This window comes from Hemitrygon akajei, chromosome 23 (genome assembly GCF_048418815.1).
Source record: "Hemitrygon akajei chromosome 23, sHemAka1.3, whole genome shotgun sequence".
In the NCBI taxonomy this organism is placed as follows: Eukaryota; Metazoa; Chordata; class Chondrichthyes; order Myliobatiformes; family Dasyatidae; genus Hemitrygon; species Hemitrygon akajei.
This window is the reverse complement of record NC_133146.1, coordinates 1830322-1902410: the sequence shown is the minus strand read 5'-3', so window position 1 is coordinate 1902410 and position 72089 is coordinate 1830322. Positions and strand designations below refer to the sequence as shown.

The 72089-nt window shown below is 42.8% G+C and overlaps 1 protein-coding gene across 2 annotated transcripts; it reads left to right on the top strand.

Annotated features, from left to right (window-relative positions):
- Nucleotides 1–26092: 26092 nt before the first annotated feature.
- On the top strand, nucleotides 26093–55830 carry adra2a (adrenoceptor alpha 2A). Of its 2 annotated transcripts, none has more exons than XM_073026844.1 (3): nucleotides 26093–27560; nucleotides 34578–34683; nucleotides 55277–55830. In XM_073026844.1, the coding sequence occupies exon 1, from the start codon at nucleotides 26317–26319 to the stop codon at nucleotides 27532–27534; it is 1218 nt and encodes a 405-aa protein (XP_072882945.1). In that variant the 5' UTR covers nucleotides 26093–26316; the 3' UTR covers nucleotides 27535–27560; nucleotides 34578–34683; nucleotides 55277–55830. The 2 variants fall into 2 exon arrangements, with proteins under 2 accessions (XP_072882945.1, XP_072882944.1); XM_073026843.1 differs by having other exon boundaries at nucleotides 26093–28352.
- Nucleotides 55831–72089: the final 16259 nt, after the last annotated feature.

Below are 72089 nucleotides of genomic sequence, written 5' to 3'. Positions count from 1 at the left end.
TTCACACAGAGAGTGGTGGGAGTGTGCAATGAGCTGCCAGATGAAATGGTAAATGCGGGCTCACTTTTGACATTTAAGAAAAACTTGGACAGGTATGTGGATGAGAGGGGTCTGGAGGGATATAGCCCGGGTGCAGGTCAGTGGGACTAGGCAGAAAATGGTTTGGCACAGCCAAGAAGGGCCAAAAGGCCTGTTTCTGTGCTGTAATGTTCTATGGTTCTATTTCCTCTGTACCTACTTCCAAGTACCCTAAAATTGTGCCCTCTCATGTTAGCCATTTCAGCCCTGGGAAAAAGCCTCTGACTATCCGCACGATCATCTCCTCACCTGGCATCAACATCAAAGTCACAGATCACATTTCATCTCAAATCTGATGTTTGGTCTGAACAACAATTAAATTCCTTGACTATGTTTGCATTGAGTTGCTGCCACATGATTGGCTGATTAGAAATTTACATTAGCGAGCAGGTGTACAGGTGTACTTAATAAACACAGGACATAGAAGAGTACAGCACAGAATCAGGCCATTTTGCTCACACTATTGTGCCAAACCGGCTAAATAACAAATCAAAAATACCTATACACTAATCCCTCCTACCTACACCATGTCCATATCCCTCCATCTTCCTCATATCCATGTGCCTGTCCAAATGTCTCTTACAAGCCTCTAATGTACTCGCCTCTACCACTGTACCAGGCAGCACATTCCAGGTGTCCACCACTCTTTGAGTAAAAAAAACTTACCCTCACATCCCTCTTGAACCTACCCCCTATACCCTTGAATGCATGCCTTCTGGACATTTGGGAAACAGATACTCTCTCTATGCATCTCATAATCTTATAAACCTCTATCAGATCCCCCCTCAGCCTCCGGTGCTCAAGAGAAAACAACCCAAGTTCATGCTGCTGCTCATGCCATTTAAACCTGGGAGCATCCTGGTAAACCTCTTCCGCACCCTCTCCAAACACTCAAAATCCTTCCTATAGTGGGGTGACCAGAACTGTAGGCAATACTCCATAAGTGTCCTAAACAGAGTTTTATAAAATAACATCTTGACCTTTGAATTCAATGCCTTGACTAATAAAAGCAAGCATTCCATAAGCCTTCTTAACCACCCTATTGACCTGTGTAGCCACTTTCAAGGAGCTATGAACTTGGATCCCAAGATCTCTCTGCTCAGCAACATCATTAAGGACCTTGCCCTTAAGTGTACTGTCTCCTTGCATTAGCCCTACCAAAGTGCAATGCCTCACATTTACCTGGGTTAAACTCCATCTGCCATTTCTCTGCCCATATTTTCAACTGATCTATATTGCACTGTATTCTTTGCCAGTCTTTTACACTATCCACAACTCCAATCTTGGTATCATCCACGAACTTACTAAACTACCCATTTATGTTTTCATCCAGGTCATTTATAGACATCTTAAATAGACCATGGTAACATGTCTGAATGATTGGCGTCCTGTCACACTCACCCCAATAATAAGCAAATGCTTTGATAGGCTGGTAAACGACTACATTTGCAGCATGCTACCACCCACACTGGACTCCCTAGAATTCACCTACCGACACAACCGATCGACAGATGATACAATAGCCACAGCTCTACACACCGTCCTTACACATCTGAAGAAGGATGCTTGTGTGAGAATGCTGCTCTTGGACTACAGTTCAGCATTCAACACCATAATTCCCTCCAAGCTCGACAAGAAGCTCAGAGACCTTGGAGGAATGAGCTGAAAAATGGCAGATGGAGTTTAATGTCATCAAGTGTTAGGTATTGCACTTTGGAAGGTCAAACCAAGGTAGCACATATAAGGTAAATGGTAGGACACTAAGGAGTGCAGTAGAACAGAGGGATCTGGGAATACAGATACATAATTCCCCAAAAGTGGCTTTACAAGTAGATAGGGTTGTAAAGAGAGCTTTTGGTACATTGGCCTTTATAAATCAAAGTACTGAGTATAAGAGTTGGAATGTAATGGTGAGGTTGTATAAGGCATTGGTGAGGTTGTATAAGGCATTGGTGAGGCTGAATTTGGAGTATTGTACGCAGTTTTGGTCACCTAATTACAGGAAGGATATTAATAAGGTTGAAAGAGTGCAGAGAAGGTTTATAAGGATGTTGCTTGGACTTGAGAAACTAAGTTACAGAGAAAGGTTAAATAGGTTAGGACTTTATTCCTTGCAGTGTAAGAGAATGAGGGGTGATTTGATAGAGGTGTATAAAATTATGATGGGTATAGATAGAGTGAATGCAAGCAGGCTTTTTCCACTGAGGCCAGGGGAGAAAAAAACCAGAGGTTAAGGGTGAAGGGGGAAAAGTTTAAAGGGAACATTGGGGGTCTTCTTCACGCAGAGTGTGGTGGGAGTGGGGAATGAGCTGCCAGATGAAGTGGTGAATGCGGGCCCATTTTTGACATTTAAGAAAAACTTGGACAGGTACATGGATGAGAGGTGTATGGAGAGATATGGGCCAGGTGCAGGTCAGTGGGACTAGGCAGAAAAATGGTTCTGCACAGCCAAGAAGGGCCAAAAGGCCTGTTTCTGTGCTGTAATGTTCTATGGTTCTAAGTAGTACAAACCACATCCTTGATGGTGGCAATGAAAAAAGGGGGCCTGTGCTGGGTAATGGGGTCCTTTTTGAGGCATTGCCTTTTAAAGATGTCCTGGTTGCTGGGGAGGCTAGTGTCCATGATGGAGTTGGCTGAATTTACAGCTTTCTGCAACTGTTCTGATCTGAAGCAGTGGCCTCTCCATAACTCACACTGATGCAACCAGTTAGAATGCTCTCCATGGTACATCTGTAGAAATTTGAGACTATTTTTGATGGCATACCAATATTATAGAGTTTTTTGAGGGGGTTACCAGGAATGTTGATGAAGCAGAATCCTACATTGACTTGGGAAAGGCCTTTGATAAAGTCCCACATGGGAGGCTTTTCCAGAAGCCGCTTGGATTCCACATTGGCTCAGTGGTGGGTGTTTGCCTCTCTGACTGGAGGCCTGTGACTAGTGGCGTACTGTGGGAATTGCTGCCTGGTCCATTGTTGTTTATCATCTATGTTAATGATTTAGATAACATATCAGCAAGTTTGTAAATGAGACTAAGCTTGGTGGTGTTGTGGACCTCAAGTAAGGCTACCAGAGCTCACACCATGATCTTGGCAGACTGGCAAAATGGCAGATGGAGTTATTGCAGACAAGTGTGAAGTGTTTGTACTTTGGAAGGACATAACAGAGTAAGATTTGATGGGATCATAGAATCTATTCTGTCAAAAACGTTTTCGGGACAAAAGATGGAACCGCTTGAAACGTATATAAAAATTTCGGTAAAATTACCATTTTTATAGCGTTTATTCGACCAATTAATGACATCGACATAGGCGACCATTTGGAAAACGTTTGTTGTGTATATTCAATTAGAGGAAAGAAATTAAACTTATATAAGTCTTTAAAATTTTTAGTAATTTTAATACCAAGATAGGTAAAATATTTTTTAGCAATATTAAATGGCATTTGATCATAATAATCAGAGTAATTATTAATGGGAAATAATTCACTTTTATGAAATTTTAATTTATATCCAGAGAAAATACTAAATTCAGTAAATATGAGGGAATCCTGGAACAAATATGACAGAATAGAGGGAATAGATTTCCTAGGGTCTGAAATGTAAACTAATAAATCATCTGCATATAACAAAACCTTATGTAGTTTATCCCCTCTCTTAATACCCTGAACAGAATTAGAAACACTAAGAGCAATAGCAAGTGGTTCTAAAGCCAAATTAAATAATAAAGGACTGAGAGGACAACCCTGACGGGTTCCTCTATATAGTCTAAAATAAGGAGTTATTTGATTATTAGTTATAACCACAGCCATCGGGGCTTGATAAATCAGTTTAATCCAGGAAATAAATCCTGGACCCAAATTAAACCTCTTCAAAACCTGGAACAAATAAGGCCATTCCACCCTGTCAAAAGCTTTCTCTGCATCCAGAGACAGAATACATTCAGATTCTTTAACTGAGGGAGAATAAATAATATTTAACAATCTTCGAATATTAAAATGTGAATACCTATTTTTAATAGCTCCAGTTTGATCATTTGAGATAACAGTAGGCAAAATATTCTCAAGTCTGTCATACATTCAGAATAATAGAAGTTCTAGAGTGCAAAAATCTTTATTGCAAAAATTAAAAAGAGATGGAGGACTGGCGTTACCAAATTTTAGATTTTATTATTGGGTAATTAATATTTGTTATATCACCTTTTGGATTTACGGTATAGATAATCAGGACTGTCCTTCATGGTAAGAATTGGAGGAGAACTCGGTAAGGGGGTTTTCTTTGGCTTCTTTACTGGGGGCTCCTCTTCCTTTTTTGTTCTCTAGGATAGGTAGACAAGGTCTTACTCCTATTGTTAAACATACATTGAAAATTTGGTTTCAGTTTCGCAGATTTTTTGACTTAAATAACTTTGTTCTCTCTAGAAATATCCATCTTAACTATTTTTTTATACCATCAATTCTGGATAAGGCTTTTTAAACATGGAAAACTAAGGGAATAAAATCTTTTTCCGATTTATTTTTAGAGGGTTGTTTAATGTCCTTTTCGCAGCTAGTAGATAAATATGATATATCTAATGCACAGTTTTTTAGATACTTACAAGCTAGGAATTTTTTACGTGATTTCTTACTGAATTATCCATTTGTTCATTTACCAAATATGATAGATGCTATTTTTCAGCTCAAACCATTTCAAAAAGGACTGATAGCTATTATATATAAATGGTTAATGAATTCACATATGATACCTAATGATAAGGTTCAATGTGCTTGGGAAATGGAACTTCAGGACTCACTTTCAGATGATAAATGGAATAAAATTTATTACTTAATTAACAATTCATTTATCTGCGCCCGTCACTCCTTGATTCAATTCAAGGTAGTGCACAGGGCACATATGTCAAAAGATAAACTAGCGCATATTTTTTCTAATATAAATCCCACCTGCGATAGATGCAACGCTGAGATGGCTACTCTAACTCATATGTTTTGGTCTTGTATGAAGTGGAAATAATTTTTGGAGAGATGTTTTTAGAACGTTATCAAAAGTCATAGGTGTGGACTTACAACCTACCGGGTAATTCACTTACGGCAATCTGTGGGATTACTCCAAAGGAAGCAGGAAATGTTCCTGCTTCCGCTCAACATTATTTCAACTTTATTGGCTGGAGAGCTACTTTGTTGCATTGGAAGGATCCTAATCCACCGACTGTTTTTTCTGGCTCTCCTCCATTACGTCTTGTTTAAGCTTGGAGAAAATTAGAAGTCGGACGTTTGATATATCTTTTAAATTTGAGCAAACCTGGCGACCTTTTATTCAATATTTTTATATGATCCATTTTCTTATCTTTTCTTTTCTATATTTGTAGGTAAATTTTTTTCCTTTTTTTTTCTCCCTCCACAAAGTTTCAGATTTGACCAGAAAGTTGTTGTTTTTTTTGTCATTTTATCCTCAAATGGACTGCCCAGTTCTTTTTTTGTTTTAGGTTAGTTTAGTGGGGTTATAAATAGAAAATTTCCAGTCTTTTTTTGTATGTATTGTCAAGAGGAGTTGTGGTTCTCTGTTTATATATACTAGCCTAATATTATAATATACATGTTTTGACAGTATATATCCTTTTCTTTGTTTGTACGTTTATTGTATTATGTATTTGATATAACTTCTCCTCTGATTTGTATCTATTCATATATTTTTTTAAAAAATCAATAAAAAAAGATTGAAAATGAACAGGGTAAGATTTACACAGTGAATGGTAGAACCCTGAGGTGTGCAGTAGAACAAAGTGACCTGGGACCTGGGATCACCGATCTATAATGCCTTGAAAGTGGCATCACAGGTCCACTGGGTGATAAAGAGAGTTTTTGACACATTGACCTTCAGTTTTGCAAAGCAGATTTTGGAGTATTGTGTTCAGTTCTGCTTACCCATCCAAAGGAAAGACACCCTTGTCTTAATCCTCTTTATCTGACTCTGAACACACAGGGATAAGAAATGGAGGAAGAATAGTGATTTGCAAGATGTTAAAGATACACATGAAGCCAAACTATATTGAAACGAAAATGTAGGAGTTAAAGTCAGGCAGCTTCGTATTCTGATGCAATGTGCCACATCCCTTGTGTAGTAACATTACAAGAACGTATTCTTTGCATCATCAGTCTAATCAAAGTACATTTAATATCAAAGTATGTATGCAGAATGCAACCTTGAGATTCATCTTCCACAGACAGCCATGAAACAAAGAAACACCTAATATTCAAAAAAAGGAACAAGAACAAAAAAAGAACAAATTGTGCAAACAGGAAGAACGTGCAAAAACACAGAATATAAAAGATTGAAGAGTTGTTGAAATATTCTAGGAATATTCATAACCAGTTCTACGTTTAATTTCAAATAAGAGAAAATTTGCAGATGCTGGAAATCCGAGCAAGACACACAAAATGCTGGAGAAACTCAACAGGCCAGGCAGCATCTATGGGAAAAAGTACAGTTGATGTTTTGGGTTGAGACCCTTTGGTAAGACTGGAGAAAAAAAAGCTGAGGAGTCAATTTTAAAAGGTGGGGGAGGGGAGAGAGAAACACCAGGTGATAGGTGAAACCTGGAGGAGGAGGGATAAAGTAAAGACAATAGGCAATAGACAATAGGTGCAGGAGTAGGCCATTCGGCCCTTCGAGCCAGCACCGCCATTCAATGTGATCATGGCTGATCATCCACAATCAGTACCCCGTTCCTGCCTTCTCCCCATATCCCTTGATTCCGCTATCTTTAAGAGCTCTATCTAACTCTTTCTTGAAAGCATCCAGAGAATTAGCCTTCACTGCCTTCTGAGGTAGAGTTGAGAAGTTGATTGGTGAAAGAGACAGAAGGCCATGGAAGAAAGAAAAGGGCAAAGGAGCACCAGGGGGAGGAGATGGGCAGGCAAGGAGGTAAGATGAGAGAGGGAAAAGGGGATGGGAAATGACAAAGGAGAGGGTGGGTGGGAGGTATTACCAGAAGTTTGAGAAATGAATGTTCATGCCATCAGGTTGGAGGCTACCCAAACGGAATGTAAGGTATTGTTCTTCCATCCTAAGTGTGGCCTCATCACAACAGTGGAGGAGACCATGGATGGACATATCGGAATGGGAATGGGAAGTGGAATTCAAATGGGTGGCCACAGGGGGATTCCGCTTGTTCTGGCGGACAGAGCTTAGGTGCTTGGCGAAGTGGTCGGGTTTCACCGATATTCAGGAGGCCACACTGGGAGCATCAAACACAGTAAATTACCCCAACAAACTCACAGGTGAAGTGTCACCTCACCTGGAATGATTGTTTGGAGCCCAGAATAGTATTGAGGGAGGAGGTGTAGAGACAGGTGTAGCACTTGTTCAGCTTGCAAGGATAAGTGCCAGGAGGGAGATCAGTGGGGAGGGACAAATGGATAAGGGAGTCACGTAGGGTGTGATCCCTGCAGAAATTGGGAAGGGGAGTGGTAGGGAAAGTTGTGCTTGGTGATGAGATCCCATTGGAGATGGCGGAAGTTTCAGAGAAATATGTATGGTAGGTGAGGACAAGAGGAACCCTATCCCTGGTAATGTGGTGGGAGGATGACATACATGCATGAAATGGAAGAGATGTGGTTGAGGTTGGCGTTGATGGTGGAGGAAAGTAAGCCCCTTTCTTTGTAAAAGGAGGACATCTCCTTCATTCTAGAATAAAAAATCTCATCCTGAGAGCAGATGCGGCAGAGACAGAGGAATTGAAAGACAAGAATGGCGTTTTTACAAGTAACAGGGTGGGAGGAGGTATAGTCCAGAGAGCTGTGAGAGTCTGTGGGTTTGTAATAGACATTGGTGGACATTTGAAGGCAGGGTGGAAGTTGGAGACAAAGTGGATGAAGTCAACGAGCTCAGCACAGGTGCAGGAAGCAGCACCAATGCAGTCATACATGCAGCTAAGGAAAAGTGGTGGGGATAGTCACCAGTGTAGGCTTGGAACATAAACTGTTCCATGTAGCTGACAAAGAGGCAAGCACAGCTGGGACCCATGCGAGTGCCCATAGCTACACCTTTTGTTTGAAGTAAGTGGGAGGAGGCAAAGGAGAAATTACTTAGAGTGAGGACAAGTTACACTAGGTGGAGGAGAGTGGTGGTGGAGGGGGACTGTCTACTGAGGCAGTGTTCTGATAGTATCAGGACATACAAGGTGCTTTCTGAGTTCAGTTTCAGAAAGAAGGTTCTGCCCTGATGATAAGTAGATGCTATAGCCTTGTGGTGAAATGAAGCAATTGAAGGATGCGGACTGAGATCAGTGGAGAAAAACCTGTTTTGGAAACTTGAGGTGAGGGTCTTCAGGCTCCTGTACCTCGTGCCCAGTGGTAGAAATGAAATAAAGTTGGGGTCCCTGATGATGGTTGTCACCTTCTGAGACAGCTCCTCAACCCTGGGGAGAGCTGTATCAATGATGGAACAGTCTGAGTTCACTACTCTGCCTGAAATAAGTCTATCAGGAGTCCCAACCTTCTGGTCTGATTTCAGGAATCCCTCTATGCCATATCCTAGTCCTGATTTTCTTCAAACGCTTCATTGATGGACTTCGTTCCACTGCAAGGTCAATAGTGGGAACATGGGCTGGTGGTTGCACAAGGTTCGATTCCATTTGTGTCAGGAAATAAAGCAAGATACCCAGTCTAGCATGGGAACTCCAATACACAACTCTGTACAAAAAGGACGGGTTACACCTGAACTCAAAGGGGTCCAATATCCTAGTGGGCACATTTAACAGAGCTGTTAGGGAAAGTTTAAACTAATTTGGCAGGGGGATGGGAACTGGCATGATATGGTTGAGGGAGGAGAAAATAGAAATAAATCAAAGATAGCGCACAACAGAGATGATACACAAGCACAGGCAGGTGATGATGCATAATCACACACACTGGCATGAGTTACAGAGCAAAAGAGGCGTGGTGCAGTTAAAACAGAAAGCAACAAATACTGGACTGAAAGTGTTATATTTGAATGTACCCTGCATACGAAATAAAATGGACAATCTTCAAATTCAGCTACAGACTGGCAAGTATGACGTTGTGACCATCTCTGAAACCTGGCTAAAGGATGGCTGCCATTGGGAGCTGAACGTTCAAGGATATACGGTCTATCGGAAAGATAGGTTAGTAGGCAGAGGGGGTAGTTTGGCTCTGTGTATAAAAAATAATATTAAATTGTTAGAAAGAAATGACATAGGATTGGAAGGTGTAGAGTGTCTATCGGTTGAGTTAAGAAATGGCAAGGGTAAAAGGACCCTAATGGCAGTTGTACACAGGCCTCCAAACAGCAGCCAGATTGTGGATTACAAATTACAGCAGGAGATAGAAAAGGCGAGTCAGAAAGACAATATCATGATAATTGTTGGAGATTTTAACATGAAAGTGGACTTGGAAAACCAGGCCAGTACTGGACCTCAAGAGAGAGAATTTGTAGAATGTCGAAGGGATGGCTTTTTAGAACAGCTTGTTGTTGAGCTGTTCTGGATTGGCTCAACAATCCAGAGCCAATTGTTGGCTGTGCTGGATAGGGTGTTGTTCCAGAGATGATAAAAGAGCTTAATGTCAAGGAACGCTTAGGGAACTGTAATCCCAATATGATTGAGTTCACATTGAAATTTGAGAGGGAAAAAATAAAATCCATTGTGTTGGTATTTCAGTGGAATAAAGGAAATTACAATGGCATGAGAGGGGAACTGGCCAAAGTTGACTGAAAAGGGATACTAGCAGAGCAGCAATGGCTGGAGTTTCTGTGAAAAATGAGAGAAGTACAAGACACATATATTGCAAATAAGAAGAAATTTTCAAATGGAAGAAGGACACTACCGTGGCTGATAAGTGAAATCAGAGCCAAAGTGAAAGCAAAAGAGAGGGCATACAAGGAAGCCAAAGCTAGTGGGAAGATAGAGGATTGGGAGGCTTTTAAAAACGTGCAGAAGGAAATCTAAAAACGTCATTAGGAAGGAAAAGATTAATTATGAAAGGAAGCTGGTGACTAATATCAAAAAGATATTAGAATTTTTAAAAAGTATATAAAGGGTAAAAGAGAGTAAAAAAAGACCAACACAAAATGAGGCTGGAGATATTGTAATGAGAGATGCAGAGATGGCAGAGGAACTAAATGCGTATTTTGCATCAGTCTTCACAGTGTAAGATGTCTGCAGTATACCAGACATTCAAGAGTGTCAGGGAAGTGAAGTTTGTGCAGTGAAAATTACAACTGAGAAGGTGCTCAGGAAGCTTAATGGTCTGAGGGTGGATAAATCTCCTGGACCTGATGGAATGCACCCTCGGGTTCTGAAGGAAGTAGCTGGAGAGATTGTGGAGGCATTAACGGTGATCTTTCAAGAATCGATAGATTCTGGTATTGTGCCGGATGACTGGAAAACTACACATGTTACTCCGCTATTTAAGAAGGGTGGGAGGCAGCAGAAAGGAAACTATAGACCTGTTAGCCTGACATCAGTGGTTGGGAAGTTGTTGGAATCAATTGTTAGGGATGAGATTATGGACAAGATAGGCCAAAGCCAGCATGGTTTCCTGAAAGGAAAATCCTGCCTGACAAACCTACTGCAATTCTTTAAGAAAATTACAAGCAGGGTAGACAAAGGAGATGTAGTAGATGTGGTGTACTTGGATTTTCAGAAGGCCTTTGACAAGGTGCCACACGAGGCTGCTTAGCAAGATAAGAGCCCATGGAATTACAGAGAAGTTACTAGCATGGGTGGAGCATTGGCTGGTTGGTAGAAAACAGAGAGTGGGAATAAAGGGATCCTATTCTGGCTGACTGCTGGTTAACAGTGGAGTTCCACAGGGGTTGGTGTTGGGACCGCTGCTTTTTATGATGTATGTCAATGATTTGGACTACGGTATTAATGGACGTGGCTAAATTTGCTGATGATACAAAGAAAGGTGGAGGAGTGGGTAGTGTTGAGGATACAGAGAGCCTGCAGAGAGACTTAGATAGATTACGGGAATGGGCAAAGAAGTGGCAAATGAAATACAATGTTGGAAAGTGTATGGTCATGCACTTTGGTGGAAGAAATAAATGGGCAGAATATTAGTTAGATAGGGAGAGAATTCAAAATGCAGAGGTGCAAAGGGACTTTGGAGTCCTTGTGCAAGATACCCTAAAGGTTAACCTCCATGTTGAGTTGGTTGTGAAGAAAGTGGATACAATGTTGGCATTCATTTCTAGAGGTATAGAATATAAGAGCAGAGATGTGATATTGAGACTCTATAAGGCACTCGTGAGACCACACTTGGAGTATTGTGTGTAGTTCTGGGCTCCCTATTTTTGAAAGGATATACTGACACTGAAGAGGGTTCAGAGAAGATTCACAAGAATGATTCCAGGAATGAAAGGGTTACCATATGAGGAACGCCTGGCAGCTATTTGGCTGTATTCCCTGGAGTTCAGGAGAATGGGGGGGGGGGGCCGGGGATCTCATAGAAACATTCCAAATGTTAAAAGGCCTGAACAGATTAGATATGACAAAGTTATTTCCCATGGTAGGGGATTTTAGGACAAGAGGGCACGACTTCAGGATTGAAGGACGTCCATTTAGAACTGAGATGTGGAGAAATTACTTTAGTCAGAGAGTGGTAAATCTGTGGAATTTATTGCCACAAGCAGCTGTGGGGGTCAAGTCATTGGGTGCATTTAAGGCAGAGATAGATAGGTTCTTGATTAGCTAAGACATCAAAGGATATGGGGTGAAGGCAGGGGAGTGGGGATGACTGGGAGAATTGGATCAGCCCATGATTGAATGGCGGAGCAGACTCAATGAGCTGGATGGCCTACTTCTGCTCCTATATCTCATGGTCTTGTGTTTCTGTGTATTGGAATTTGCATACCAGCTTGTGATACAGCCAGTCAGAATGCATTCCACTGTATTTCTATAAAAGTTTGTCTGTCTACAATGACACACCATATCTCCTTAAGTTCTAAATAAAAGCTTCTACTGGTGTGCCTTCTGTATATAGTATTTTTGTGTGGTTTTGGATTGGAAGAAATGAAAGTCCTTTTTTTATTTCATTCTATCAACTATGCTGTTTTGTTCCAAATGGTATTGAACTTCTTGAATGTGCAATCTTCCAAGCAAGAGGACAGTGTTTAATCACACAGATGATGTGCCTTGTGAACAAAGTGAAGATTTTGGGGTGTCAGGAGATGAGTCATTCATTACAATATCTGTGTGGCTGGTTCAATTAATATTCTGGACAACTGTAACTGCAGTTGTTGGTGAAGGGAAACTTGCCGATGGTGATGTTATTGATTATAAATGATTGTCAAACAAGTTTCTATTACAGATGGCCATTGCTGGCACATTTGGAGCTTGGAAGTTTCTCACCAGTCCATGCCTCAGTGTTGTCTGGGTTGAGCTGCATACAGACATGGACTGCTTTATCTCCTGATGCAACATATATAGTCACACCAGAACATATAAACTCCACATTGACAACACCAGAATTCAGGCATGTAACTAGTCAATAGAACTGTATGGCAGTTGTTATATTGCTGCACTACTTCGCTTTAAGTAGAAGATGGTGTTTCCACCATCAAAAGAGAAATTATATCTATTAATTTGATAAGATAGATTATGAACATTGCGACCAACACTGACCAACAGAACCCTAATCCTACTTCAGCACTGGACCACAGTGGACCCTTTACAGTCCTATGGATTTCTCTCTGATTGTATTTTGCATTAATGTCTTGCACAGTCTTTTTTGTTGGTGTCCTGTCGAATTTAAGCTCTGTGCTTTTTCTGAACCTGGGGCTGCTGCAAGAACATTTTCTATGTGCACATATTTATCTGTGCACATGACAGTAAACTCGATCTGAATTTGGACTTAGTATCTATTGCTCTCTTGTGCCCAGATGTTGTGAAATTCATTCCTAGGAACTCCAGCCCCTGTCTTTTATGAGTGGAAAATACTTTTTTTACATTATACTGCCGAGATGACAGAGCCAGTTCTCTGAAAAACCTGATGTTGAGTATGCAATATTTAGCCCGTGTAGCTTAATGGAGGAACAACTGGTCCTACTAGTTAACCATTGCTAGAACTGGCTTCTATTGTATTCATAATTCTCATTGACTTCCTCTGCGGGTGCATTGCTTGTCCCTTCCAGCTCAACATTGTTGTAGGTGGTGTTGATATTCATTGTTAATACAAACTGATGGAATGAAACTGTTCATATAATTCTTTAACAAGAAAGCAAGAGTAACACCATGAAGGTTCTTTAACCAAAGAGTGGTGAGAATGTGGAAGTCACTGAGCCATTTGGGGTCTGCACAATTGTTGATGTCTGTTCAGGGAAGCACATGAGGAAAAACAGAGTGGAGAAATGTGGTGAATTAACTCACCAATACTGGCCAATTGTGTTGTAATTCCATTATTTGAGATGCCCTTCCCTGCAGCTTGACCAGTCTTCTCCCATTGGTTGCCATTTTTTCAAAAAGCCCTTGCTGTGATGTGTTCATCTGTAATATTCCCACAATCTGAACATTTAGTAATGACATCAAATTGATGCATGAAGTTGGAGGAACAGGAAGTAACTGATCTAGATCATGCAACATTTAGTGTTGCCTAACTGTTCAGTAAAGTACAGGCGTTGAGTACACAGCTCCACAGTGTGGGTTACTTTCTACAGCATTGCTCATGCAGATCAGGAAATGCAAATGGGATTTGAACAGTTTGGGCCCCTTATCTAAGAAAGGATGTGCTGACATTGGAGATGGTCCAGAGGAGCTTCATGAAATGATCCAAGAATGAAAGGGTTAATGAATGAGGAGCATTTCATGGCTCCTTGGAGTTTAGAAGAATGGGGAGGGGGGGTCACATTGAGACCTATCGAATTCATAGGTCAGATGGACCTATGAATTCAGATGAGTTCAGATGGAGAGAATGCGTCCTATAGTGGGAGATCAAGAGGGCACGGACTCCTAATGCAAGGATGTCCCTTTGGAACAGAGAGATGAGGCAAGAGCCAGAGATGGTGAATCTGTGGAATTCATTAGGAATTCATCTGTGGAGTCTAAGTCAATGGGTATACAGTCGGCCCTCCTTATCCGCGGATTCCGCATGCGTGAATTCAACCAACCGCGAATCGCGAAAACCCAGAAGTGCTCTTCCAGCACTTGTTGTTCGAGCATGTACAGACTTTTTTCCTTGTCATTATTCCCTAAACAATGCAGTATGACAACTATTTTACATAGCAATTACATTGTATTAGGTATTATAAGTAGTCTAGAGATGATTTAAAGTATACGGGAGGATGTGCGTGGATTATCGTGCATCGGGATCGACAAAAAATCTGAAGTTCTCTTACTAAGTAAGTCGGAACAGGTACATCCGGTATTATTTAGCGTCAGTTAGTCAAACGTTTGTCTTAGTATATAGTATATATTTTACCTTTCTATGCATATAAAACACTTAAGAACGTATGTTTCAGTACCGGGCTCGGGAACGGAAGTTCTCGGGACTCGGGACAGATCGATCCCGAGTGCGCTTTCCACCGTGCCGGGTTGATGTGGAAGATCAAAAACCCAAAACCCCAAAACTCAATAATTAAACCACTGCGTTGCTGAGTAATAATTGTAGCTTTCATCGGGGCAGGGCCTTTCTCACTTACTTTATCCTTTAGAATTGTTCCAATCGTTGACCGACGTAGCATAACGTTTTTCCAATGACCAATGGTGTTTCACCTCTTTCCGATCGCTTTATTATTTCCACTTTATTTTCAATCGTGATCGTGATTATTTTCGTGAACAAAAACACTGGCATTCCTTTTTTTTTCTCTTTCTTTTTTTTAATAGGGATGTTAGGGGGGAGGGGTTAAGGGGAGGGGGGCTGGGTAACATTTTTTTTCCTCATACACATTTATTCTGTAACTATTTGAAAACAATAAAAAAAGTTAAAAAAAAAACACTGCGCATTCAGAGTTCTGGCGCCGGATCCTAATGCCCACCGCACTGAGACAGGTTGAGTAAGGGAATTGAGCATCCGCGAATTTTGGTATCCGCGAGGGGTTCCGGAACCAATCCCCCGCGGATAAGGAGGGCCGACTGTATTTAATTTAGATTACTGTACTAAAGCTATCTGGGAAAAGACAGGAGGATGAAGTTAAGAGGGAAAATAAATCAGTAATGATCGAATGCCGGAGCAGACTCCATGGGCTGAGTGTTCTAATTGTCACCCTATGACCTTATGTATCCTTCTGTTTATGTATGTTTATATTTTTGCAAGAGATACGAAGTGGAACACAGAACACAGTACATAGAATCGTTCAGCTCGGGACCAGACACTTCGGCCCTCAATGTTGCGCCAAAGCTGTTAAATTGTAATCAAATGGCTAACTAAAGTAATCCCTTCTGCATACATACTGTCCACATCCTCAGAGCGAGGCTGTTCAGCGTAGCGGCATGGAATCGATCCGTCGAATGGCCTACTACGTCATTAGGAAAGGTAACAAGTGAAACATTTAAGAATGGGTGGGGAGTCTGTATATTTGGTCCATAGTAGCTGTTTAGCCCACACTGAATTATCTGCCTACCTCCCGTTGATTCCTGAACGGCGAGCGATTTCGCTCCACTTTCAGCAACCCTCACCAGTAAACCGTGGACACTGGATAGCCTCGGGATAATTCACCAGCTGCTTGCTTCTTCAATAAAAGAAAACTAACAACAGGAGACGGCAAATCTCTTAATTGAAACAAATGAGTTTTGGTTGGCCTGAGTTTACTTCGTGATGTGTCTAGTTGAATTAAAACTGTTTTCCAAGAGCATTTTATAGAACCGGTGACAAATTTCCCTGAAAATAAAACAGCCTTAAGATGAAATCTCATTTATTGCGCTGGGTAAAACAATCCAGTTAACCTTACAGAATTAAACAAATGGTCTTTTAATTCACAGGACGTGAACATTTTGTTACTTATGTTGTGCTTTGTAGCCTGTCGGGCAATGTTTCGAGTTTCATCTCTTCGTTGCGATTAGGACGAATGCGGTTTCTTTTCTCACTGGATAAGTTAGAGTCGGGGAGTTGGTGTTCGGCGCCTTTGCCGCCGGATGGCGCTTCGGCCCTCTTTATATCGTTACCTCCTGTCGCCAGGGGGCAGCAAGGGCTCGCTCTATCCGCGGTGCTGAACTAATTCGGCAAAGAATAGTTAGCGGTAAAGGTGGGTATTGTACAATATAGAACAGGAATAACACACTCAGCAGGTCAGGCGCATCTGTGGGAAGAGAAACAGATTCGGTTCGGGTCAGAGGCTCTTCGTTGGAACTGAAAGGGAGACAGGAGAAGCTGATTACGCTGCGGAAAGGATGGAGGAGGGAGCTATCACTGACAGGTTAACCATAGTGTTAAGCTGTAAGCATCTGGTCAATGTGTATAGCTGTAGGTAGGTACAGTGAGGACAACAATTTATCTGGGCACTTTGTTGCCTTCATATTGAATACTACAACTTGAATTTTCTGACTGTATCAGTCATCCATTTGTAATATTAGTGTAGTCGGTTTTCCTTCCTTATTTTAGTCAGATCTTTGGACAATTCCTTCAGCTCCCACATTCTCACAATCTAACTGCCCCCACTATTCACTGGACCAGTAGAATCTGTTTTATTGCTTGTCGCCAGCATCACCTCAATTTTATCTTCCTGGAGACATTCTAACTCCACCTTCCCTGCAATATTGCCTGCTTTTATTTCGTATCCAGTTCTGATGAAGAGTCTCCAGCCAGAAACACTGAGTATATTTCTCTTCCCACAGATGCGGCCTGGCCTGCTGAGAACTCTCAGCATTTTCTGCTTTTGTTTTAGAATTCCAGCATCTGCAGTTTCAGAAACTATTCGAGAAACAGCTATGCCACCAACACACAGCTGCCACCCCCCATGTCTTATTGTCAAGGCAGCAACAAATTCCAATGATCTCCACGCACTTTACCCACAACAAATCACTGAACCTGAACAGACAGGGTCTTCTCATTCTGCAGGGATATTGTAAGGAATGTCAGCATAGTAGAAACATCGAGACCTAGAAAGCCTGCAGCACAATACAGGCCCTTCGGCCCACAATGCTGTGCCGAACATGTACTTACTTTGGAAATTACCTAGGGTTACCCATAGCCCTCTTTTTCTAAGCTCCATGTACCTATCCAGGAATCTCTTAAAAGACCCTATTGTGAATAATTACCTCCTGGGCTGGTGTTTGGAAGCATCGCTGATTCCTCCCCATGTCTGACCAGACCAGCTTAAACTTGGAAAGTGGACTTTCTCACATTTGAAGGCAGGTCTCTCACTGAGATTGGTCCCTTCTTCCTGGGAGCTGGCAGGGATGCAGCGACAGGCAGGGCCGCATTGTGTTTGGGATGGGGACGAGCTTAGGAGTAAATGTTTGTGTTCAGGGTTAGGCCTTATGTTTACCATGTAACCTGGGCCAGAATGTTTCCTATGTCTGGGAGTCTGACTATCAAAAGGGTGGGGCTTCCTTTTTTCAGAGGGTGGAACCAGCCATGTGCTAGTCGTGTGGTTTGCTGCCCAGAGATTTATCCATTTTAGGGGAAGGAGCATGCATTGGTTTACTTGGTATAGACACCAGTGTTTGGACAACCATTGTAATCCATTAACAATTCACTGTAGCTGAGTCAAGAACATGGCACTTACAAATTAAATCTTCTCTTATTTCTTGTTAATTAGTTCAATTCCAAACTTCACAAAACACTGCTCAGAACTAAAGCTCCTGGGATACTTCATTTCATAATTCTCCAGCTTGACCATGTGTTGAATAAAACACCAGGCCCCCCAACTCTGTCCACTATTCTCTGACTGTAAATCTGCAATTGAAAGCAACAAGTGTCTAGATTTAGCACTTGGGGCAATGTGATGGCACCTTATACGTGACCATTAGTATAGTATTTAGCATTTGTAAATAATTTATGGCTGTAGGTCTGTTGAGAGTAAGTACTAAGTATTATGTCTAAAGCAAGTGGGGATTTCATTTCTGGTGTAAATGCCAGGGAATGGTGTTCTTTAGATTCTTACTGGAATAAAAGTTTAAGTGATGTAGCCACTGCAAGAGCGGATGTGGAGGAAGGTGACTTCACCTTATTGTGACCATCTGTATACAGTATCTATCCTAATGTTGTATTTCCAAATTAGTTGTTACCAATATTGGCAAGGACCTCCACCCACTAATACCAAACACTGTGTCTGAAACAAGACAGTCACTGCCCAAAATACCGAACACGCCAGGCAGCATCTGTGAAAAGAGAAGCTGTATTTACGTTTCAGGTCCCATGCCTGTATGATGTGTCAGATCAAAGACATGAAGTGCTACCTCAGCTTCTCTCTTCACAGATGCTGTATGCTCTGTTGAGTGTTTTTGGAATTCTCTTATTTTATTTCAGATTTACAGCATCTGCATTTATTTGTTGTTCTAATTCTCAGAGCAAAACTTGCAATTTCCAAATGATGTCAACTTTGTCTTAAGTGTGTTAAACTGCAGTCTTAATTGTTTTAGTACAGGATTTTTCCATCTTCCTGTATGCAGTACATAGAGTTACTTCATAAAAGTTTAGAATGGCCATTTGTGCTCATGATGTTCACTGAGTTTTAGACAGTTCTAAATTCACCATGTAAATTGATCCTTTCTAATGAACTGCCTTTGTATTCATAGACACACCATTGAGATGGCCCAGTTACACAGCAGGGCAGCTGTTCACTCCGCCACTGGCCTCAGTCTTGTTACTGCTGCCTATGGATTGCATTGACGTGTGATCCTTCTCTGGGTGTTTCAGCAGGGGTGTGTCACGTCTGCTGCTTTGTACCACATGTTCTGATTGTCTCAGACCATTCTCTATATAATTAAAGTGGCCAAAAACTGACTTTATGCATCTCAGTCCCCCTCTAATTCCCATATGCCTATGAAATCCACACCCAACTCCTGATTTTCACAATAATCAATTATTTAGATTTGGCCGACAAGTATTAGAATCATAGAGTTTTATAGCACAGAAACAGGCCCATTGGGCAATCTAGTCGAGGCAGAACTATTAATCTGCCTAGTCCTACCAACCTGCACCTGGACCAGAGCTCTCCTGTCCATGTACTTATCCAAATTTCTGTTAATGTTTTGAAATCAAACCCGCATCCACCACTTCCACTGGCAGCTCATTCCACACTCTCACCATCCTCTGAATGAAGAAGTTCTCCCTCAATTTCCCCTTAAACATTTCACCTTTCATTTTTAACCCATGACCTCTCGCTCTCTAGTCTCACCCAACCTCAGTGGAAAAGTCTTGCTTGCATTTACCCTATCTATACCACTCATAATTTTGTATTTATTTATTGAGATGCAGCACAAACTAGGCCCTTCCAGTTCTTTCAGCCATGCCACCAAGCTAAGCAATCCCCTGATTTTAATCTGAGGCTAATCATGAGAAGATTAACCAACATGCCTTTGGATGGTGGAGGGAAACTGGAGCACCCAGAGGAAATCCACACAGTCATGCAGAGAAAGTACCAACTCCTTACAGGTAGTGGCAAGAATTGAACCTGTAGTGTAAAGAGTTGTGCTAATTACCCCTATTTTGTTGATTTCTATCAAATTACACTCATTCTATTATGCCGTAGGGACTAAAGTCCTAATGTGTTCAACCTTTTGCTATAATTTTGGTGCTCATGTTGGAATTCTGATATTAGAATATTATTGTGATATTTGGACATTAGAATGTCTGCAAAACATGCTTTCAGGTTTTAAACAAATTTATGTAACTTCTTCATTACCAGAGGTCTTCTAGTGACATTGCACTTGTCTGAGTATTGATTGAAGATTCTTCTCATGGCGACTTTGATTTTGATTTCTTAGCTTTGTTAACAGAATCAATGAATACTTTCATAGTGGAACTGTGCAGCAACTTGTAGCAATAATTTGCAGAGCTTGGGAAACAGGTAGTGAAAGGGCCAGACAGAATGTAGACACAAAGGTTTCCTTCTATACTAATAGCCATCCTAACAATCTATAAGAATATGCTACATTTACAAGGGTGAGAACATAGTTGATATAAAACCATAAAATGCTGGAAATACTCAGCAGGCCAGGCAGCATTTGTGGAAAGAGAAACAAGAGTACACATCAACTGAGGTTTAAAGGTCATTGATGTGAAATGATAAAATAATTTCTTCAATAAGGGGGGCTCTCATTGAAACCTATTAAATGTTGAAAAGCCTAGATAGAGTGGATGTGGAGAGGATGCTTCCTATAGTGGAGGAGTCTAGGACCAGAGGGTATAACCTCAGAACAGAGACACATTACGTCACAGTCGGACCTAATATTTGCAGCTCTCTCAGATTTCCTGTATCTGCATCTTTACCTTCATATTATGATTGGTTATTTTCATTATATGAAGAAAGATGTGTTATATATACAACTCTAATCACTAGCAATAAAATTCACACCCTCTCTGGAAAGGAAAACATTATAAAATGCAGAACTGGCAAAGGTATTAGCTTTGTAGCACATTGTACATTAATAAGAAGTTTAACAAATATAGCTGATAAATGTGGCACTGAATCAATTGTAGTATTGTTGTGAGGGAATATTACACCAGCTGTCATGAGGTGTAGAGCTCCAAAGGATTTAATAACCTTGGTATGAAAAACGGAAGGAATTAGCATGATTGTATCTAGTAATGGAAAATGTATTCCGAGATCAGATTTCAGGACTATTAGAGTCTTTCTTGAATATATTGGGCTGACATTTGCCGTTCACTGAAATTAAGCTTTCAACAGCTTTTAGGAAACCACTTGCCTGATACAAATTCAGTTTTTCCTTTATTAAAGTTATTGACAGAATTTTTTGTTTTTTGTAGATTGCCCATGTTTAGTTAGTTGTACTATATTGAGATTAGCAAACTTTGACTTCTTAGAGTGTTCAATATTCTCTGAAGTGGATGGATATCTGTGTATCCTAACATCACATCTTGAATCTTTGAATCACGAAGGGGATCTCATTAAAACCTATTGAATGTTGAAAAGCCTAGATAGAGTGGATGTGGAGAGAATGCTTCCTATAGTGGAGGAGTCTGGGACCAGAAGGTACAATCTCAGAATAGAGGGACATTATTTGGAATGGAGATTAGGAAGAATTTCTTTAGCCAGAGGATGGTGAATCTGTGGAATTCGTGGCCACAGGCAGCTGTGGAGGCTAAGTCTTTGAGAGTGTTTAAGATGGAAGTTGATAGATTTTTGATAATATAGGGTGTGAAGGAGAGAAGGGAGGAGATTGGGATTGAGAGGGAAATGGATCAGCCATAACCAAATGGCAAAGCAGGCTCATTGGGCCCAATGGCCTATTTCTGCTCTAATGCTTTGTGATCTTATGAAGAACAGCAAATTATGCTTCCAAGAAAAATTATTAAAATATTGGGGTTTTGAAGGGAGGCGTTTTGGATGATTTCATATTAATTAAATGGTTTCATTGTTTGGAAGGTGAAGTAATCATTTTGTTATTATTTTATATATTTATTTATTTTGCGATACAGGTGGAGTAGGCCCTTCTAGTCCTTCGAGCCACGTTGCCCCAGCCACTTTACAATCTGATTAACCCTTACTTAATCAGAGGACAATTTACAATGACCAATGAGCTATCCAGTACATCTTTAGACTGTGGGAGGAAAGCACCAGAGCCCCAGAAAACCCACACATTCATAGGGACTCCTTACAGAATGGTGTCAGAATTGAACTCTGAACTCTAGAATGCCTCGAGCTATATTAGTGTCACTCGTTACTATGACACCCAAACTTAAACAAATTAATTTCAATGGAAATGGAAACTGTTAGAGATGGTTTGTAGATTTAACCTTTGCTGACTGTTGTTATTTACTGAGATACAGCACGGAACAGGCCCTTCCAGCCCTTTGAGCCCGCTGCTCAGCAATCCCTCAATTTAATCCTCGGCTAATCATGGGACAATTTACAATGACCAACTAACATACCAACCGGTATGTCTCTGGGCAGTGGGAGGAAACTGGAGAACCTGGAGGAAACTCATGCAGTCCCAGAGAGAGCATACAAATACCCTATAGTAAATGGTTGACATTGAACCTGGGTCCGTGGTACTCTAAAGCGTTGTGCTAACCACTACACTACCGTGCTGCCCCAAGCTGACTTATAGAAAACATAGAAACAGAAAGCCTACAGCACAATACAGGCCCTTCGGCCCACAAAGTTGTGCCGAACATGCCCTTACCTTAGAACTACCTAGGCTTACCCATAGTCCTCTACTTTTCTAAGCTTCATGTATCCATCGAGGAGTCTCTTAAAGACCCTATCGTTTCCACCTCCACCACTGCCACCGGGAGCCCATTCCATGCATTCACCACTCACTGCGTAAAAAAACTTACCCCTGACATCTCCTCTGTACCTACTTCCAAACACCTTAAAACTATGCCCTCTCATGCTAGCCATTTCAGCCCCGGGAAAAAGCCTCTGAATATCCACATTATCAATGCCTCTCATTATCTTGTACACCTCTATTATCCTCCATTGCTCCAAAGAGAAAAAACAGAGTTCACTCAACCTGTTCTCATAAGGCATGCTCCTCAATCCAGGAAACATCATTGTAAATCCCCTCTGCACCCTTTCTATGGCTTCCACATCCTTCCTGTAGTGAGGTGACCAGAACTGAGCGCAATACTCCAAGTGGGGTCTGACCAGGGTCCTTTATAGCTGCAACATTACCTCTTGGCTCTTAAACTGAATTCCACGATTGATGAAGGCCAATGCACCATATGCCTTCTTAACCACAGAGTCAACCTGCGCAGCAACTTTGAGTGTCCTGTGGACTCAGACCCCAAGATCCCTCTGATCCTCCACACTGCCAGCAGTCTTGCCATTAATGCTACATTCTGCATCATATTTGACCTATCAAAATGAACCTCACTTTTCTCTGGATTGAACTCCATCTGCCACTTCTCAGCCCAGTTTTGCATCCTATCAATGTCCTGCTGTAACCTCTGACCACTCTCCACACCCTCAACCTTTGTGTCATTAGCAAATTTACTAATCCATCCCTCCACTTCCTCATGCAGGTTATTTATAAAAATCACGAAGAGTAGGGGTTCCAGAACAGATCCTTGAGGCACACCACTTATGGTGCTTAAAATGTAATATGCACTTTAAGATCCCAGAAGCAGTGGTAATGATGAAAATAATGTGATCTCAGAGCAGGTCAATGGGAGCAGGCAGTTTAAATGGTTCAGTACAGACATCACTTCTGTGTTGTACTTTATGACTCTATTTGAATTACTGTTGCCTTCCTGTCATGTTGAACCAGTCAGGCAATTCTCCATTGACTGAGCTCATTGCAAGGTGGTTTTCCCTACAGAACTGCCACTCACTGGATTTTTTTGTTTGTTTTTTGCACCATGCTCTGTAAACTGTAGAGACTGTTAAGCAAGGTGATCCCAAGAAACCAGCAGTTTCTGGCACCAACAATCATTCCACAGTCAAAGTCACTTTGATCACATTTCTTCCAATTCTGTAGTTTAACTGAACCTCTTGATCTAGTTTGCATGCTTTTGTGTACCGTGTTGCTGTCACATTATTGGCTGATTAGATATTTGCATTAACAAACAGGTGTTCAGATGTACTTAACAAAGTGACCGCTGTCCACCTTCAGATTTATCCAGACCCTTAAACATGAACATAACACTCACCTTTACACTAGGGCCCTTCTGAAATGAAGTTTCTTTGTAAGCTTTAGAGTGGCTATTTACCTGCCCACCAATATTCTTTGATTTCTGTATAAAAACCTCTAAATCTCTCCACTCATCTACTCCTGTGTTTTCCATGACTTAGAGGATATTCATCTGTTTCAGGAGTCCAGATCGAACAACCTCACAGTTCCTTACACTGAACTCCATCTGCCACAGATTTACCCAATCTTGCAGTTTCTCTTATCTCTGCACCATCTACTCTGTCAGCTGACTTGCTGTCATTAGAAAACCCTGACAAATAGTTTGCTATTCATTTGTCTAAGGAGTTGACAGATGAATCATTTCAGTTATAGATTTATTAACTCATTTTAATAGAAGTTGACAGAAGCTGTAATTGCACTGGCATTGAGTTAAAACTCTGGTTTGGCTACATCTGGAGTATTGCAGACATTTCTGCTTGTCCCACTATAGGAAGGGTGTAGTGGCTTTGGAGAGGGTGCAGAAGAGGTTCACCAGGATGCTGTCTGGCTTAGAGGGCATGTGCTGTCATGAGAGTCTGGACAAGCTTTCTGAAGTGGCAGAGGCTGAGGGGAGATCGGACAGAGGTTTACAAGATTATGGGAGTAGATAGAGTAGACAGGGAGCATCTTTTCCCCAGGGTAGAACTGTCTAATACCAGAGGGTATGCTTTGAAGGTGAGGGGGAGTAGGTTCAAGGGGTATGTGAGGGTTAAGGTATTTTAACTCAGACAGCAATGGATGCCTGGAATGCACTGCCTGATATTGTGGTAGAGGGAAATACATTAGAGATTTTTAAGGGACGTTTGGATAGACACATGGATGTAAGGAAGATGGAGGGATATGGACATTGAGTAGGTAAGAGGGATTAGTGTCTGGGTTTTTTTGATTTACCTTTTAGCTGGTTCAGCACAATATTGTGGGCTGAATGGCCTGTTCCAGTGCTGTACTCTTCTGTGCTTCTATTCCGTTTAAACAGTGGAGGTACTGGAGTACCACAGGTGGCAGCTGCAACAACACTTGGGGGATTTCAATGTAATTGCGGACAGATAAAGTGAGGACAAAACGTACCCATACCACAGGACACAAGAAACTGCAGATGCTGGGATCTGGAGGAACATTTTGCCGGAGGAACTCAGCATTAGCCTGAGTCGACTGCTCGAGGCAGAGGGCTGGTCGACATTTAGGTTTGAGACATTGTTACACCCGAAACTTTGCTGGTCCCTTTATCTCCCCGGATGCTGCCTGATCTGCTAAGTTCCTCCTGCTGGCTTTAGTGTGAGACCCGAACTGTCCTTAGTCCTTTAAGCTCGCTACATCGGAAGACAAGACCAGAAACTCCGCCTTCCGCGGTTAATCGTAACCGTACAGAAGGAAAACTTTGACGGTCAGTTAACACATTAATAGCCATTAACAAAGCCAGTTGTTTTCTCGTGATGATTTTCACTTAGTTATGGGCTTCTTTCGTAGGATTTAGGGAGAAATATACAAATAGCTGGACATGGAAATAAAGCTTATCCCACAGTTGCCTTGCTACAATTGAACTCAGAGTATGTCGCTTTCAATTTGCCCCCATTATAAACCCGCAGCCAAATTCTGTCCTTCCATTCCAGTGTAATACTAGTGTGCGGACCGCTTCGCCCACAGTGCAGGCTGCTGCTCCGATGCAGAACAGTGGATGGTGACTATGACTCTTAAAAATTCAATTCTTGCTTTATTTACAAACGCCTTGCTCTGCACCCTCATTACAATTTCACCGAGGCAGTGTCTCAGTTTATTAAAGATGGCCAGTTACAAGAGCTCCAGTTCAAACACTGATATTATTCTAGTTAATGCTTCCATACCTTGCGAAGCTGTTAGAAACAGTATTGTTATTCATTCTCCTCGCCGCTTTAACGCTTACGGTAATAAGAAACCTACTGCCAGGGTCTGGTGAACCTACAGGCTACGCTTATGAGACGAAATAAGGCATTATAGACATTAAAGAAAACTCTGCTGGAATTAACGAGTGTGAAACGTTTCTGTCTGTGGGGCTGAGGCTGGTCCACTGGTCGCTTGCCGCTGGTCCAAGACAGGGTCGGCTGCCTTTCACTCACCGAGGAGCTTCAGGTATCGGCGGAACATTTGCCTCCTCCTCCCAACTTTCCGCCTTTTGAAGCCAACGCGGGGGCCACGTGGTGTCATGACGATGACTGGCCGGCATCACATCACTACTGCTGAGGCTATATAAAGGGAGGGCGGACGCAAGCTCCGGCGAAGCCGTTTGCACCCCGCGGAACGTCTGCTGGCTCAAATCCGCCCATCGTTAGCCTGTCCTGACTTTGCACCAGCCCCGTTCAAGGGACTCCGCTCACAGCTTTCCAGGTAATCCCGGTAATGGACAGAACAGACCCGCCTTGCAAGTTCAAGTCGCTACTGCCGTTGCTCCCGCCGCGTCCGTGAATCCAGTTCGAGTTCGCATGAGGTGGGTGTGTTCTAGTGACGGGGTACCATGGCGGAGGTAGGAGCCAGTCCGTGCAACTGGTGTTGCAACGGCTCCAACAGCGACGAGGTGGACTCCTATTCCGTGCAGGCGGCGGTCATCCTGACATCGGTGGTGGCGGTCATCATCCTCGTAACCATCTTCGGTAACGTGCTGGTGGTGATCGCCGTCTTCACCAGCCGAGGACTGCGGGCGCCCCAGAACCTCTTCCTCGTCTCCCTGGCGTCCGCCGACATCCTGGTGGCCACTTTGGTCATGCCCTTTTCTCTGGCCAACGAGTTGATGGGTTGCTGGTACTTTGGCAGAGTCTGGTGCGAGATCTACCTGGCGCTGGACGTTCTATTCTGCACATCGTCCATCGTGCACCTGTGCGCCATCAGCTTGGACAGATACTGGTCCATCACACAGGCTATCGAGTACAACCTAAAGAGGACCCCCCGGAGGATCAAATGCATCATCGTCACGGTGTGGGTGATCGCCGCCGTCATCTCCTTCCCGCCGCTGATCTCCATCGGCAAGGAGACCGGTCTTCGGGAGAATCCCCAGTGTAAGATTAACGACGAGCAGTGGTACATCATCTCGTCTTGTATCGGCTCTTTCTTCGCCCCGTGCATCATCATGATCCTCGTTTACGTGAGGATTTACCAGATCGCCAAATTGAGAACCAGGCATCCACCGGGCAAGAAGACCAACAGCGAAGTAGTCACCAAGCAGAACGGACTGCGCTTATCAGCATCGCCCAACGGGTTGCGGAACGGCGCCGGTAAAGCATGCCAGGGCAAAGACAACGGCTTGGAGCAGGAAGAGTCTTCGTCCTCCGACCACTGCGCGGCCAAAACCAAGGTAGAGCCCCGGCCCAAGGCCACCGGGGTAGTGCAGTCGGTGCAAGGCAAGGTGGTGAGCGGGCTGCAGCGGCCGGAAGACGGGGGAAGTCCCAAGGCGGCCCGCTGGAAGGGGCGCCATAACCGCGAGAAGAGGTTCACCTTCGTGCTGGCGGTGGTGATCGGGGTGTTCGTGGTCTGCTGGTTTCCTTTCTTCTTCACTTACTCCCTTACCGCCATCTGTTCCGAGAGCTGCGCTGTTCCTGACACTCTGTTCAAATTCTTCTTCTGGTTCGGATACTGTAATAGCTCCCTGAACCCCGTCATCTACACCATCTTCAACCACGACTTCAGGAAGGCTTTTAAAAAAATCCTTTGCAGGACAAACAGAGCACAGAAAGTCTGAAGAGCGAAGATGAGCGCCCAGAGATTGTGGGTCTTTTTGCATTTTCCTCCTTTACTTTTGTGTATTTGTGAATGTGAGTGATTTCGGAATAAAGGGAATGCTGTGTTTTTTAAACAAGATCTCTTTATCTTGATCACTCGGAGATTGGCCCACGGGTCCGCCCTGAGCTTACACCAAGGGTCCAAAATCGGATCCCAAACACACTGGCACCTATTTAACTGAAAAGTTCCCCGTCCTCTATTCTAAGCTGCAGAACAGGCGACTCGCTATGTCCCATCTCAGAGTGTTCGCCTTTGAACCTTCTGTGGGTTCATCTAATAGCAAACTGTACCGGACCAAAGCTAACGCGAGGAGACTGCTCACTGTCTACCTTGCAAACAAGACAAAATCTAATGCAGATCAATTCGTAAAATACCTCGTGACTTCAAAATGCACAAGTAATTCTCCCCACTCAGTCGATCAAAAACCTTGTCCACTTAGTATTAGATTCTGACGAGTTAGGCTTTAAACTTGAGCAATGGTTGCCCCTCTTGCTCAGACCGTGTGGCATTGCTTGTCAGAATCGAACACGCACAAGTTTTTGAAAAATCCATCTGTCTGTATGCTTATATTATCATCGGTCAGGCCTTCGAGTCAATGGACAAAAGCAGCCTGTTCAACATCACACCTTTAACTTGGTTGTACGCCGGCACCAGCATTATGGGTTGGACACATTGGGAGTTTGAGGACAAATATGATAGTGAGGCTTGTTTCCTGAGAGTCTTACAGGAGAAGAAGCGTTCAAGGACTGGAAAACAGAGCATCATTTTAAAATCCAGGTGTTCATTTTACAGGTGATAATGAGGCTAAACCCACCAACTGCATTTTTAAGAACTCAAAAAATCGGTTTAATAAGTCAAATAGATTTTGTTACAAATGCTATGAAAGAAATGAATATGAAAATTGGCAAGCTTTGAGTGAACAATGTTGCAAATTGAATTGCAGTAATTCAGATACAGTATTGACTGTTTTCTCTATCTGGAATTGTTATTGTGACATGTGAATTAGAATGAAGTTCAGCTCTGCTTTTCTTTGACATTAACATTTTCTTTAGCATCTCTTACACACAGAAAGATAAGTTTGAACATTTAGACAATAGACAATAGGTGCAGAAGTAGACCATTTGGCCCGCATCATCTACTGATCATCTACTATCAATACCCGGTTCCTGCCTTGTCCCCATATCCCTTGATTCCCCTATCCATAAGATACCTATCTAGCTCCTTCTTGAAAGCATCTAGAGAATTGGCCTCCACTAGCTTCTGAGGTAGTGCATTCCAGACCCCCACAACTCTCTGGGAGAAGAAGTTTTTCCTTAACTCTGTCCTAAATGACCTACCCCTTATTCTCAAACCATGCCCTCTGGTACCGGACTCTCCCAGCATCTGGAACATATTTCCTGCCTCTATCTTGTCCAATCCCTTAATAATCTTATATGTTTCAATCAGATCCCCTCTCAATCTCCTTAATTCCAGTGTGTACAAGCCCAGTCTCTCTAACCTCTCTGAGTAAGACAGTCTGGACATCCCAGGAATTAACCTCGTGAATCTACGCTGCACTTCCTCTACAGCCAGGATGTCCTTCCTTAACCCTGGAGACCAAAACTGTACACAATACTCCAGGTGTGGTCTCACCAGGGCTCTGTACAAATGCAAGAGGATTTCCTTGCTCTTGTACTCAATTCCCTTTGTAATAAAGGCCAACATTGCATTAGCCTTCTTCACTGCCTGCTGCACTTGCTCATTCACCTTCAGTGACTGATGAACAAGGACTCCTAGATCTCTTTGTATTTCTCCCTTACCTAACTCTACACCGTTCAGATAATAATCTGCCTTCCTGTTCTTACTCCCAAAGTGGATAACCTCACACTTATTCACATTAAACGTCATCTGCCAAGTATCTGCCCACTCACCCAGCCTATCCAAGTCACCCTGAATTCTCCTAACATCCTCATTACATGTCACACTGCCACCCAGCTTAGTATCATCAGCAAATTTGCTGATGTTATTCTCAATGCCTTCATCTAAATCGTTGACGTAAATTGTAAACAGCTGTGGTCCCAATACCGAGCCCTGTGGCACCCCACTAGTCACCACCTGCCATTCCGAGAAACACCCACTCACTGCTACCCTTTGCTTTCTATCTGCCAACCAGTTTTCTATCCATGTCAATGTCTTCCCCCCAATGCCCTGAGCTTTGATTTTACCCATCAATCTCCTATGTGGGACCTTATCAAATGCCTTCTGAAAATCAAGGTACACTACATCCACTGGATCACCCCCATCTAACTTCCTGGTTACATCCTCGAAAAACTCCAACAGATTAGTCAAGCTGGGCTGTTGATAGAATGAACAACAAGGTGAGGAGTTAAGCCTTTGGTAGAGTGAAAACAAAAGACGAGGAGGATCTTCAGGCCAGGCAAGATGGAGAAAGAGGAGATGTTGAGGATGCTGGGTAATTAAAAGTGGTCAACAATACAGGCCTTTCCAGCCAACTGAAATAACACAGATACACCCCGGGGATAGAAGTTGGACCAGATGGGGTGTGGGGATCTAATTTACCTGGCATCAGAGGGCAGCAGGTTTCCATTTGCCCATTAAAATGTTGACCTTAGCAAGAAATCCATTCTATAGTTCCAGATCTTTGACGTTGCGTCCTTCGGTGGGAAGTTCCAATATGTGTGGAGGAAGTTTTTACACAGAAAGTGGTGGGTACCAGGAATGCCCAGGGTAGTGACAGAGGTGAATACAGTAGAAGCTCTTAGGTACACAACTATGTAGAGAATGGAGGAATGATCTGGATGAGGCTGTTGAGGCAGGGTAAGGAGATATACTGGAATCAACAGGTAAAATGTGGATCACATGGCTACTGGGGAAAGTTATACCAAATGCTCCAGAAGTCTTTAATTGATAGACCTAAGGATTCAGAATAGCATTACAACTGTAAGATATAAAGGAGTAATAAAAACAATTGATTAGGTAAGGTTAGCATGGGTTTAAATGTTCTATAAGAATGGAGTTTTAGTTTGGAAGCAGTGAGTTTAATACTAGATACACGAGTTTAGACCACACACAAAGGAAGATTCCTGCTTATATTGCATTTCTTTGAGGTTGATCCAAGCACTTCACTAACAAATTGGTTGTATTATAGCCAATGATAGTCACTACTTACGAACAGCATGTTTTGGTCAAGGAGGTGAGTTACCTTTTTAATTTATCTGGTGTGGTGGGAAATGAAAGAGGAGAATGGAAAGATTTTTTACTGATCCTCAAGTAGGCCCAGTAGAAATGTTGTAGACAATGTTCTAGGCTTAATATCTGAAGGGCAGCAAAGTTCCAGTACTGAAGCCTGGAGCCCAAGTCCACAAAGATCAGAGGTAGGAAGCTGCTAAAACACAACTGGTCTAGTCTATATTAGGTGCAACACTATCAGCACTTATCAGAGAATAACTGGGAGTGTTAAAGGAACATTATGTCAGACTTGCAAATGAAGGATATTAGAAGCAATGAATTTGATTTGGCAATTTGTTTTGCCCGCATAAGTGGATGACTGATGGGGAAGTGGAAGGCCACGCTCAATAGCAGAAAAGGGAAGGCATGGTTGATGGCATCCTGAGTAACTGCATGTACTGTGAGGTTCCAAAGGCCTTTGCTTGTACATACATACCCATAATTTGGACTTGAGTCATTGGTACCAGCATTGGTAGTATGGAAGAATGCTCACAGAAATCAAAGGCTGGTTAGGCGGGCATAAAAATGGCAAGCATAATTCATTCCAGAGGAATGTTTGCTGATACTCTGGGGAAGAGTGGAAAAGTAATAGAAACTGTAGAGGCATAATCCCTGAGGGCAACTGGATAGATAGACATTAAAAAAGCCAAATGGAAACCTGCTTTTATCAAATCTGAAAGGAGAGCAAATCCCTGTACTGTACAAAACAGAAAGTAACATTAGGAGAAGGATGTATTTACTTTTGAGAAGGTGCAGTCAAATGTGCAGGTGAAGATATCTGGTGGGTGATACTAATTAATGAGGAGAGATTTGTTTGGCTATGACTTCTTAGGAATGAAGAGGGCTGAAGAGCACAATATTTATAGACAAAACAAGATCAATTACTGAAATGTAGGGTTACTGATAGGATAAGAGAAATGGAGGATATTATACATGTCCAAAGAACAGTGGGGGTGGGAATTCACTCATGGAGACCGAAAATATTTACCACATTTACCTAGTTCAACACTCTGCAGAGATAACTGACAGAAGCAGGGACATAGATAAAGCATACCTGCCTCTTTTTGATTCATTAGCTGGAGTGGCTCTTCATTGTAAACTTCAGTGGTTTTATGAGCTGTTGAAGTAGAAGGAACTGGATGTCAGAGGCTACAGATGAGAGATCAATCACGCACCAAGATTTTTTTTTAAGCTTAGAGACGGGCTTCACAGAAAGTTGAGACAATGCAGAAGGTCACTGAGCAGAAGAATAGTTTGCTTGGCAGGAAAGAGAAGCTTCTTGGAACCAGTTTTAACAATAAAGTATATGGAGATATTTCACTTGAAGCCTGATGAGGTAAAGAGGCAAGAATGTTTATAGAGAAATAATTCTATCCATGTATCAAATACTCCTATTTGGAGCCCTGCTTTCAGGCGCATTATTCCATCTTATTCCAGGAACATACCCTCCCAATCTTTTATATGCAGATTGGCTTTTCATGGTTTTGCAATAACATTTATAAGTGCAAAATAGAATTTGTTTAATTCATAGATATGTGCAAAAATGATATCACTATCTTTTATAATATTTACAGTGTGGTTTGTACCTCTAGCAGAAGTAACTGCCTATTCTGTTCTATATACACGTTATTCCTTCTTATCTGCCTAATGTGAGGTTTTAGTTAGCACACTGTTGAATTATTTGTTTGTTGCTTTGTTTGTTAAATGAGTTAGTGAACAAATACGAAAAGACTGCGTGATGTATTCCTCAGCAGTTACATTCTCCACAGAGCTCTCTGCCATGTCATGTAACGGTGGCCTATTGTGAAATAAAGAGAAGCTAGAAGCAGAGTGACCTCGGTATACTTGACTAATGAAGACTACCTTGTAAAGGTCATGTCACAGTGTAAAGTTACTAAAAGGAAGCTGTATAATAGAGTCATACCAAAACTGCCAACTTCCAAGAGTTTTTTTTCATTTACTTGGGGGACAGTATTCTTCAGTTCCTGGATGTTATACTTGGAATGTTTTAATTGTAAACTAAGAACAGAGGACATACAATGCTTTGAAATCACAAATTTATTACAGCCACCAATCTGCAACCAGTATTAACCTGTGATTAAACATTATCATAATGCAGGCCAATCTCATGTTGACAGGCATGAAGGTCCCAGTGCTTGCATGTATGCCTGCTTTGACCATCAAACCAGGCTCTGTTGCCTTGTCTGCTGCTATTATGAGCCAGTTGTGGGGAAAATATGGGATTATCTCTAATAAAAGTTTAAAAACTGTTGGTTCTAGACATTTTTTCTCGCAAATTGTAGCTTGCTTCATTATGAGATTGCCTTTTGCAATGAATGTTTACTGAATGACTTAACTGCTTGAATATCAGGTCAGGACTCAACACGAGTAATGTATACACCAGATGGCTTTCCAAGGACCCAAGAAGGCAGGACAAATACATACCAACATATAAGAATCCCAAGCAATAAACAATCTGCTGGAGGAACTCAGCAAATTGAGCAGCATCCGTGGAGGTAAAGAATTCCTTTCTTCCCTGAAATGCTGCTCGACCTGCTGAGATCCTCCAGCAGATAGTTTGTTGCTCCAGATTCCAGTCTCTTCAGTCACCCCTGTTTCCATTATGATCCTAATGCAGTGCAACAGGGTAAAACCGATAAGGGCAAGTATTTGGGTTCCAAGCTTTTATTGTACTACCACTGCCTGCAATGGTGAGATCAGATCATCTCCTTAAGGACAAACGGGGCAATGCTTACAGGCTACCTTGAAGAAACATGTCCACAGAGATAAATTTTGCTGTGTGGGGTGTGGAACTCTCTCTTTATTGGCGTTGGTGCAATCTATTGGGAGCATATGTCTGTCACACACTCACAAGGATGTCTTTAAATTGACTAACCTAAACTGAAAGCTAATTCATCACATGAAACTAACCAGGAAGTAAAAAGCATGATTTTTCAAAATTAGGCATGTTAAAGAAAAAAAGTCTAAAGAAAATATTTTTCTATTTTTAAAACTTGCGATTTTTACATATTATTCTAAGGGAATGAAAATCAGAAGTGATTGATGATTTAAAAAAATTTTTGTAACCAGAGAGCTTGTTTAGGAATAGCAAAATTTTTGTATGCTCTTTAAAAACTTGGTTACAAAATTCTTCAAAGACTAATACTTTAAATGGTTTTTACAATAAAATGGCACTTAAATCAGTCCACTGATTCTGTTGATGAGTTGGAAGGGGCAATAATGGAGCATTCACTTGAAGTACAGGGTAGAAAATGTAGAGTCATCGACAAAGATTGGACACAATGCCACGTAATTAGGGATATCAATAAAGATTTGATGAGCATCTCGACAATTGTTAAAAATAATTAAGTCAGTGAAGAAAACTTCTTTTTTGTTACCCAAAGCAAATGGATATTTCTCTATCTTGTAGGTTTGGACCAATGGCTCGTGAGGTATTCATTCTTACTCTGAATGACTCATGCTGTTATTTGTGTAATATCAGGTTGTACTTGGAGTTAAAACAGAGGGCTGAGGGTTTAATCTCTTTGTCAGTTTATATATTTTGTTTTGGCTAATGTCACAAAATTGGGCTGGAAATACTATTTATCCTCTGGAGTGACTGTGACAAGTTAACCTTATTGAATTTATCTGTGCTCTATTTACTTGGCCAACATTCAATATTATAAATCATATGAAGCTTCTATTGTTAGTAGAGTCTTTGTTGTTCTGTTGTGCTAATCACATAATCTTTCTGTTATTTATTTTGGTGCGAAGTTCCATAGTTACTGAAGAATGAAATCTGCTTGCTATGTTGCCATGCCATATACTGATATACTCCAGTGCCTCTGCTTGGACCAGTGATGGTACCTGTGTATTTACGGTGAGAAAAATGTATAATTAGTGATTGAAAGCTTCTTTCTGTTGCCTTACCCACTTGATCTACTCACCCCGTGCCTTATTTGATTCTGAGCTCCACCTTATTTTCCATAATCTGCAGTAGTTTCTGTCACTATTTCCATGCTTCCTTCCTCCATTTGCCTGTTAACCCTTCTCTTTTGCCAGATCTTGCTGTCTCCCTTCTATCCACCTCTTTATGCCCCTCTATCTCTCAGCGCTTTAAAAGGTCTCAATCTGAAACATCACATGTCTATTCCCCCACCCCCACTGCCTGACCCATTGAGTTCTTTCAGCACATTATTTGTTGCTCCAGATTCCAGGATCTGCAGTTTCACATGTCTCCAGTGGTTAAGAGGTTCTCTGTGGTTGAGGACTGTACACAAATAAGGAATAACTTGGAAAATTAGAACATTCTGTGGGATTTCTGTAGTTTGAGTCTGGAAGAGTTGAAGGAGTGATTGTCAGGGATTGGAGTATATTCTACTCCACAAGCTCACATTGTTTATATCAGGGCTTAAGCACTCCTGGTTCTGATGTGGAGTGGTGCTGAAGCATAGAATTATGGCTGCTGCCTACATATAATGGAAAATGCACAACACACATCTGATTCACGCTTTAATTTGCCTTTTAATCTCAGAATGATTGGAGAATAAAATGAGATTAATTTGTTTCTACCCTGTTCCAAACATTTATTTGTAGAGTTAATTGGGATGGTGATGGTATCTGCAGATGTATGATTATAATTAACGATTACACCATAGGTTATAGTGTAGTCTGATTGATTGGAGGAAATGTAGTTTATCTGTTGAAATTCTGGAAGGCTATTGATTTTTTGGGCTTGGTATAAGCTTGACTGAATGCATTCTATGCAGGCCATGTGCAAGGACTGGGAGATGCCTTCCCAATAATCATTATACACGTTGCAAACACTTATGTATGAATGTACATTTGTATATATTATGTAACTGTTTGAAGTGTCCTTCTCAAGTGATCTAATTTAAACATCTCTGACTCTATGGTACAGGATGATGTCTACCCAAAACCAACTCTGTGTATACACGAGGAAATCTGCAGATGTTGGAAATTCAAACAACAACACACACAAAATGCTGGTGGAACACAGCAGGCCTGTGTATACGTCATCCTGAAGCATTACTGTTCCTGATCATACTTTTGGCTTTAAGCTGTAGTAGTTTTGTGCTATCGCTGTATAAGACCTTGACTACAAGTCTTTGGCTAGTTCTCTGGGAGAAAAATGGAAAACAGAACTGCAATCCTTTGGTTCCTTTTGAAAATAACAGTTGTGTCTCTTAACAAGATCTCCCCAAACACATTATAAACAAAAACTGATTGTATTTTACAGAATAGTTGAAGGTCTTGTAAAGTGTATAGAAGACACCAGAAGCAAGAGAATAAGTACTTCATTTAACAAGACATGTGTTACTATTTCACTTACGGTATCATTATTTTATATACATGACCTAGATACTGATTAGCATTCTATTCACAAGAGGTTCTGCAGATGCTGGAAATCTTAAGCAACATGCACTAAGTGCTGCAGGAATTCAGCAGGTCAGGCAGCATCTATAGAGAGGAATAAGCAGTTACTGCTCTTGGCTGAGTCCTGATGATGGGTCTCAGTTTGACATGTTGACTGTTTATTCCTATAGGTGGACCCTGTGTGTTGGTGTTGTTACTGGATTTCAAAATGGCAGTGATGATATAATTTGTTTGTTTGTTTGTTTGTTTGTTTGTTTGTTTGTTTGTTTGTTTGTTTGTGTGTGTGTGTGTGTGTGTGTGTGTGTGTGTGTGTGTGTGTGTGTGTGTGTGTGTGTGTGTGTGTGTGTGTGTGTCGTGTTCAGTTAGAGTTCAGGACTGACCCTCTTGTACTGATTCAACAATTCCCTCACAAACAATAGCCATTTGTGAGGGATTACGTGACCAGCCCACCTGGAATTGGACGAATATAATAAATTAAAGCCTCCAGGAGAAGGGAAGAGATGAGAAAAGTGACTGAAGAATACTGCAAAGAAAAGAATGAGTTTTCAGAAACTTTCATTCTGATGATAAACTTAGATCCAGCCAAGTGGATGAACCGTCCAGCATTAATCAGAAGCTGTCAGGCGGTTGGTTAAAGAGAAATTGGGTAAGGAATAGCAGGACATGATACAGAGATCACAAGATGTTGATGTATCCCAGTGTCAGGCTGGTGTGAGACTGGAATGAGTATCTGGAAGGGATCATGTTACCATTCTGTTATTGGCCTTCTTAATTAACCAGCTCAGGACTGGAGAACCTATTGAAATAAAATTCAGTAACCTGCAGCAGTCCTTCAAGCACGCAATACAATGTGGCAAAATGTTCATGAACACTCTTCCAGTTTATGCCTAGTTAGTGATGAAGAGGGACCAGCTCATACTCTCAGTAAGATTTATTTACTTTTTATTATTTGCATAATTGGTATTTTGCACATTGGTTGTTTTTCAGTCTTTAATATTTATATATCTTTTTACAAGTTCTATTGTACTTTAATTTCCTGTAAATATCCATAAGAAAATGAAAATGGTGATATAAATGTACTTTTATAATACAAAGTTTGTAAATTTAGTTTGACTTAGAGCAGACCGAGGAAGTGAGTTATCTGCTTCATCTGCCCTGCTCTTAGTGCTGTGTTGTTACCATGATTGACCCAAGCTATAAAGATAAAGATTAGTTTGTGATTCAGAGGTCGTGGTACATATAGACAACAGACAATAGATGCAGAAGTAGACCATTCAGCCCTTCGAGCCTGCACCGCCATTCTGAGATCATGGCTGATCATCTACTATCAATACCCGGTTCCTGCCTTGTCCCCATATCCCTTGATTCCCCTATCCATAAGATACCTATCCAGCTCCTTCTTGAAAGCATCCAGAGAATTGGCCTCCACTGCCTTCTGAGCAAGTGCATTCCACACCCCCACAACTCTCTGGGAGAAGAAGTTTTTCCTTAACTCTGTCCTAAATGAGCTACCCCTTATTCTTAAACCATGCCCTCTGGTACTGGACTCTCCCAGCATCTGGAACATATTTCCTGCCTCTATTGTCCAATCCCTTAATAATCTTATATGTTGCAATCAGATCCCCTCTCAAACTCCTTAATTCCAGTGTGTACAAGCCCAGTCTCTCTAACCTCTCTGCGTAAGACAGTCCGGACATCCCAGGAATTAACCTCGTGAATCTACGCTGCAGTTCCTCTATAGCCAGGATGTCCTTCCTTAACCCTGGAGACCAAAACTGTACACAATACTCCAGGTGTGGTCTCACCAGGGCCCTGTACAAATGCAAAAGGATTTCCTTGCTCTTGTACTCAATTCCCTTTGTAATAAAGGCCAACATTGCATTAGCCTTCTTCACTGCCTGCTGCACTTGCTCATTCACCTTCAGTGACTGATGAACAAGGACTCCTAGATCTCTTTGTATTTCTCCCTTACCTAACTCTACACCGTTCAGATAATAATCTGCCTTCCTGTTCTTACTCCCAAAGTGGATAACCTCACACTTATTCACATTAAACGTCATCTGCCAAGTATCTGCCCACTCACCCAGCCTATCCAAGTCACCCTGAATTCTCCTAAATTCCTCATCACATGTCACACTGCCACCAGCTTAGTATCGTCAGCAAATTTGCTGATGTTATTCTCAATGCCTTCATCTAAATCGTTGACGTAAATTGTAAACAGCTGTGGTCCCAATACCGAGCCCTGTGGCACCCCACTAGTCACCACCTGCCATTCCGAGAAACACCCACTCACTGCTACCCTTTGCTTTCTATCTGCCAACCAGTTTTCTATCCATGTCAATGTCTTCCCCCCAATGCCCTGAGCTTTGATTTTACCCATCAATCTCCTATGTGGGACCTTATCAAATGCCTTCTGAAAATCAAGGTACACTACATCCACTGGATCACCCCCATCTAACTTCCTGGTTACATCCTCGAAAAACTCCAACAGATTAGTCAAGCTGGGCTGTTGATAGAATGAACAACAAGGTGAGGAGTTAAGCCTTTGGTAGAGTGAAAACAAAAGACGAGGAGGATCTTCAGGCCAGGCAAGATGGAGAAAGAGGAGATGTTGAGGATGCTGGGTAATTAAAAGTGGTCAACAATACAGGCCTTTCCAGCCAACTGAAATAACACAGATACACCCCGGGGATAGAAGTTGGACCAGATGGGGTGTGGGGATCTAATTTACCTGGCATCAGAGGGCAGCAGGTTTCCATTTGCCCATTAAAATGTTGACCTTAGCAAGAAATCCATTCTATAGTTCCAGATCTTTGACGTTGCGTCCTTCGGTGGGAAGTTCCAATATGTGTGGAGGAAGTTTTTACACAGAAAGTGGTGGGTACCAGGAATGCCCAGGGTAGTGACAGAGGTGAATACAGTAGAAGCTCTTAGGTACACAACTATGTAGAGAATGGAGGAATGATCTGGATGAGGCTGTTGAGGCAGGGTAAGGAGATATACTGGAATCAACAGGTAAAATGTGGATCACATGGCTACTGGGGAAAGTTATACCAAATGCTCCAGAAGTCTTTAATTGATAGACCTAAGGATTCAGAATAGCATTACAACTGTAAGATATAAAGGAGTAATAAAAACAATTGATTAGGTAAGGTTAGCATGGGTTTAAATGTTCTATAAGAATGGAGTTTTAGTTTGGAAGCAGTGAGTTTAATACTAGATACATGAGTTTAGACCACACACAAAGGAAGATTCCTGCTTATATTGCATTTCTTTGAGGTTGATCCAAGCACTTCACTAACAAATTGGTTGTATTATAGCCAATGATAGTCACTACTTACGAACAGCATGTTTTGGTCAAGGAGGTGAGTTACCTTTTTAATTTATCTGGTGTGGTGGGAAATGAAAGAGGAGAATGGAAAGATTTTTTACTGATCCTCAAGTAGGCCCAGTAGAAATGTTGTAGACAATGTTCTAGGCTTAATATCTGAAGGGCAGCAAAGTTCCAGTACTGAAGCCTGGAGCCCAAGTCCACAAAGATCAGAGGTAGGAAGCTGCTAAAACACAACTGGTCTAGTCTATATTAGGTGCAACACTATCAGCACTTATCAGAGAATAACTGGGAGTGTTAAAGGAACATTATGTCAGACTTGCAAATGAAGGATATTAGAAGCAATGAATTTGATTTGGCAATTTGTTTTGCCCGCATAAGTGGATGACTGATGGGGAAGTGGAAGGCCACGCTCAATAGCAGAAAAGGGAAGGCATGGTTGATGGCATCCTGAGTAACTGCATGTACTGTGAGGTTCCAAAGGCCTTTGCTTGTACATACATACCCATAATTTGGACTTGAGTCATTATTATGATGTTTGCAGATGGTACCAGCATTGGTAGTATGGCTAACAACATGGAAGAATGCTCACAGAAATCAAAGGCTGGTTAGGCGGGCATAAAAATGGCAAGCATAATTCATTCCAGAGGAATGTTTGCTGATACTCTGGGGAAGAGTGGAAAAGTAATAGAAACTGTAGAGGCATAATCCCTGAGGGCAACTGGATAGATAGACATTAAAAAAGCCAAATGGAAACCTGCTTTTATCAAATCTGAAAGGAGAGCAAATCCCTGTACTGTACAAAACAGAAAGTAACATTAGGAGAAGGATGTATTTACTTCTGAGAAGGTGCAGTCAAATGTGCAGGTGAAGATATCTGGTGGGTGATACTAATTAATGAGGAGAGATTTGTTTGGCTATGACTTCTTAGGAATGAAGAGGGCTGAAGAGCACAATATTTATAGACAAAACAAGATCAATTACTTTTCTTTGACATTAACATTTTCTTTAGCATCTCTTACACACAGAAAGATAAGTTTGAACATTTAGACAATAGACAATAGGTGCAGAAGTAGACCATTTGGCCCGCATCATCTACTGATCATCTACTATCAATACCCGGTTCCTGCCTTGTCCCCATATCCCTTGATTCCCCTATCCATAAGATACCTATCTAGCTCCTTCTTGAAAGCATCTAGAGAATTGGCCTCCACTAGCTTCTGAGGCAGTGCATTCCAGACCCCCACAACTCTCTGGGAGAAGAAGTTTTTCCTTAACTCTGTCCTAAATGACCTACCCCTTATTCTCAAACCATGCCCTCTGGTACCGGACTCTCCCAGCATCTGGAACATATTTCCTGCCTCTATTGTCCAATCCCTTAATAATCTTATATGTTTCAATCAGATCCCCTCTCAATCTCCTTAATTCCAGTGTGTACAAGCCCAGTCTCTCTAACCTCTCTGAGTAAGACAGTCTGGACATCCCAGGAATTAACCTCGTGAATCTACGCTGCACTTCCTCTACAGCCAGGATGTCCTTCCTTAACCCTGGAGACCAAAACTGTACACAATACTCCAGGTGTGGTCTCACCAGGGCTCTGTACAAATGCAAGAGGATTTCCTTGCTCTTGTACTCAATTCCCTTTGTAATAAAGGCCAACATTGCATTAGCCTTCTTCACTGCCTGCTGCACTTGCTCATTCACCTTCAGTGACTGATGAACAAGGACTCCTAGATCTCTTTGTATTTCTCCCTTACCTAACTCTACACCGTTCAGATAATAATCTGCCTTCCTGTTCTTACTCCCAAAGTGGATAACCTCACACTTATTCACATTAAACGTCATCTGCCAAGTATCTGCCCACTCACCCAGCCTATCCAAGTCACCCTGAATTCTCCTAAATTCCTCATCACATGTCACACTGCCACCAGCTTAGTATCGTCAGCAAACTTGCGGATGTTATTCTCAATGCCTTCATCTAAATCGTTGATGTAAATCGTAAACAGCTGTGGTCCCAATACCGAGCCCTGTGGCACCCCACTAGTCACCACCTGCCATTCCGTGAAACACCCATTCACCGCTACCCTTTGCTTTCTATCTGCCAACCAATTTTCTATCCATGTCAATATCTTCACCCCAATACCATGAGCTTTGATTTTACCCACCAATCTCCTATGTGGGACCTTATCAAATACCTTCTGAAAATCGAGGTTACATCCACTGGATCTCCTTTGTCTAACTTCCTGGTTACATCCTCGAAAAACTCCAATAGATTAGTCAAGCATGATTTGCCCTTGATAAATCCATGCTGGCTCGGCCCAATCCTATCACTGCTATCTGGATATGCCACTATTTCATCTTTAATAATGGACTCTAGCATCTTCCCCACTACTGATGTTAGGCTGACAGGACGATAGTTCTCTGTTTTCTCCCTCCCTCCTTTCTTAAAAAGTGAGATAACATTAGCCATTCTCCAATCCTCAGGAACTGATCCTGAATCTAAGGAACAGTGGAAAATGATTACCAATGCATCCACAATTTCCAGAGCCACCTCCTTTAGTACCCTAGGATGCAGACCATCTGGACCTGGGGATTTGTTAGCCTTCAGTCCCATCAGTCTACTCATCACCGTTTCCTTCCTAATGTCAATCTATTTCATTTCTTCTGTTACCCTATGTCCTTGGCCCATCCATACATCTGGGAGATTGCTTGTGTCTTCCTTAGTGAAGACAGATCTAAAGTACTTATTAAATTCTTCTGCTATTTCTCTGTTTCCCATAACAATTTCACCCAATTCATTCTTCAAGGGCCCAACATTGTTCTTAACTATCTTCTTTCTCTTCACATACCTAAAAAAGCTTTTGCTATCCTCCTTTATATTCCTGGCTAGCTTGCGTTCGTACCTCTTTTTTTCTCCCCGTATTGCCTTTTTAGTTAAGTTCTGTTGTTCCTTAAAAATTTCCCAATCATCTGTCTTCCCACTCACCTTAGCTCTGTCATACTTTTTTTAAAGTTATGTAATCTCTGACTTCCTTTGTCAACCACTGTGGCCCCTTTCCCCCCTTTGAATCCTTCCTTCTCCAGGGGATGAACTGATTTTACACCTTGTGCATTATTCCCAAGAATACCTGCCATTGCTGTTCCACTGTCTTTACTGCTAGGATATCCGTCCAGTTAACTTTGGCCAGCTCCTCCCTCATGGCTCCATAGACTCCTTTGTTCAACTGCAAAACTGACACCTCCAATCTGCCGTTATCCTTCTCAAATTGCAGATAAAAATCTTAACATATTATGATAAAAACTTATCATATTATATAGGTACCAATGACGTAGGTAGGAAAAGGGAAGAGGTCCTGAAAGGAGAATACAGGGAGTTAGGAAGGCAATTAAGAAGAAGGACCACAAAGGTAGTAATCTCAGGATTACTGCCTGTGCCACGCGACAGTGAGAGTAGGTATGGAATGAGGTGGAGGATAAATGCATGGCTGAGGGATTGGAGCAGGGGGCAGGGATTCAAGTTTCTGGATCATTGGGACCTCATTTAGGGAAGGTGTGACCTGTACAAAAAGGACAGGTTACACTTGAATCCTAGAGGGACTAATATCCTGGCGGGGAGGTTTGCTAAGGCTACTGGGGAGACTTTAAACTAGAATGGTTGGGGGGTGGGAATCAAATTGAAGAGACTAGGGGAGAGGAGGTTAGTTCACAAATAGAGAAAGCTGGTAGACAATGTGTGAGGGAGGATAGGCAGGTGACAGAGAAGGGGAGCGCACAGACTGAAGATGCAGGGGAGAAGGAAGAAAAAGATAATAAAGTTGAATGCATTGTTAGGGATAAACAGAGAGGAAGAGGTGGAGAGTTTCTTAAATGCATCTATTTTAATGCTAGAAGCATTGTAAGAAAGGTGGATGAGCTTAGAGCATGGATTGATACTTGGAAATATGATGTTGTAGCTATTAGTGAAACATGGTTGCTGGAGGGGTGTGATTGACAACTAAATATTCCTGGATTTCATTGCTTCAGGAGTGATAGAATCGGAGGGGCAAGAGGGGAAAGTGTTGCATTGCTTGTCCGAGAAAATATTACAGCGGTGCTCTGGCAGGATAGATTAGAGGGCTCATCTAGGGAGATTATTTGGGCGGAATTGAGGAATGGGAAAGGTGTAGTAACATTTACAGGGGTGTATTATAGACCACCTAATGGGGAGCGAGAATTGGAGGAGCAAATTTGTAAGGAGATAGCAGATATTTGTAGTAAGCACAAGGTTGTGATTGTAGGAGATTTTACTTTTCTACACATAAACTGGGAAGCCCATTCTGTAAAAGGGCTGGATGGTTCGGAGTTGTAAAATGTGTGCAGGATAGTTTTTTGCAGCAATACATAGAGGTACCGACTAGAGAAGGGGCAGTGTTGGATCTCCTGTTAGGGAATGAGATAGGTCAGATGACGGACGTATGTGTTGGGGAGCACTTTGGGTCCAGTGATCACAATACCATTAGTTTCAATGTAATCATGGAGAAGGTTAGGACTGGACCCAGGGTTGAGATTTTTGATTGGAGAAAAGCTAACTTTGAGGAGATGCGAAAGGACTTAGAAGGAGTAGATTGGGACAATTTGTTTTATGGGAAGGATGTAATAGAGAAAAGGAGGTCATTTAAATGTGAAATTTTGAGGGTACAGAATCTTTATGTTCCTGTTAGGTTGAAAGAAAAAGTTAAAAGTTTAAGAGCGCCGTGGTTTTCAAGGGATATTGGAAACTTGGTTCAGAAAAAGAGGGAGATCTATAATAAATATAGGCAGCATGGAGTAAATGGGGTGCTCGAGGAATATAAAGAATGTGAAAAGAATCTTAAGAAGGAACAGACAGACAGACAGACATACTTTATTGATCCCGAGGGAAATTGGGTTTCATTACAGCCGCACCAACCAAGAATAGTGAAGAAATATAGCAATATAAAACCATAAATAATTAAATAATAATGTAACCATGCCAAGTGGAAATAAGTCCAGGACCAGCCTATTGGCATAGGGTGTCTGACACTCCGAGGGAGGAGTTGTAAAGTTTGATGGCCACAGGTAGGAATGACTTCTTATGACGCTCAGTGTTACATCTCGGTGGAATGAGTCTCTGGCTGAATGTACTCCTGTGCCTAACCAGTACATTATGGAGTGGATGGGAATCATTGTCCAAGATGGCATGCAACTTGGACAGCATCCTCTTTTCAGACACCACTGTCAGAGAGTCCAGTTCCACCCCCACAACATCAATGGCCTTACGAATGAGTTTGTTGATTCTGTTGGTGTCTGCTACCCTCAGCCTGCTGCTCCAGCACACAACAGCAAACATGATAGCACTGGCCACCACAGCCTCGTAGAACATCCTCAGCATCGTCCAGCAGATGTTAAAGGACCTCAGTCTCCTCAGGAAATAGAGACGGCTCTGACCCTTCTTGTAGACAGCCTCAGTGTTCTTTGATCAGTCCAGTTTATTGTACATTTGTATTCCCAGGTATTTGTAATCCTCCACCATGTCCGCACTGACCCCTTGGATGGAAACAGGCGTCACTGGTGCCTTAGCCCTCCTCAGGTCCACCACCAGCTCCTTAGTCTTTTTCACATTAAGCTGCAGATGATTCTGCTCGCACCATGTGACAAAGTTTCCCAAGCTAAAAGAAGATACGAGGTTGCTTTGGCAAGTAAGGTGAAAATAAATCCGAAGGGTTTCTACAGTTATATTAATAGCAAATAGATAGTGAGAGATAAAATTGGTCCCTTAGAGAATCAGAGTGGACAGCTATGTATGGAGCCGAAAGAGATGGGGGAGATTTTGAACAATTTCTTTTCTTCGGTATTCACTAAAGAAAAGGATATTGAATTGTGTAAGGTAAGGGAAAGAAGGAGGGAAGTTATGGAAACTATGATGATTAAAGAGGAGGAAGTACTGGCACTTTTAAGGAATATAAAAGTGGATAAAATCTTCGGGTCCTGACAGAATATTCCCTAGGACCTTGAGGGAAGTTGGTGTAGAAATAGAAGGGGCTCTGACAGAAATATTTCAAATGTCATAAGAAACGGGAGTGGTGTCAGAGGATTGGTGTATTGCTCATGTGGTTCCATTGTTTAAAAAGGGTTCTAAGAGTAAACCTAGCAATTATAGGCCTGTCAGTTTGACGTCAGTGGTGGGTAAATTAATGGAAAGTATTCTTAGAGATGGTATATATAATTATCTGGATAGACAGGGTCTGATTAGGAATAGTCACCATGGATTTGTGTGTGGAAGGTCATGTTTGACAAATCTTACTGAATTTTTTTGAAGAGGTTGCGAGGAAAGTTGATGAGGGTAAGGCAGTGGATGTTGTCTATATGGACTTCAGTAAGGCCTTTGACAAGGTTCCGCATGGAAGGTTATTTAGGAAGGTTCAAACGTTAGGTATTAATATTGAAGTAGTAAAATGGATTCAACAGTGGCTGGATGGGAGATGCCAGAGAGTAGTGGTGGATAACTGTTTGTCAGGTTGGAGGCCGGTGACTAGTGGTGTGCCTCAGGGATCTGTATTAGGTCCAATGTTATTTGTCATATACATTAATGATCTGGATGATGGGGTGGTAAATTGGATTAGTAAGTATGCAGATGATACTAAGGTACATGGTGTTGTAGAGAATGAAGTATGTTTTCAAAGCTTGCAGAGAGATTTAGGCCAGTTAAAAGAGTGGGCTGAACGATGGCAGATGGAGTTTAATGCTGATAAATGTGAGGTGCTACATTTTCGTAGGAATAATCCAAATAGGACATACATTGTAAATGGTAGGGCATTGAAGAATGCAGTAGAACAGAGTGATCTAGGAATAATGGTGCATAGTTCCCTGAAGGTGGAATCTCATGTGGATAGGGTGTTGAAGAAAGCTTTTGGTATGCTGGCCTTTATAAATCAGAGCATTGAGTTTAGGAGTTGGGATGGAATGTTAAAATTGTACAAGGTATTGATAAGGCCAAATTTGGAGTATTGTGTACAGTTCTGGTCACCGAATTATAGGAAAGATATCAACAAAATAGAGAGAGTACAGAGAAGATTTACCAGAATGTTACCTGGGTTTCAGCACCTAAGTTACAGGGAAAGGCTGAACAAGTTAGGTCTTTATTCTTTGGAGCGTAGAAGGTTGAGGGGGGACTTGATACAGGTATTTAAATTAATGAGGGGGTAGATCGAGTTGACATAGATAGGCTTTATCCATTGAGAGTAGAGGAGATTCAAACAAGTGGACATGATTTGAGAGTTGGGGGCAAAAGTTTAAGGGTAACACGAGGGGGAATTTCTTTACTCAGAGACTGGTAGCTGTGTGGAATGAGCTTCCAGTAGAAGTGGTAGAGGCAGGTTCGGTATTGTCATTTACGGTAAAATTGGATCGGCATATGGACAAGAAAGGAATGGAGGGTTATGAGCTGAGTGCGGGCCAATGGGACTAGGTGAGCGTAAGCGACGGCATGGACTAGAAGGGCCGAGATGGCCTGTTTCCATGCTGTAATTGTTATATGGTTATACGGTAGTTGTATTTGTCACATGTACATCAAAACATACAAATATATGCTTCACTTGTGTCAAATCAGATCAGCAAGGATTGTAATGAGCCGTCCACAAGTGTCACCAAGTTCCCAGTAACAGCATGACATCCTTATAACTCACTAACCCTAACCATATGTCTTTCCAGCATCCCTAACCCTACAATTTACAAACCCTAATCCCTATACCTCACTAACTCTAACCATATGTCTTTCCAGCATCCCTAACCCTACAATTTACAAACCCTACTCCCTATAACTCACTAACCCTAACCATATGTCTTTCCAGCATCCCTAACCCTACAATTTAATAACCCTAATCCCTATAACTCACTCACTCTAACCATATGTCTTTCCAGCATCCCTAACCCTACAATTTACTAACCCTAATCCCTATAACTCACTAACTCTAACCATATGTCTTTCCAGCATCCCTAACCCTACAATTTACTAACCCTAATCCCTATAACTCACTAACTCTAACCATATGTCTTTGGAATATGAGAGGAATCAGGGGAAACTCATGCAGTCACAGGGAGAATATATAAACATTTTGCATGCTGTTGTCTGGTATTATGATAACTGCTTACTGTACGGCTACATAACAATTACACTAACCGCTATGTGACTGTACCAATACTGTACAGCTATTTACCAATTACACTAACTGTTATGTGACTGTACTGATACTGTACGGCTACATAACAATTACACTGACTGTTATGTGACTGTACCGATACTGTACGGCTACGTAACAATTACACTAACCGCTATGTGACTGTACCGATACTGTACAGCTATTTACACCTTCTGAAAGCAGACTACAGGGAGTTAGGAAGGAAGTTGAGTAGCAGGACCTCAAAGGTAGCAATCTCGGGATTACTGCCTGTGCCACACAACAGTGAGAATAGGAATAGGATGAGGTGGAGGATAAATGCGTGGCTGAGAGATTGGAGCAGAGGGCAGGGATTCAGATTTCTGGATCATTGGGACCTCCTCTGGGCCAGGTGTGACCCGTTTATAAAAAAAAAAAAGGATGGCTTGCACTTGAATCCCAGGGGGACCAATATCCTGGTGGGGAGGTTTGCTAAGGCTTTTGGGGAGAACTTAAACTGGAATTGCTGGGGTGGGAACCAAACTGAAGTGACAGAGGAAGAGGCAGTTGGCTCACAAATAGAGAAACTTGGAGACAGTGCGAGAGGGAGGATAGGCAGGTGATAGAGAAGGACGTGCTCAGACCGATGGTTTGAGATGAGTCTATTTTAATACAAGGAGTATTATGAACAAAGCAGATGAGCTTAAAACGTGAATCAGTACTTGGAGCTATGATGTTGTGGCCATTGCAGAAACTTAGATGGCTCAGGGGCAGGAATGGTTACTTAGAGTGCCAGGCTTTAGAGGTTTCAGAAAGGACAGGGAGGGAGGCAAAAGAGGTGGGGGCGTGGCACTGTTGATCCGAGATAGTGTCATGGCTGCAGAAAAGGAGGAAGACATGGAGGGATTGTCTACGAAGTCTCTGTGAGTGGAAGTTAGGAATAGGAAGGGGTCAATAACTCTACTGGGTGTTTTTTATAGACTACCCAATATTAAGAGGGACGTCGAGGAGCAGATAGGGAGACAGATTCTGCAAAGGTGCAATAATAACATGGTTGTTGCGGTGGGAGATTTTAATTTCTCAAATATCGATTGGCATCTCCCTAGAGCAAGGGTTTTAGATGGGGTGGTGTTTGTAGGTGTGTTCAGGAAGGTTTCTTGACACAGTATGTAGATAAGCCTACAAGAGGAGAGGCTGTACCTGATCTGGTATTGGGAAATGAACATGGTCAGGTGTCAGATCTCTCAGTGGGAGAGCATTTTGGAGATAGTGATCACAATTCTATCTCCTTTACCATAGCATTAGAAAGGGATAGGAACAGACAAATTAGGAAAGCATTTAATCGGAGTAAGGAGAAATATGAGGCTATCAGGCAGGAACTTGAAAGCATAAATTGGAAACAGATGTTCTCAGGGAAATGTATGTAAGAAATGTGGCGAACTATCAGGGGATTTTTGTGTGGCGTTCTGCATAGGTATGTTCCAATGAGACAGGAAAAGGATGGCAAGGTACAGGAACCGTGGTGTACAAAGGCTGTTGTAAATCTAGTCAAGAAGAAAAGAAGAGCTTATGAAAGGTTCAAAAAAACTAGGTAATGATATAGATCTAGAAGATTATAAGGCTAGTAGGAAGGAGTTTAAAAACGAAATTAGGAGAGCCAGAAGGGGCCATGAGAAGGCCTTGGTGGACAGGATTAAGGAGAACTCCAAGATATTCCACAAGTATGTGACAAACAAAAGGATAAGACATGAGAGAATAGGATCAATCAAGTGTGACAATGGAAAAGTGTGTATGGAACCAGAGGAGATAGCAGAGGTACTTAATGAATACTTTGCTTCAGTATTCACTACGGAAAAGGATCTTGGCAATTGTAGGGATGATTTACAGTGGATTGAAAAGCTTGAGCATGTAGATATTAAGGAAGACGATGTGCTGGAGCATTTGGAAAGTATCAAGTTGGATAAGTCACTGGGATGTATCCCAGGCTAATGGAAGGTGAGGGAAGCTGAGCCTCTGGCAATAATCTTTGCATCACCAATGGGGATGGGAGAGGTTCTGGAGGATTGGAGGTTTGCAGATGTTGTTCCCTTATTCAAGAAAGGGAGTAGAGATAGCCCGGGAAATTATAGACCAGTGAGTCTTTTTTTAGTAGTTGGTAATTGATGGAGAAGATCCTGAGAGGCAGGATTTATGAACATTTGGAGAGGCCTAATATGGTTAGGAACAGTCAGCATGGATTTGTCAAAGGCAGGACGTGCCTTACGAGCCTGATTGAATATTTTGAGGATGTGACTAAGCATATTGATGTGTTTAAGGTTGAAGGTAGAGCAGTAGATGTAGTGTATATGGACGTCAGCAAGGCATTTGATAAGGTACCCCATGCAATGCTTATTAAGTGGATCCGGCCAGTTCCCGGAGATCGACTATCCAGAGCCTTGACATTGATCTTTTTCCTTAATTTCTGAGTCGGAACTCTTTATCTTTGAGTGAGAGAGATGTCCATAAGATTCCTGGCTGCACCAGAATCAATAAATAACTTAGGTTCATAGGTCTGAGAAGTCCACAACAAGGAAGCTGTGAGCATTACAGAATTAGGGGAAGCTGACTGAAGAGAGAACCGACCTGTCAGGACTGCCCTTCCTGCTGACTGGTAATCTCTTTTACCGGACGCTTGGAACATGCCGCCCGGAAGTGTCCTGGATCGCCACAATAGAGGCAGGAACCTGTTCTACGTTGCTCTCATTCCTCCTGAGACAGATGCTTGTGCCCCATTTGTATTGGTTCCTCCGTGGACTGGGTGCTGGGTGGTGAGGGAGGGAGAGAGGGTGAGGGAAGATGGTGATCAGACCTTAGGAAGCTTGAAACATTCTTTCTCTGCACCTCTCAGTTACCCGGTCGTCACCCCGAATAGCCGGCTGAATCAGGTCATCCAGACTATCCTGCTCGTCCTGGACAACAGTCTCACGCCAGGCCCCTGCGTTCAGTCCACGCTGGAAGGCAGTGATGATAGCTCTCCCATTCCAATCCGTCTCTACTGCAAGCGTGTGGAATTTGACTGCACAGGCTATCACCGTTGTTCTGCCTTGGCACAGGTCCAAGAGTTGGTGGGAAGACTCCTGACCCTGTGCTGGAAGATCAAAAACCCTCCTTGACTCTGCCACAAAATGGCAGACTGACTGGACTGTGGGGTATCCTTGCTCCCGTAAAGCGTTGAACAGGCTGAGTGGAGTTTCATCTAGAAGATTGACCATGTATGCCAGTTTTCGTGCATCATCACCAAAATGACCAGGCTGGGTTTGGAATGTCAGCTTGGATTGGGAAATAAAATCCCTGCAACCATTGGGATCAGCAGAATATCTGCCTGGTGGTGGAAAACTCGGTTCCTGTACGGTCATGGGAGGTGGCTCTAGTCTGGACGCGGAAGCGGGAGCATTTGTAGCAGAGATTGTCGGGGCAGCAGAAAAGGAGGACCAGAGAGATGCTGGGAGTGGGACTGAGGCAGCCTGAGGCTGCTGAATTGCATTGGTGAAAATGTTAATGTCTGACTGTCCACATTGAGCTCCTGGATGGTGAATGTGAGAGTGGAAATTGCAGACACCTGAGTCCGATTGTCTGTGGTGAGCTGTTCAATCATTGTGGCAAGGGATGATATCAGTTCCTCCAGATGAGACTGAGCTTGTCGGCTCGAGATTATCTGCCTCATTACCTCCGTAACTTCACTCAGAACAAATTTCATTGCCTGTAGCTTGTCCAATAGCTGACCAATCTCAGGACCAGGGTCAGCTGCTCTCTCTCTGCTGGGTCTATCCTTGTGTGGTCGAGACTTTATGTCACTACGTGTGGACATGGCCCAAGTGCAGAGTGAGAGACACTGAATGGGTTCGATAGTTCACAGACTTTAATGGAAACAGAGTTAGAGGGAAAAGTAAACAATGCACGTGAGGCCAAACAGGGCCATTAACTAAAACTCTCAAATGGAAAATGAAGCCCACACTGTGGCTGGAAGGAAAAACTAAACATAAAACAAATACCACTAGTCTACAGAGTCAGTTGACTTGACAGTTCAATTTCTCATGTAAGGCTAAATGCAAGCAGGCAACAAGATGTTGCTGTACTTTGCTAAAGCCTTGACAAGCAGTACGACGTAAAGAACGGAGTTAAATACCATCACAATGAAATACTATTTAGCTGAGACGTGCATATTCACGTGTACAATTGCTGTATCTGCTGCGCTGCCAAATCCGTGGTTGTGACAGTGACGAGTCGTTGACAATGAGTCTACAGGTTGTGGGAACCTTTCAGTGATAGGGTGAGTGAAGTTATCTCCTTTGGTTCAAGAGCCTAATGGTTGAGCGGTAATAACTGAATGTGGTGGTGTGAGTCCTGAAGCTCTTGTCCCATTTTCCTGATGGCAGCAGCGAGAAAAGAGCGTGTCCTGGGTGGCAGGATGCTGCTTTCCTGCGAAAGGGTTTTATGGAGAGGTGCTCAATGGTTGAGAGTGTTTTACATGTGATGGACTGGGCTGTATCCACTATTTTTTGTGGGAGTTCCATGCAAGGGCATTGGTGTTTCCATATCTCTGATATCACTTGACTGACCTTTATAGGAGGTGATATTATTCAGGCCCTGCCACAATTGTCAATTCTGGTCTGGTCTGCCACAAAAGTCTGGTCTGGAATTACAACTTCACCTGTGGGATAGCTTTTTGGAGATTGTATCTGGTGCTAGTGTAACGAGAAGGAATGGAAATGGGCTAACACCTATTGACATTAATGGATCTGGGGTTGAGAGGGTAAACAGCTTCAAATTCCTCGGCATCCACATCACTGAGGACCTCACGTGGTCTTTACCCACCAGCTGCGTGATGAAAAAGGCACAACAGTGACTTTCACTTCTGATGGTTGAGGAAGTTTGGTATGGGTCCCCAAATCTAAGAACTTTCTACAGGGGCACAATTGAGAGCATCCTGACTGGCTGCTTCACTGCCTGGTATGGGAACTGTACTTCCTTGCAGAGAGTGGTGTGGACAGTGCAGTGCATCTGCAGTTGTGAGCTTTCCATGATTCAGGACATTTACAAGGCCAGGTATGTAAAAAGGGCCCGTACAATCATCGGGGACTCAAGCCATCCCAACCACAATCTATTCCATATGCTACCATCCGGGAAATGTACTGCAGCATAAAAGCCAGGACCAACGGGTTCCTGGACAGCTTCTTCCACCAGGTCATCGGACTGGTGAACTCACACTGACTTGCGTGTACTCTATATTACATTGACTGTTCTATTTATTATAAATTATTGTAAATTTCCGGTGATCTGCCTTTTCGGAAGATGGAGGAGGAGGACGGGCGCAAGGGGTGTATGGGGTGTCTAGGGAGGGGTAGCACCTCTGGTGGTGGGCCTGCCATGCCCTTTTCAGGGCCGCTCACCCACCTTTGGTTCCCACCGGCTGCTCAGCTCTCACCTATTGCTCCAAGTAGCTGTAGCACGCGCTGCAGGCACACCCTGGTGAACTGTCTCGGCAGATGGGCCAGACCAGTTGAGGGTAGCCGATGGGTCTTTGACCCTCGGTGAGGTGAGGTATGTCCCAGTGTGTGAAGTCTGGCCCTAGCAGATTGAGTGGAGGAGACCGATTAATGGTCCAATGGTCAAAAAGGCAGGCCAGCAGGCATTGGTGGAGTGCTAAGAGCACGACAAGATACGTAGACGTCCTGGTCATCCACCACAAGAGGTGGTGATCTCTTTAAACTCGCTCAGCAGAAGGCAAAGGCAAACCACTGCTGTAACCTGCCAAGTATATGATTTCCCAATATGTCAGAGTGGCGTGGAGGGAAATCGTCCGCCAACTGGAATTTCCAGATGCAACCTAACAATGAAGATTGTAAATTACTATGATTGCACATTGCACATTTAGATGGAGATGTAATGTAAAGATTTTTACTCCTCATGTATGTGAAGGATGGAAGAAATAAAGTCAATTCAATTCAATTCAAAATTTTCTTGGTCACCAAACTTGAATGCCTCAGATCCATCTCTCAGCAGATCTTAGATCTCGTAATTCATCCAGGGCTTGTGATTGGTGAAGACTCTGAATTAAAGCACTTGATTCTTTTTCACTCTGAATAAGTTTTTGGGGACACAGCCACTTTAATAAAGTCTATTACAACCATGATGTATTCATTCATATCCATAGATGAGTTCTTTAACACATCCCTGTCCACTGACTCGAAGAAATCCCATTGCTGATCCTGTGTCTTATGTGACCACCTCTTTGTTGTCCTAATCTCTGGTGCTTGGCTCTTTAGCCTCTGCCTGGATGATTTTGAGTGTTTCTGAATGCCATGTTCACAGATATTTAATAAAAGTGACAGCTTTGACAGCTGAGAATCCTCGGGGTCAACCAGCAAATGAATACTTGTAAAGTTACAAGGAAATGCAGCAGCCAACAGAAATGCATAGTAGTATGTGTGATACTTTTACAGCTTGGCATGCTCTGGACTTTGGATTTCAATTTCAGTGCCATCTGTAAGGAGTTTGTATGTTCTTCTTGTGTCTGCAAGGAGTTTTCTCCATGTGCACTGGTTTCATCCCACAGTCCAAAGTTGTATCAGTTAGTAGTTAATCGGTCATCATAAATTGTCCTGTGGTTAGGCTAGTGTTAAAGGGGTGAATTGCTGAGTAGTGCGGTTCATTGAGCCGAAAGGGCCTGTTCAGCTTGTATCTCTAAATAAATAAATAGGGACCAAATAATCTGTTCTCTGGTAATGCCGTGTGGAATAAATATTGTCCCTTGCTCTTTGAAATAATAATCTTGCAGAGGTGATAGGCTTAGAGTTGACATGTGTGACAGTGTAGCATTCCTTCACTACAGTTACCACCTCAATTACTTGGCGCAGGTTTATGGAGGGGTTTAATCTTGGTAGCCGCTGATGAGAACTGAAATCCCATCACCCGAGTAAGAACTGTGTGCAGTGAAGCAGCAAAGTAATCAACAAATATGACCAGTTCAGACAATTCTCCCGTCACTGTCTGTAAGGAGTTCTCCCCGTGACCTCTGGGTGCTCCAGTTTCCTGCTACAGTGCAGAGATGTACGGGTCGGTATGTTGTGGGCACAGGGCCTTAAAGCTCCAGTGATCAAGGATGAATTCCTGCCGCTCTCTGCAAGGAGTTTGTATATTCTCCCTGTGACCGTGTGGGTTTTACCCGACCGTTCCAGTCTCCTCCTACATTGCAAAGACTCAGTTAGAGTTAGTGAATTTGGGAGTTTGTATCGAAAGCATGGTGGTACTTGCAGGCTGTCCCCAGCGCTTCCTTGGATTGTTTTGGCCGCTGATGAAAACACACATTTCAGTGCATGTTTCAATGTACATGTGACAAACACCACTAATCGTATCTCTAATATGAATTCTACGCTGCTGATTGAGGGGTGGGTAAAGATTGGCTTGAACACTGTGCTAAGAGAGAACAACTTGTGCTGCCTACACAGAAGGAGGAGCTTAGCAGGGTTAATGGCACCTAACGGTGACTCCTGTGCTTGCATCTTCAGAAACAGCTCTATTTCCATCTTTTATATCTCTATTTTTCCTTTCAGAGTTCTTTTGAAGACCCTGACCTGGAGTTACATGCTGACTACGGTTCTTTGCAGGACTGGGACCCGCTCTCGGGGTTTCACAACTGGCTGTTATTCAGCACCCCAGGGCCTCGGCCTAAGAGGGTTGTTCACCTTCAGAGCACTGAGTTTTCGTGACTCTGGAGACGGGGAATCGGAGGTCGGTGTCCGAGCCGAAGACCAGTGTGTCCTGGGAGATGGAAGATCAATGGCTGTGTGCCCAGAGACCTGAGATCTTTGGGCACAGAGCTCAGAAAAAGCGATGCAATGGACTTTTAACATCATAAACTAGCAAGTTGTTTGTTATGTCTCCCCTCTCGCTGTGGAACGGAGACACCTCTTTCCCCCTTGTTAGGGAGAGAGAGCTTGTGGTATGTCGAATACCGGGTGAACAAGTAGTCTTTGGAGTACTGCAAGTCTGTCTTTGCTGTTGCCTTGCTCATACTTGAGTGCTCGGTGGCGGGTGCTGATGCTTTTGTTTTGCCATGGGGGCTGAGGGGGTGAGGGTGTGATTGTTGCTTGCTGCCGTTTACACGTTTGAGGGAGGGGAGCTGGGGAGTACTTTGGGGTTCTAACATTTAACTGTCATTCATTCTTCGGGGGCACTCCTCTGTTTTCATGGATGGTTGTGAAGAAAAAGCATTTCTGGATATATATTGTAGACATTTCTCTGACATTAAATTACCTTTGAACCGTCCATTCTGTCTAACCTGGCTGATGTTGGATCTCACTTCTAACACATTTAATTTCGTCCATCATAGCTTTGATGTTGAAAAATCTCATGTTGGAATCAGATATCAACTCATTCCAATGCACACAAAACGGAAAATGAGAAAGCTATTGTGAAAATTTCATCAGAACAGGAAGCGGTTTTATTAGGGGAAGGTGAAATTTAGAGAAATGCAATTTGAGTCTGTTGTTTCTACCCATGAATATTCATCATCATTATTGCTGTCTGTCACTGGTGTATGAGTGCCCTTCTGATCCAAGTGAGTCCACAGCAATAGCTGTGGATGGAAAACAATAAGCCACTGGGTCAGAGTGAAGCTCTTGTGAATTTGGGACTGACACCAGTTAGGTGAAATATCCACATGCAGGGCATTGCTTATTCAGAAGCAATTAGGAATTCACAGAAAACGGTGGAGGTACACAGACAGTCAGGCAGCATTTAAGAAAATTAATAAACTGCCAACATTTTGGCTGAGACCCTTCTTCAGGACTGGAAAAGAAGGGGGAAGATGGCAAAATAAAAAGATGGGGGTTGGTGGGGAAGGAGGACTAGTTAGAAAGTGATAGGTGAAGCCAGGTGGGTGAGAAAGGTAAAGCAATGGAGAAGAAGGAACCAGATCGTAAAGGAAAGTGGACCATAGGAGAAAGGGGAAAAGGAGGGGACTCGGGAAGAGGAGAGTTAAGAGGGAGAATAGGGAACAGAAGAAGAAAGAAGGGGGAGTGAAAAATTCTCTACCAGAAGATATTAATGTTCATGCTGTCATGTTGGAGTCTACCCCAACGGATATAATAGGGTCTTTTAAGAGACTTCAGGATAGGTACATGGAGCTTAGAAAAACTGTAGGCTATGGGTAACCTTAGGTAATTTCTAAGGTAAGTACATGTTCGGCACAGCATTATGTGCTGAAGGGCCTGTATTGTGCTGTAGGTTTTCTATATTTCTATGTAATATGAGGTGATGCTCCTCCACTCTGAGACTGGCCTGATCTTTGCAGAAGAGGCCACGGACCATGATGGTGGAATGCGGATAGGAATTAAAATAGTTGTCCATCGGGAAATTTAACTTTTGGTGGATGGAGTGGAGGTACTTAACAGAGTACCTCCATGGAAAAATGGATCAGCCATGATGGAATAGCAGAGTAGACACGATGGGCCAAATGGCCTAATTCTACTCCCATATCTTATGGTCTTATGGTCTAAAGTGGTCTCCAATTTATGTTGAGTCTCACCAATGCAGAGGATCCTTGGATACAATAGACTACCCCAACAGATTTGCAAGTGACGTTTTGTCTCACCTGGAAGGAATGTTAATGGAGGGAAATGGGCAAATGTCACATTTCTCTCTCCAGGTGGGAGGAACAAATGGACAAAGGAATCATGAAGGAAGAAATCCCTGCAGAAAGTGGAGTGGCGATTGGCGGGGCAGGTAAAGACATGTCTTGTGATAGGATCCCATTAAAAATGGTGGAGATTGTGGAGAATGACGTGTTGGATGCAGAGCCCTGTTGGATAGTAGGTGAGGACAAGAGGAACTCCATCCCTGTTAAGGAGCGGAAAAATGGGGTGAATACAAATGTTTGGGAAATGGAGGCGATGTGGGTGAGGGCAGCATCAACGGTGGAGGAAGCAAACCCTGACCTTTGAAGAAGGAGGATATCTCAGATGTCATAGAAACATAGAAAACCTACAGCACAATACAGGCCCTTCGGCCCTCAATGCTGTGCCGAACATGTCCCTACCTGAGAAATTACCTAGGGTTACCCATAGCACTTTGTTTTTCTAAGCTCCATGTACCTGTCCAGGAGTCTATTAAAAGACCCTATCGTATCCGCCTCCATCACTGTTGCTGGCAGCCCATTCCACGCACTCATCAATCTCTGTGTTAAAAACTTAGCCCTGACATCTGCTCTGTACCTACTGTACTTCCAAGCACCTTAAAACTGTGCCCTTTCGTACTACCCATTTCAGCCCGAGGAAAAAGCCTCTGACTTTCCACACGATCAATGCCTCTCATCATCTTACACGCCTCTATCAGGTCACCTCTCATTCTCCATTGCTTCAAGGAAACTCAACCTCAACCTCATAAGACATGCTCCCTAATCCAGGCACCATCCTTGTAAATCTCCTCTGCAGCCTTTCTATGGTTTCTACATCCTTCCTGTAGTGAGATGACCAGAATTAAGCACAGTACTTCAAGTGGGGTCTGATCAGGGTCCTATATAGCAGCAATATTACCTTTTGGCTCCTAAACTCAATTCCACGATTGATGAAGGCCAATGCACCATACGCCTTCTTAACCACAGAGTAAACCTGTGCAGCAGCTTTGAGTGTCCTATGGACTCGGACCCCAAGATCCCTCTGTTCCTCCACACTGCCTAGAGCTTACCATTAATACTATATTCTGCCATCATATTTGACCTACCAAAATGAACCACCTTACACTTATCTGGGTTGAACTCCATCTGCCACTTCTCAGCTCAGTTTTGCATCCTATCAATGTCCTGCTGTAACCTCTGACAGCCCTCCACACTATCCACAACACCCCCAACCTTTGTGTCATCAGCAAATTTACTAACCCATCCCTCCACGTCCTCAGCCAGGTCATTTATCAAAATCACAAAGAGTAGGGGTCCCAGAACAGATCCCTGAGGCACACCACAGGTCACCGGCCTCCATGCAGAATATGATCCATCTACAACCACTCTTTGCCTTCTGTGGGCAAGCCAGTTCTAGATCCACAAAGCAATGTCCCCTTGATCCCTTACCTCCTTACTTTCTCAATAAGCCTTGCAAGGTGTGCCTTATCAAATGCCTTGCTGAAATCCATATACACTACATCTACTGCTCTACCTTCATCAAAGTGTTTAGTCACATCCTCAAAAAATTCAATCAGGCTGGTAAGGCATGTAATGTCCTTTGAAGGAGGAGGTTATCTCTGATGTCCTGAAAAGTACAGCCTCTTTCTGGGAACAGATGCAGTGGAGCCGAAGGAAGTAAGAAAACGGAATAGTATTTTTACAGAAAATAGTGTGGGAAGAGGTATAGTCAAGATAACTATTGGAATTGGTCTGTTTATAAAAGATGTCAGTAGACCGGTTGTCCCCAGAGATGGATTTAGAGAGATCAAGAAGGCGGAGAGAGGTGTCAGAAATGAACCAAGTGAATTTCAGGGCAGGGTGGAAGTTGGAGGCAAAGTTGATAAAATTGATGAGCTTAGACTGAGTGCATGAAGCAGCACCTATGCAGTCATCAATGTAATGGAGGAAGAGTTGGGGAGCATTACCAGTGAAGGCTTTGAATGTGGACTTTAACCTAGTCAAAGAAAAGGCAGGAAGAGCTAGAGAAGGTGGGAGGGGCCAAAAGAAGAAATGTTGAGGGTGAGGACCAGTTCTGCCAGATGGAGGAAGGTGGTGATGGGTCTTTTGTTGAGAAAGAAGCAGAGAGCTTTAAGGCCTTCTTGATGGGGGATAGAAGTTATAGGAACTGGCATCCATGGTGAAGATGACGTGGTCAGGGCTAGGGAATTGAAAGTGTTGTGGAGATCAACAGCATGTGAATTGCTGTAGATGAAGGTGGGAAGAGACTGATCCAAAGGGATAGAATGGAGTTGATGTTTATGGCCACGAGTCAGTGGGCAGGAGCAGGCAGAGATGATGGTTCTAACCGGACAGTCAGGTTTGTGGATCTTGGGTTGGAGGTAGAAACAAGCAGTGCAGGGTAAAGGGTCTCTAAGTTTAGTGGCAGTGGATGGGAATTTTCTATAGTCGTTGAGGTTGGTGATGATGTTGGAGATAGTTTCTGATAACCCAGAGTGAGTTCTTTTTCAAGGGGTAAGTAAGAGGAGGTGTCCGAGAGTTGTCACCTGTCCTCAGCCATGTAGATGTCAGCCCACCATACCTCATTGCCATTGTCTTTGATCGTAAGGTTGGGTTTGTTGTGGTGAGAATGGAGAGCACTGATTATATAGTGTTAGGAAAGTTGCTGAAGAGAAGGAACTCCAAGGTTGTAATCTCCATATTACTCCTGGTGCCATGGGCTAGTGCAGGTTGGATTGGGGTAAAAGTGCGGATGAATGAGTGGTTGCTGAGATGGTGCAGGGGACACAGTTTCAAGTTCTTGGATCATTGGTACCTTTTCTGAAAAAGGAGTGATCTATACAAGAGGAATGAGTTGCTCCTGAGATGGAGGGGAGCCAATGGACAGAGCGTGGATCAGTACATGGGACTATGATGTTGTAGCCACTACTGAAACTTGGTTGAGAGAGGGGCAGGAATGGGTGATTAATGTCCCAGGTTTTCAAAGTTTTAGGAAAGATAGAGGAGGACCAATGTACTTCACTGGTCAGGGAATTATAGACGAAAGGAGTTAGGCCCTTTGTCTCACACAGTCCACTTCTACTATTAAGCACCTAAATACACAATCCCAAATATTCCCCATCCCTATTAATTCCCCTGCCCCAAGATTCTACCACCCACCTACACAGTAGAGCTAGCTTACAGTGGCATATTACCAACTCATACCTTTTGTGTGTGGAAGAAGTTTGGTACATCTAGAGGAGACTCAGAATTAATGTGCAGTTGCCACATAGACAGCACTAGAAGGCAGGATTGGACCCAAGTCACTCTACTAACTGTGATACTGTGCTGCCCCAATACCATTTAAGTTAATGGGGGTGGGAGAATCTGAATTAGCTGTGCATACAGATCTATAGTCAGTGAAATGTAACTTGCCATAAATGAGAAAGGTAGAATGTAAAAAGTCAAGATGACCAATTTGACGATCAACATAGAATCATTTTGCAATCTATGCAAATCTCTCATTATACTGCAGTAAATTTATAGTAGACCATAAGACCATGACACAAGAGCAGAATTAAGCCATTTATGGAAAAGAGTAAACGGTTGACTTTCAGGCCAAGACCCTATCAGGATTCCTCAACCTGAAATGTTGACTGTTTACTCTTTTCCATAGATGCTGCCTGACCTGCTGAGTTCCTCCAGCATTTTGTGTGTGTTGCTTGGATTTCCAGCATTTGCAGATTTTCTCTTGTTTGTGAATAGACTAGGAATATTATATAACCATATAACAATTACAGCACAGAAACAGGCCATCTCGGCCCTTCTAGTCTGTGCCGAACGCTTACTCTCACCTAGTCCCACTGACCCGCACTCAGCCCATAACCCTCCATTCCTTTCCTGTCCATATACCTATCCAATTTTACTTTAAATGACAATACCGAACCTGCCTCTACCACTTCTACTGGAAGCTACCACTCTCTGAGTAAAGAAATTCACCCTCGTGTTATCCTTAAACTTTTGCCCCCTAACTCTCAACTCATGTCCTCTTGTTTGGGAATTTTCTTTGGGGGGTTTTACATCGGAGGTTGCTGGGCAATGTGGCTTGAAGGGCTGTGAGGGCCTATTCTGTGTTGTATTTCAATAAATAAATAAATAAGAAGCTGTTCCATGTTGGGAGAATGTCCTCAGGCTCCTGTACCTTCTTTCTGATGATAATAATGAGAATGGGACATGTCCTGGGTAGTGGGGGTCACCTTTTGATGCCACCTTTTGCTGAAACCATGTGAAGACCAAAGGAAACCCACAATATACAGTATATATCTGATCATAGCTTTCTTCTAGGATTCCCCAAGGATCCCACTAAGGTTAGATTGAAGAATCAACAACTAATTGGTCTGATCTATGAATATTAAGATTGTTACCACCTTGGAGAATCACTACCAGTTTATGGTTGGCTGGAATATGAAAAGAGCTTTGGACTGATTTTAGTAGGGCGCAGTAAGTAACTTAAGATGAAACATTCAAATGGATAGTTTATCTTGGTAAGTTCAGCTGAACTTGAGTGAAAGCAAATTTATTTTGTGCTGCTATTTGTGGCATATTGAAATTAACTAATAAAGATGGTGTTTATTCCCCAGGATAATAGCACATTAACCAGTAGCCCTTTTATTTAAAAAAAAACATCCACAGCACTTTCAGTGAATAATTATAACAAAGAATTCAAATGAAATTTAAAAAATGCCATTATTATAGTTTTTGGACTGTGATTACAGGAAATCAGAATGAGAAGCTGCTGTTTTAGTGGAAACTTTGGAAATCCTGTCTTAATTAACTGGAATACCTTCAGAATTATTAAAACATGTTAGTTCACTTTCCAGAGAATTTTCTTAATACCTGTATATATGGACAAAGGTTTGTGATTTTTCTTCTTTATATAAAAATGAAAAAAAGCGGAAGGCATGGATTTAAGGAAAAAATGGGGACAATAGAAAATAGACAATAGACAATAGGTGCAGAAGTAGACCATTTGGCTCTTCGAGCCTGCACCGCCATTCTGAGATCATGGCTGATCATCTACTATCGATACCAGGTTCCTGCCTTGTCCCCATATCCCTTGATTCCCCTATCCATAAGATACCTATCTAGCTCCTTCTTGAAAGCATCCAGAGAATTGGCCTCCACTACCTTCCGAGGCAGTGCATTCCACACCCCCACAACTCTCTGGGAGAAGAAGTTTTTCCTTAACTCTGTCCTAAATGACCTACCCCTTATTCTCAAACCATGCCCTCTGGTACTGGACTCTCCCAGCATCTGGAACATATTTCCTGCCTCTATCTTGTCCAATCCCTTCATAATCTTATATGTTTCAATCAGATCCCCTCTCAACCTCCTTAATTCCAGCGTGTACAAGCCCAGTCTCTCTAACCTCTCTGCATAAGACAGTCCGGACATCCCAGGAATTAACCTCGTGAATCTACGCTGCACTTCCTCTATAGCCAGGATGTTCTTCCTTAACCCTGGAGACCAAAACTGTACACAATACTCCAGGTGTGGTCTCACCAGGGCCCTGTACAAATGCAAGAGGATTTCCTTGCTCTTGTACTCAATTCCCTTTGTAATAAAGGCCAACATTGCATTAGCCTTCTTCACTGCCTGCTGCACTTGCTCATTCACCTTCAGTGACTGACGAACAAGGACTCCTAGATCTCTTTGTATTTCTCCCTTACCTAACTCTACACCGTTCAGATAATAATCTGCCTTCCTGTTCTTACTCCCAAAGTGGATAACCTCACACTTATTCACATTAAACATCATCTGCCAAGTATCTGCCCACTCAATCAGCCTATCCAAGTCACCCTGAATTCTCCTAACATCCTCATCACATGTCACACTGCCACCCAGCTTAGTATCGTCAGCAAACTTGCGGATGTTATTCTCAATGCCTTTATCTAAATTGTTGATGTAAATCGTAAACAGCTGTGGTCCCAATACCGAGCCCTGTGGCACCCCATTAGTCACCACCTGCCATTCCGAGAAACACCCATTCACCGTTACCCTTTGCTTTCTATCTGCCAACCAACCAGGGAGGTGAAATATTTGTTTTTTTTAGGCCAACTTATAATGATTTGGATTGTAAATAGCAAACATGAGGAAATCTGCAGATGCTGGAAATTCAAGCAACACATACAAAATGCTGGTGGAACGCAACAGGCCAGGCATCATCTATAGGAAGGAGCACTGTCAATGTTTCTGGCCGAGACCCTTTGTCAAGACTAACTGAAAGAAAAGATAGTAAGAGATTTGAAAGTAGGAGGGAGAGGGGGAAATCCGAAATGATAGGAGAAGACAGGAGGGGGTGCGGTGAAGCTAAGAGCTGGAAAGGTGATTGGCAAAAGGGATGCAGAGCTGGAGAAGGGAAAGGATCATGGGACGGGAGGCCTAGGGAGAAAGAAAGGGGGATGGGAGCACCAGCGGGAGATGGAGAACAGGCAAAGAGTGATGGGCAGAGAGAGAAAAAAAAGTGGAGGGGTGGAAATAAATAAATCGGGGATGGGGAAAGAAAAGGAGAAATGGCATTAACGGAAGTTAGAGAAATCAATGTTCATGCCATCAGGTTGGAGGCACGGAATATAAGGTGTTGTTCCTCCAACCTGAGTGTGGCTGCATCTTGACAAAACAATTTGGATTGTGTTGCCTGAATTTGTGGAAGCAGGTTTCTCACAGTAACTTTCAAAGATCCAAATTTAAAAAGGACAGCTTTGTCAGTGTTATGAGGGGGAACCAGGGAAGGGGGGGGGGGGGCAATGGGACAACTTGTTCAATGAGTTGGTACAAATATAATTGGCCAAATTGCATTTTGGCTGTTCTGTGATATTCTACAGTCCCAAAACTCAATGGCATTAAGAAGGAATTCTGACCCTGGGATACTGATTGTTTTTCTGCTGCCCTGCTTTAATGGAGGTGACAGGGCTTGGAAAATGCCATTTATTTTGCAGATAGGTATCCTTATTCTTGTTTTATGAGAAGGATCATCTTGGATGCTTGTGGGTCAGGGAGGGAGAATGTTGTTTCTTATCATTTTTTCATCAGTCCTGGTGCAGGATCTTGTTCTGATATGTCCCTTTGCCTCCAGAGATACCACCTACCTCCCGAGTTCTTCTGATAGCTTGTTTTTAGCTCAATGTTACAAGTCTAATGTAAATGGTAGAGCTCCTGCCAAACTTCTACCAATTATGGGGTAGAGATGAAAGAGAAGTCTGAACAAATTCACCCTTTTCTTTTGAACAACAGCCCATTGTTTTCTTCTCTTTCTCCAGGCAATACTATCTCTTGCTTGGCCACCTGGCAAGAAACTAGCTACATGTCAACACTTCACCCAAGTGGACTTTCTTCTCAGTTCTGAATAGACGTTGAAAGTTGGCAGTCTATTCAACATACACTAGTGAGTTCATTAAACACTTTCAACTGAACAATAATGTGATTAGTTGTGATATACTCAGTGTTTAATTGTGAGTAGTATTGGGTTGAAAGGCTTTAAAATTCAGACTGAGTCATCCTTCTGGAGATATATGACCTGACATCATATTGAAAAGCAGCTTAGTTGTCAGTTGAATTGTGGATGCAATTCCCAGTTTACTCCGCCCTAGTTAGTTTTCACAGTCATTTACATATTAATGAAGGGATGAATATTTATGTTAACATATTTAAATTTGCTTGTATTGAAGGCACACTGCTGCTTGACATTGCATCCTTACTGCCTGCAGCTTTCACTTTCAATAGCACATGAATAATAGAAACATGAAGAGATGTGTGGAGGGGCACATTTAGATTGATCCTGGAGTAAGTTGAAAGGTTGGCACAAAGTTGTTCTATGTTCAGCAACTGAAGAGAAGATGTTTGAGTTACAGAAACCCTCCTTCTGCCAGCAATGTCTTTGGGATTAAGAGGCAGTGCTGTTCTTCAGAAGCTTGTGAAGATTCCTCTGTTTACCTTTGCAGACCACTTTAACCTCTTCCCATCATTTCAATATGCACCCAACCCTTTACTTCTCTGCTGATGCTGAGGAAATACTAGTTGTATCGAGGTCAGAGCTGTGAGGAGGAATGGTGCCAAGAATGTGATTCCAGCATTCAATGTTTCTAAAACACAGTAATAGCACAGAATGAGCGTCCTATCATTATTTTGGAACTAATCATTGGTTTCAACCTTTTTCAGAAAGTGATTTGGGAAAATTGCACATGCATTAATGCCAACTAAATCAGTTTGCACAGACATGATTCAAGGCCTTCATTTTTATTTATGGATGAGATTTCATGAAGCTTGCTTTCATTATCCTCATCTTCACTTGGTTCCCAAGGGGAATGTCCGTTCAGTGAAGTTGGGACAGAAAGTGAAGCTGTGCAGAAAATTGGAATTTGTTTATTACTGTCACATGTACTTCTATAGTTGTACTGTGGAGAGCATTCTGACAGGCTGCATCACTGTCTGGTATGGAGGACTGAAAGAAGCTGCAGAAGGTCTAGTCAGCTCTATCTTGGGTACTAGCCTACAAAGTACCCAGGACATCTTTAGGGAGCGGTGTCTCAGAAAGGCAGTGTCCATTATTAAGGACCTCCAGCACACAGGGCATGCCCTTTTCTCACTGTTACCATCAGGTAGGAGGTACAGAAGCCTGAAGGCACATACTCAGCGATTCAGGAACAGCTTCTTCCCCTCTGCCATCTGATTCTTAAACGGACATTGAAACTTTGGACTCTACCTCACTTTTTTTAATACACAGTATTTTTGCTTTTGCACATTTTTACAAATCTATTCAATATCTGTAATTGATTTACTTGTTTATTTATTATTACATTTTATTTTATTTATTATAATTTTTTTCTCTCTGCTAGATTATGTATTGCATTGAACTGCTGCTGCTAAGTTAACAAATTAAGTTAATATCACATGCTGGTGATAATAAACCTGATTCTGATTCTGATTCTGAAGTACTGTGAAAACTTGACTTGCTCATACAGATCAATTCATGACTAGGAGGTAGAGAAGGTCAAGAATCCATCTGGGAGTTAGTGTTAGGATTTACAGTGCCAGTGATCACTGAAAGGGGTTCAATTCTTGCCGCTACCTGTAAGGAGTTTGTACGTTCCCCAGTGATCACATGGGTTTCCTTCCACATTCCAAAGTTTTGTAAGTTGTGGGCATGCTACCTTGCTGTTGGAAGCATGGCTGCCCAGAAAATCCTCACTGATTTGATTTAACACAAACAATGTACTTCACTGTATGTTTTGATGTGACAAATAAAACTAGTCTTTATTGAATTCTTGAAATTCTCAGCAAGCCAGGTCAGGAAACCAGCGTTCATGTTTCCACAAAGCACACTGCAGATGCTGTGGTCAAATCAACATGAACAAACAAGCTGGAGGAACTCAGCAGGTCGGGCAGCATCCGTGGAAAGGAGCAGTCAACGTTTCGGGCTGAGACCCTTCTTCAGGACTGAAGAAGGAGGGGGCAGGGGCCCTATTACGAAGGTGGAGAGAGGCTGGAAAGGTAGGTAGGTGAAAAACCAATCAGAGGAAAGATCAAGGGGTGGGGGAGGGGATAGGCAGGAAAGGTGAAGAAAGAATGTAAGGGGAAAGCACTGTGTAGTAGAAGAAGGCAGAATCATGAGAGAGGTGATAGACAGCTGGAAGAGGAGGCAGAGTGAAAGTGGGATGGGGGAAGGGAGAGGGAGGGAATTACCGGAAGTTGGAGAATTCGATGTTCATACCAAGGGGCTGGAGACTACCCAGACGGTGTATGAGGTGTTGCTCCTCCAACCTGAGTTTGGCCTCATCATGGCAGTAGAGGAGGCCATGTATGGACATATCCGAATGGGAATGTGCAGCAGAATTGAAGTGGGTGGCAACCGGGAGATCCTGTCTGTGGTGCGGACAGAATGGAGGTGATCGACGAAGTGGTCCCCCTATCTGTGTCGGGTCTCGCCGATGTAGAGGAGGCCGCACCGGGAGCATCGGATGCAATGGATGACCCCAACAGACTCACAAGTGAAGTGTGGGGAGGGATGTGTGGACCAGGCAGTCGCGGAGAGAATGATCCCTGCGAAAAGCAACCCTCCCCACAGATCTCCCACCTGGTACTTATCCCTGCAAGCGTAAGTGCTACACCTGTCCCTACACCTCCTCTCTTACCACCATTCAGGACCCCAAACAGTCCTTCCAGGTGAGGCAACACTTCACTTGTGAGTCTGTTGGGGTCATCTATTGCAACCGGTGCTCCTGGTGCGGCCTCCTCTACATCGGCGAGACCCTCCCCCCACCTTCTTTATAGGGCCCCTGCCCCCTCTTTCTTCAGTCCTGACAAAGGGTCTCAGCCCAAAACGTTGACTGCTCCTTTCCACGGATGCTGTCCGACCTGCTGAGTTCCTCCAGCTTGTTTGTACATGTTCACGTTTCCATTAGTTTCTGCAGTGTGTTCAGCCTCCTTTGATGCTGATTAAATAGAAGCCTATTTGCAGCAATTTCTTTCTGATTTTTGGCGAAGAGAGAGTTCCTTGTTTTACCTTTTGAAGATTATAAGGATTTATATGCAAACAGATTAACAGTTAAACATCAAACACGAGGAAATCTGCAGATGCTGGAAATTCAAACAACATACACAAAATGCTGGTGGAACTCAGCAGGCCAGGTAACATCTATAGGGAGAAGCACAGTCGACGTTTTGGGCCGAGACCCTTTGTCAGTACTAACTGAAAGGAAAGATACTAAGAAATTTGAAAGTAGTGGGGGGAGGGGGAAATGCGAAATGATAGGAAAAGACTGGAGGGGGTGGGGAAAAGCTAAGAGGTGGAAAGGTGATTGGCAAAAGTGATACAGAGCTGGAGAAGGGAAAGGATCATGGGACAGGAGGCCTCGGGAGAAGGAGGGGGGGGGGAGCACCAGAGGGAGATGGAGAACAGGCAGAATGATGGGCAGAGAGAGAGAGAAAAAAACAAACAACTAAATATGTCAGGGATGGGGTAAGAAGGGGAGGAGGGGCATTAACGGAAGTTAGAGAAGTCAATGTTCATGCCATCAGGTTGGAGGCTACCCAGCTGGTATATAAGGTGTTGTTCCTCCAACCTGAGTGTGGCTTCATCTTGACAGTAGAGGAGGCCATGGATAGACATATCAGAATGGGAATGGGATGTGGAATTAAAATGTGTGGCCATTGGGAGATCCTGCTTTCTCTGGCGGACCGAGCGTAGGTGTTCAGCGAAACGGTCTCTCAGTCTGCGTCGGGTCTCACCAATATATAAAAGGCCACACCGGGAGCACTGGATGCAGTATACCACACCAGTCGACTCACAGGTGAAGTGTCGCCTCACCTGGAAGGACTGTCTGGGGCCCTGAATGGTGGTGAGGGAGGAAGTGTAAGGGCAGGTGTAGCACTTGTTCCATTTACAAGGATAAGTGCCAGGAGGGAGATCGGTGGGAAGGGATGGGGGGGACGAGTGGACAAGGGAGTCGCGTAGAGAGCAATCCCTATGGAAAGCTGAAGGGGGGGGGGAGGGAAAGATGTGCTTGGTAGTGGGATCCCGTTGGAGGTGGCGGAAGTTACGGAGAATTATACGTTGGACCTGGAGGCTGGTGGGCTGGTAGGTGAGGACAAGGGGAACCCTATCCCGAGTAGGGTGGTGGGTGGATGGGGTGAGAACAGATGTGCGGGAAATGGGAGAGATGCATTTGAGAGCAGAGTTGATGGTAGAAGAAGAGAAGCCCTTTTGTTTAAAAAAGGAAGACACCTCCTTCGTCCTGGAATGAAAAGCCTCATCCTGAAAGCAGATGCGGCGGAGATGGAGGAATTGTGAGAAGGAGATAGCATTTTTGCAAGAGACAGGGTGGGAAGAGGAATAGTCCAGGTAGCTGTGAGAGTCTGTAGGCTTATAGTAGATATAACAGTTAAACATAATGTCTTCTAATATGCAGCACCTTAAGTACTTCACAATAACCTTATCAAACTAATGACATAGAATTATAAATGAGGAGCTAGAGTATTGACCAAGAGTTTAGATAAAAGACAATTAGAGCCACCCTGATCAACACACAAAATGCTGGACAGTGGATGTTTTGGGCTGAGGTAATTCTTTAGGAGTCCCAGCACATCAATTGTTTATTTCCCTCTAGAGATGCTGCTAATCTGCTGAGTTCCTCCACATTTTGCTCCAGATTTCTAAATTGTCGGTTATTTTACCCGCGTGGTTCATTTAAATGTGGTCTGATGGCCAAATAGGAGTTTAATACAGAGATAAAAATGTGTACAATCCAAGTACACAGCATTTTGAGTTGGTTTACATTGTCTGATTTGAATTTGGTTGTTACTCAGGCTCTTTTATAACAAGGATCTGAATTCACACTGCTGTGATTACCAATTGCATTTTTATTGATGGCGGCAAATCAACAGGTAAATGTGCTTCAGTCACAAAGACAGGAGATCTGGACATCATGACGAGAGCTGCAGTACACACATAAGATTGGTAGAACTCAGCAGGTCAGGAGGCATTTGTAGAGGGGGATAAACAGTCGACAATTCCGACCACTACCCTTGATCTGGAGTAGAAGGGAAGTTGGGGGAGTGATGGGGAAGCCAGAATAAGCAAACAGGGAAAGGGGGAGAAATGCAAGCTTGCAGGTGAGAGGTGAGATATATGGTTGTGGCAGCAAGTCTGTGTGAGCACCTGGTCAAAGAGTCAGAGAGCAGCAGAGATCTCAGGGAGCAGTGGCAGAGGGTCTCACTGAACTCCCATCAAAAAGAAGATTTAAACATTTTCAGGGTAGGCACACCTCAAAGAGACTCCACAGAGGAGCAGCAGATCATAAGTACAAGATTCTTTATTCCCCTCCATAGATGCTGTCTGACCTGTTGAATTCCTCCAGCATTTTGAGTGTGTTGCTCCAGATTTCCAGCATCTTCAGAATTCAGTTTCCTGTGTCCAGGGCCTCACTGATGCTGTCGGATGCAGAGATGCTGCCTGAAGAACTGGATGTATTGCACTTGTATTATGGCATGACAAATGCTAATTAAGCAGTGGACAAGGATGCATTCTGCAGAGTTTATGTTGTTTAGTATGTACAGATCACTGCAGCAGATCTATGGCTCATCAAAAAACTCAGACTTATTCTACACTGCAAATGGAGGAAAGGCAAAGCTCCACAGCAATCATTGTTATAAAGTTAGACTAATTGCTTTGTTCCGGCTGTTCCTGAGCAAGCCATTTAACAGAACAGTCTGCAAAATGTCAGTTGAAAAGCAATCATGCAGCATGGTGGCCTCCATTCCTTCCACTACATGGCAAGAACAAAGATATTTGGTTAGTCCACTTCCAATATCCTTGGCTCATTCCATTCCTTCATGGCTAACTGAACATAGAACATACAGCAGTACAACACAGGAAGAGGCCATTCTGCCCACAATGTTGTGCTGAACCAGTTAAAAAGAAAATCAAAAGCACCCAAACACTATCCCTCCTACCGACACCACATCCATATCCATCCATCCATCTTACATCTATTTGCCAATGCAAACGTCTCTTAAAAACAGCTAATGTATTTCCCTCTACCATTATAGCAGGCAGTGCATTCCAGGCATCCACAACTCTTTGAGTAAAAAATTTACCCCTCACATTCCCCTTGAACCTATTGCCTCCCACCTTTAATGCACACTGATTCATACTAGAAATTTCAAACCTGGGAAACAGATACTCTCTGTCCACTCTATTTATGCCTCTCATAATCTTGTAAACCTCTATCAGCCCTCCCTCAGCCTCTGACACTCCAGAGAAAACAGCCCAAGTTTATCCAGCCTCTCGTGACAGCACATGCCCTCTAAACCAGGCAGCATCCTGGCAAAGCTCTCCTACACCCTCTCCAAAGCCTCGACATCCCTCCTATAGTGGTGCAACCATGACAATGGCAGTATCCAGATGTGGCCTAGCTAGAGTTTTATGAAGTTGCAACATGACTTTTGAACGCAATAGCTTGACTAATGAAAGCAAGCCTTCAATAGACCTGCATAGTCACTTTCAAGGAGCAATGAAATTGGATCCCAAGATCTCCCTGCTGAGGAACACTCTTAAGGAACTTGCCCGTAACAGTGTACTGTATCCTTGCATTTGTCCTACCAAGGTACAGCAACTCACATTTATCTGGGTTACACTCCAACTGTCAATTGTCTGTCCATAGCTGCAACTGATCTATACTGTGCTCTATTCTTTGCCAGTCTTCTACACTATCCACAACTCCACCAATTTTGGTATCATCTGCAAACTTATAACCCACCCATCTACAGTTTCATCCAGGTCATTTATATACATCACAAACAGGAGAGGTCCCAGCACAGATCCCTGTGGAACACCACTAATTACAGACCTCTACCTCGAATATGTCCCTTCAACCACTACCTTCTGTCTTCTCTGCTCAAGCCAGTTCTGAATCCAAACAGCCAATTCACTGCGGACTCCATGCATCTTAATCTTCTGGATTTGCCTCCCATGAGGGACTTTGTCAAATACCTTACTAAAACCCATGTAGACAACATTCACTGCCCTATCCTCATCAATATCTATCGTCACCTTGCTAAAAAACTCGATCAATTTAGTAAGGCAGGACGTGCCCCACATAAAGTCATGCTGTCTCTCCCTATCCTGAAGAATTTTCTCCAACAATTTCCCTGAGACTCATCATTGTACAGATCCCAGGATTTTCCCTTGTTCCCTTCTGAAATAGAGGTTCAAT

Bases quoted from the DNA above. Each gene is read 5' to 3' on its own strand.
- adra2a (XM_073026844.1), top strand. From the start codon at position 26,317: ATGGCGGAGGTAGGAGCCAGTCCGTGCAACTGGTGTTGCAACGGCTCC.